Source organism: Gigantopelta aegis, unplaced genomic scaffold, assembly GCF_016097555.1.
Source record: "Gigantopelta aegis isolate Gae_Host unplaced genomic scaffold, Gae_host_genome ctg1970_pilon_pilon, whole genome shotgun sequence".
NCBI lineage: Eukaryota > Metazoa > Mollusca > Gastropoda > Neomphalida > Peltospiridae > Gigantopelta > Gigantopelta aegis.
In genome coordinates this window covers 27,978-100,066 of record NW_024532815.1, presented here as the reverse complement: position 1 = coordinate 100,066, position 72,089 = coordinate 27,978, and the positions used below count along the sequence as shown (strand labels likewise).

The 72,089-nt window shown below is 32.9% G+C and overlaps 5 protein-coding genes and 2 pseudogenes across 5 annotated transcripts; 4 read left to right on the top strand and 3 right to left on the bottom strand.

The window, feature by feature from the left end:
- Window positions 1–893: 893 nt before the first annotated feature.
- On the top strand, window positions 894–6,818 carry LOC121391227 (annotated as a pseudogene).
- An 8,678-nt stretch (window positions 6,819–15,496) lies between these two features.
- On the bottom strand, window positions 15,497–17,015 carry LOC121391225 (myc proto-oncogene protein-like). Its single transcript, XM_041522923.1, has 3 exons — window positions 16,760–17,015; window positions 16,423–16,614; window positions 15,497–16,038 (listed from the first exon to the last, which is right to left on the bottom strand). Exons 1-3 carry the CDS (start codon window positions 17,013–17,015, stop codon window positions 15,497–15,499), a joined length of 990 nt encoding a protein of 329 aa, XP_041378857.1.
- A 4,244-nt stretch (window positions 17,016–21,259) lies between these two features.
- On the top strand, window positions 21,260–27,766 carry LOC121391224 (band 4.1-like protein 3). Its single transcript, XM_041522922.1, has 8 exons — window positions 21,260–21,496; window positions 24,156–24,290; window positions 24,609–24,745; window positions 25,078–25,239; window positions 25,582–25,754; window positions 25,850–25,923; window positions 26,177–26,539; window positions 27,596–27,766. Exons 1-8 carry the CDS (start codon window positions 21,260–21,262, stop codon window positions 27,764–27,766), a joined length of 1,452 nt encoding a protein of 483 aa, XP_041378856.1.
- A 711-nt stretch (window positions 27,767–28,477) lies between these two features.
- On the bottom strand, window positions 28,478–31,054 carry LOC121391220 (CYFIP-related Rac1 interactor B-like). Its single transcript, XM_041522919.1, has 7 exons — window positions 30,998–31,054; window positions 30,836–30,901; window positions 29,476–29,619; window positions 29,183–29,262; window positions 28,952–29,078; window positions 28,658–28,725; window positions 28,478–28,541 (listed from the first exon to the last, which is right to left on the bottom strand). Exons 2-7 carry the CDS (start codon window positions 30,899–30,901, stop codon window positions 28,478–28,480), a joined length of 549 nt encoding a protein of 182 aa, XP_041378853.1. The 5' UTR covers window positions 30,998–31,054.
- Window positions 31,055–33,830: 2,776 nt separating this feature from the next.
- Window positions 33,831–35,919, top strand: LOC121391223 (citramalyl-CoA lyase, mitochondrial-like). The gene is made up of 6 exons (XM_041522921.1): window positions 33,831–34,151; window positions 34,868–35,054; window positions 35,173–35,286; window positions 35,462–35,515; window positions 35,657–35,781; window positions 35,827–35,919. Exons 1-6 carry the CDS (start codon window positions 33,831–33,833, stop codon window positions 35,917–35,919), a joined length of 894 nt encoding a protein of 297 aa, XP_041378855.1.
- Window positions 35,920–36,326: 407 nt separating this feature from the next.
- LOC121391222 lies at window positions 36,327–38,679 on the bottom strand (annotated as a pseudogene).
- Window positions 38,680–47,189: 8,510 nt separating this feature from the next.
- Window positions 47,190–52,502, top strand: LOC121391221 (ATPase family AAA domain-containing protein 2-like). The gene is given in 11 exon segments (XM_041522920.1): window positions 47,190–47,378; window positions 48,022–48,381; window positions 48,701–48,757; window positions 48,760–49,045; window positions 49,612–49,760; window positions 49,818–50,066; window positions 50,281–50,548; window positions 51,198–51,497; window positions 51,812–52,005; window positions 52,126–52,259; window positions 52,358–52,502. Coding segments are annotated over 11 exon segments (2,331 nt in total).
- Window positions 52,503–72,089: the final 19,587 nt, after the last annotated feature.

Sequence of the window (72,089 nt, the reverse complement as noted above, 5' to 3'; positions counted from 1 at the left end):
GTCTATTATCTGCAGTAATGTTGTCTTCTTTACTGGAGTAGACAGTGCCAAGAATTTGACACTTTTCAATAACTTTGTGTTCTCTTCCTGAGTTGTGTCTACGTTTTATATGCTGAACTTTATTTTTTATTGGGACGTGACTATAACACCTGAAGAAAGTGAAAATAAGGACGTCTTTGCCTTCAGCAAATATGGAGAAGAAGCAGTTATTGATCTCTAATTGACAGCAATTAACACTGACTGTAAGTAACGATGTTTTACTACAATCTTGCAATGTGTATGACGTTGTCTCTCTTAAGATGGCAGCTAGATAAAGATAGTTTCCAACTACAGCAATCAAAAGTTTGCATACTTGAATATTGGGCAATTAATAATATTACTAGAATTGTAAATATAGTGAGCTACGCCCTCATATTTTTTGCAGCCCAGCTACACCCACTTTTTACCGTAATTGCTCTAAAATAGCGGAATCAATGTTGCTTAGCAACCTAACAAATTTGAATTATTCAATACCAATGGCTGAATTTACATATCATAGGACAGTTAGTGGGTGGCCATGGATTCCCTTCGGCAAATCTCTTCTGTAAATGGGGGACAGCTTTTGGTACAGCTTGGAAGGTCCTTGAAGGAAAGCAAGATGGTCAGACTCAGGTAGACCATCCCAAGGTGAGAGATGATTGGTTTATTGTCACTGATGATGAACTGGTATCATCTAACAGGATGGAAGTTTTGCAAAATGGTCTCATCAATAGGTACTGAAGATTTAATAGCAAGAGAGATGGATGGATAAGTAGACAAAATGGACATATGTATAGACAAATGGATGTATAAATACAAGGTGCTTGGTGTAATTGTGTATGATGATAAATGACATTAGTATGAATGGTTAGAGAATGAGGTATGAATTTTTCAGATATTCACATGGCGTGTCAAGGATTACAAGGTTGGCCAAAGTTGTATTTTCAAGTTATGGCATGAAGATTTCTTTGGACGCAATGAGTTATGTAAGTATTCCTCCAATCCATCCATCCTATTATTGTCCATCCATCTATTCATCCCCTTAGATGGATATGGTTTCTGTCATGTACCCACAGTACCCTGGTATACATGATGTAGAATGTGTCACTTGGAGACCATTGGTTCCTATAGTGGATCAATTTACAGGTATATGTAATATGTATTAAAAACAACTAAGCATCTCAAAGAGGATATTCTGAATTAAGAACACCCTCTATATTTAGAACACTTGTTGTAGTACCATATTAATACTTTAGTGTATTATACAACCTCTATATTGAGGACACTTGTTCTAGTCCCATACTAATACTTTAGTGTATTATACAACCTCTATATTGAGGACACTTGTTCTAGTCCCATACTAATACTTTAGTGTATTATACAATCTCTATATTGAGGACACTTGTTTCTAGTCCCATACTAATACTTTAGTGTATTATACAACCTCTATATTGAGGAAACCTCTATACTAAGGGCAATGACCAAAGCCTCTCTATTGTCCACTAAAGAGAGGTTTATTGTAACATTAAAAAAGAAAATTAATCATATTACAACTGCTTTTTATAATTTCTTTAGCCTTTTTATGGGAGGCGGTCCTGAACTAAATCAAGAGTCTTTAATATATTCATCACAAGATCGTTTGCGTCTACGAACTCAAGCATCTGGTACAGTAATTTTAAAACTAGGTATTATCATGAGGAATTTTGAAAAATATGGTGTTGAAACTTGTTAATAATACTTAATAACTTCCCTTCTTTTGTTATTCAATATCATTCTTTTAATAAGCCACGCCTGTTTTTTTGGGCGCCACGTGTAACATACTGCGCATGCTCAGTGCTGACTTTGCTCAGTACCTCGTGGTGCTTTTAGTAGGAGAGCAGCACTTCTCTCTTTCTTTAAGATGGCTGTAGCAGATATTGCTGCAATGACGATAAAAGAAGAAAGAACCTTGTCTACAGATGAACAGCTGGTAGCAGCACGCAAGCAGACCCGTAGAGTTAGAAGATCGAATTCTCGAACTCTGTGCTGCTCATCCTAAGGGAGTAACAGACGAAATGATAATGACAGACCAACCTTCGATAGATACTGTCAAGAGAATGAAAGCTTTACAAAGACTACTGTCTATGGTAAATTGTCTAAATATAGTTATAATTTTTAAAAGGGGCGTGGTTGTGTGGGTGTGGCTTATATAGATTAGTAGCATATTTGATATTATGACTAACTAGGATTTGTTGAACAAAGTAGCTATTCATCTTCTAAGGAAGTCCATTAAATTTATATTGAATATTAAATAATATTAATATGGCAGGTTTAGCAATATTACTAGTTAATATAATGTTATGTTAATACAATAAACCTATTGTTAGTTGTGTATAGTTATTAAAATATATTTAACAAGTACTATAATAATAATACTGCAAATTTATTAAATTTATTTAAAAAGGCATGACTAAAATTAAAATACAATTTTTTATAAATTTTAGATATAAAATTTGCTTGAATGTAAGTCTTATTACAATCCAATAAAATGTACATGTGCAGGAGTCAATTAATTGTCCTAATTAAAGGGGCATCCATTAATTTTATCAACTACAAAAATGTACAGTTAACGACGTCTATTCTTAATTGCTCTCTCTAATCCTTATCTCTGATATGTTATGATATTAGTAGTAGATATTAGTAGTATTAATATTTGTACCCTAAAGATATGCTTTTTGTAACATCCATAAATGTATATTTTAAATCAAACACTATTTATAATGAAAGTTGCCATTATTTACTGTAATCTTAAAATAACTAATATTTGCTTATTTTCTTGAGGTGTTTTAGGGTAAAGTTGATCTCCTAAAACAAGGTTCTGTGTTGATATATCGACTTAAAACATCATCTACATTACCAAGGTATTTTTTAATTACTGTTAATTACAGGAGCTAACTTATAATTATTATCTAGTAATAATAAAATGTTCCTTTATCATATATATATATATATATATATATATAATATATGATACCAGAATTGAAGGACAAAAGAACAGAGCTCTCACTTTGTTATGCGATCATCAGACAGCTGTCTGATGATCGCATAACGCATGAAACTCGGAGTAACAGCAACAACTAAACCGAGAGCTCTGTTCTTTTGGTCCTTCAATTCTGGTCTAACCCGCTTCTATTTAAACGATAGCGAGCACTCTTCAACAGACTTAGATACTTTAGTAGTATATAATATTATATAAAATATATTAATATATATATATATATATATTTATTTAAAGGAACATATATATATATATATAATAAAGTAAATTATTTCAATCTGTAAATGAAACAAATGTTTGTAAAATTTGGACAATATACACTTACTATTATTATAAGTAGGTTACCAATAAAAAAAAATAACTTGAAAAAACATTAATGTTTTATACAGAGTAGATTCTGAAGTTGTGCAAATTTTAGTGAAAATTCATGCATTTTTTCTGGTCTAGAAAAAAAAATCATCAGAGAATTGTTTTTACAATAAGAAATGTCATTCACTTATCAACTTTTAATTTCTCAATAAATCTTTTAACACAATATACTATATGTATATAAACCTAGAGGAGATACCAACAATTTTATCAGAACAATATTATTTATTAAATACTTTTTAGGAAACATGATCAATATAAGTAAATTTAATTTTTGTTCAGGCAGTCAATGAAGAAGGTCTCCATTTTCAACTTTACATAAAATGCAACAAGAAAGTCATAAAGATAACAGAGAAAATTCCCAATAAATGACCATTAATTATATACTTTACTTTCCACTAACATTTACAATTTATTTCAGCCTTACTTATGTCACTTTAACTTAATTCTTATCAGATGATGTAGAACAAGTCTATATGAAGTTATCTCTTCTACATTATAGAGATGAGTGAGGTTATAATAATCTGTCAAAGCTTGCTAGACCTTAGACACTTAAATATATAGATTATGTAATGTACCAACAGATGTAGCAATAGTTAATAGTGTGTTTGGATCTTGTACTTTCAACACTATCAGATGAATATATTAATTTAGGAACATCCCTTTTATTTAGTAACTCCCAGCTGTTGATTAACAACGCTGTTGTTAAATGACCAGTTAAAACAACAACTTAGATATTGCAAAATACATCATGAGCACCTGTTATTGAAAACAGTACAAGACCCTGTGTTTGAAATTTTAAAAGCAAAATTTAAATTTTGAAGGGTTCTTGTATTTTTTGGAGAGTATTGTTCAGACCCTTTGTTAAAATTAATTCCCGTTTGTGTACATATATGTCTTTCTGATTGGGGGTGTATGTGTATATAATGTGGGTTACTTTGTCTGGACTAGGGGTGGATCAATGCGGAGCCTAACCTTGTGAGGTAGGCTGGTCTAGGATTGTGTGATTATCTGTTATGTTTAAAGAATACAGACTATGTCTCCTCTATACATATATACATTTGTGTATACTGTATTTGCTGTGGGCAGACTGAGATGTACATTTCAGCATTATTCATTATTGTATGTACATGTACTTGTAGATAATATTATTTTAAGATTATTAGATGATGGTTGTTTACAGTATGGGGATTGGAAGTGAGAAGGGCCAAGGGTTAAGTTTAATGTAGGGTAGTTTATTATTATTATATTTGAATCTATATGTTATGTATGTATTTTAATATGTTGATCTCTCTCTCTCTCTCTCTCTCTCTCTCTCTCTCCTCTCTCTCTCTCTCTCTCTCTCTCTCTCTCTCTCTCTCTCTCTCTTCTCTCTCTCTCTCTCTCTCTCTCTCTCTCTCTCTCTCTCTCTCTCTCTCTCTCTCTCTCTCTCTCTCTCTCTCTCTCTCTCTCTCTCTCTCTCTCTCTCTCTCTCATATATATATACTCATACCAGTAAAACAAAAGGATTTGAAAGAGAAGAGAAACTGGTCTATCAAATCATTGAAGACAGTTCTAACAAAGGCATTTGGATAAGGGACATAAGATTAAAATCAACCTTTCCAACACTCAAATCAACAAAAGTTTAAAAGACATTAGAAAGCAAAAAACTTATCAAAAATGTCAAATCAGTAGCTGCTCCTAAAAAGAAAGTTTACATGTTATATGACCTCACACCTGATGAGTCATTGACTGGTGGGCATGGTACAGTGATCAGGAATTTGAGACGGAGTTTGTTGATGTTTTGAACTTAAAGTGTCTCAATTTCTGCAACAAAAAGGTTCTCTAAATAAATGGACGGACTATGAAAAGAAAATAGCTTATCCAAATTATAACTATATTTCATTTTTTTTCTTAAATTGCAGTTATAATTTGGACAAGCTATCTTTAACACACACAAGTGGCTTTAAGTTCAATGTCCCGAATGTGATAATGACAAGTATTTTGTATAAACTGCTATACAAGCTGTTCTGTGTACTACACAACCATACCTTTAGAAATAAAAAGATATGTGTCATAGTTATTATTTCTTCTCTCTCTCTCTCTCTCCTCTGGTAGGTTCACAAAGCTTGTACTCAACACAGAGGTCTAGTCTTACAGAGAAGAGCGTCCTATGCTACAGTTAGTGAAGTGTGTCAATTTATTACTAATCTTGGTATTAGCAAGGTGAGTTCTAGACATCTTATTAGTATGTGTTGTGACTTCAACCAATATATAGTGTTAATTCTTCTTTTAAGTGTTGATTACCTGATACCTTTAAATGTATGTTGTATAATTAGTACATCTAATATGTGGTCTACTATATGGAACAGTACTTACCACAGTGACCTAGGATAGGTACCATTAGTAACCTCTAGATTAGTTAACATTAGTACTTACCACAGTGACCTAGGATTGCTACCATTAGTAAGCTCTAGACTAGTAAACATCAGTGCTTACCACAGTGACCTAGGATTGCTACCATTAGTAAGCCTAAGCTTATATTAGTAACATAGTACTTACCACAGTGACCTAGGATCTGCTACCATTAGTAAGCTCTAGACTAGTAAACATCAGTGCTTACCACAGTGACCTAGGATAGCTACCATTAGTAACCTCTAGATTAGTTAACATTAGTACTTACCACAGTGACCTAGGATGCTACCATTAGTAAGCTCTAGATTAGTTAACATTAGTACTTACCACAGTGACCTAGGATAGCTACCATTAGTAAGCTCTAGATTAGTGAACATCAGTACTTACCACAGTGATATAGGATAGCTACCATTAGTAATGTCTTCAATATAAACATTCTTGTTCTACTACCAACATCTACTGCTACAGTACCTATAGTAATATATATGTTAAGTTATATTAGTAAGTAATGATATGATCTACCTCATTTCATGAAAGTTGACTCAGCAAACTGACACAAGATTATGACTGGACAGTAAGACATAGCTCTTATATATTATATCCACTAGTGATATAGTTGTTCTCTGAATGAGTAGATACTAGATATAGCTAGTGCTATCAGTAGGGACTATTAATTTTGAAATGAGTATGCCCCTTCTTTTACATAATCAATAAGTTTTTCTTTGTGTATTTCTTTGTGTTATTAGTCGTCATAATATTTATTATCCTACCTAATCTTTTTAATTAGTTACTTAAACAGGGTTGTCCTCTTATATTACAGGTCAAACTGACAGAGACCAATATTGAATGTATTCTCAATACATTAGTGTATGATGGTAAAGTGGACATGACTATGGAGGCGGGGTCAAATGAAGTTATCAAATTGTATAGAGCATCGCAGAGTTTGATAAAATCGCCTGGATTAAGCAGAGTGCATGTGTGGAGTGTGTCCGGTGAGTGAACCCCTGTAATTAGTGTAGAATATACCCTGTTATTTATGATAGTAATTAAAATGAAAAATATCCATTGAGTGACTTGTAGTACTTCACATTAACTTATGTACAGACCTGTGATAGCTATATTAAATCAAATTGGGTTAACCCCTGTAATTTACAGTGTTAATAAACATTATTGTACTACATAACTTTTAAATTTGTTTAGTGTATGTTAATCTTGTGTTTGTTTAATATACCATTTTTATGAGTGCTTTTGTGCACAATACAATTAATTTTGCTACTCTCAGTTTGTTCATGTTATATAACTTCTATTGACAAAGTACTCTGCAAGATTAAGCCACACCCCCAGAGTCATTAGTCTTTGTATTATAGTGTGCTTCAGTACATGTGCTTTGTTTCATAATAATAGGTCTCCTTATCATATAAGTGTCATTGTTCTCATTCTCCATTATTATTATTGTACTGATGTATACTAGTGATTGTGTGATAAGACTCTGTTTATCAAAACATTAATCAGAAAAATAGATTTTTAATTCTTGTCTTCCTAGAAGTTCTAGTTGACTTATCAATAAGTGGTTGGTCTCATGTTATATTTAAACAATGAAAGGTTATTTTAGTCTAAGTAAAAGAGGAATGGCTTGTAGCTTCAACAAACTTAGAGGAACATCTCATTATAGAGACAATGATGAATGATCCCCCCCCCCCCATTATATTGAGGACACTTGTTTCTAGTCCCTACTAATACTTTAGTGCATTATACAACCTCTATATTGAGGACACTTGTTCTAGTCTCATACTGATACTTAAGTGTATTATATAACCTCTACATTGAGGACACTTGGTCTAGTCCCATACTAATACTTTAGTGTATTATACAACCTCAATATCGAGGACACTTCTATACAAGGAACAGTGTCCTATAGTGTCCATTATAAAGATGTTTTCATTCTAATGTAAGTTATGACTATTGTATATGGACATTTCCTTTGATCTGACTTTTAAGAAAGTACCTTTCATGATAATACTGACACACATATATTAGTACAATAACAATATATTGATTATAAGACCACATCTGAATGATCTAAGAACTTAGCTTCTAAAATCTTTAAGTGATATACAGGTGATGTATTTATGAACAGGGTGGAATCAAGGTCTCCACCCAGCCTACACCTATCTATATTCACTGGAATACTATGACTTTATCTATTGTTGGTTTTAATAGGAATTTCTGGAGGTGTCCTCAATATAGAGGTTGTATAATACACTAAAGTATTAGTATGGGACTAGAACAAGTGTCCTCAATATAGAGGTTGTATAATACACTAAAGTATTAGTATGGGACTAGAACAAGTGTCCTCAATATAGAGGTTGTATAATACACTAAAGTATTAGTATGGGACTAGAACAAGTGTCCTCAATATAAAGGTTGTATAATACACTAAAGTATTAGTATGGGACTAGAACAAGTGTCCTCAATATAGAGGTTATATAATACACTAAAGTATTAGTATGGGACTAGAACAAGTGTCCTCATATAGAGGTTGTATAAATACACTAAAGTATTAGTATGGGACTAGAACAAGTGTCCTCAATATAGAGGTTGTATAATACACTAAAGTATTTTAGTATGGGACTAGAACAAGTGTCCTCAATATAGAGGTTGTATAATACACTAAAGTATTAGTATGGGACTAGAACAAGTGTCCTCAATATAGAGGTTGTATAATACATTAAAGTATTAGTATGGGACTAGAACAAGTGTCCTCAATATAGAGGTTGTATAATACATTAAAGTATTAGTATGGGACTAGAACAAGTGTCCTCAATATAGAGGTTGTATAATACACTAAAGTATTAGTATGGGACTAGAACAAGTCTCTTTAATAATGAGGTGTCTATTTCAGAGTGTGATATAGTTAATACACACAGCACGTACTATTAAAAGTCATCTACTTCTATCTGATTAGCTTTCAAATTGTTTATTATAAGAAATGATGTCAGTGTGTGCTCCTTGTACCATGACAAGGTTTACTCAATACCTTTAATTGTAGAGTATTGTATTTTATGATGTGTTGACTAGACATTACCTAATGAACAATGAAGTGGTATTTATTGTAAAGATAGACTATTTCTCACTCTTGATACTTGTTTGTTTATTTCTCTTTGTTAAGTTTAAAGTCTCTTTGACATATAATACGAAAAGGTTTTCTTTGAAATTGATAGCAGATCATATAACTTGTATTATATAATATGATGATATATGATTTGTTTAAAGTGGCTTGAAGGAGACAATAGTTTTTTTCTCTCAGTCTATCAAACCTTCTTTGCTACATTACTTAATATATTGATAGTATAGTTAGTGTTCTGTAGATATATTGAATAGCTCTTTTTGTTAATTGTTGTATCTTTACTACTTTTCTATAGTGTACTGTATTTGATGGTATCTCCTTCATTGAATCCTTTGTAAGTAAAGGCTTCCTATAGACTAGCTATTTACCATCTACTAATGTACATATATGCTGAATAGATTAGTATCTATTAACAGCTATAATGGGATAGAACCTACTGATGGTGCTATCCTAGGTCACTGCTAATGTTTACTAGTCTAGAGCTTACTAATGGTAGCTATCCTAGGACACTGTGGTAAGTACTGATGTTTACTAGTCTAGAGCTTACTAATGGTAGCTATCCTAGGTCACTGTGGTAAGTACTGATGTTTACAAGTCTAGACCTTACTAATGGTAGTTATCATAGGTCATTGTGGTAAGTACTGACGTTCACTAGTCTAGACCTTACTAATGGTAGTTTTCATAGGTCATTGTGGTAAGTACTGATGTTCACTAGTCTAGAGCTTACTAATGGTAACTATCCTAGGTCACTGTGGTAAGTACTGATGTTTACTAGTCTAGAGCTTACTAATGGTAACTATCCTAGATCACTGTGGTAAGTACTGATGTTCACTAGTCTAGAGCTTACTAATGGTAACTATCCTAGGTCACTGTGGTTGGTACTACTTACATTACATACTGTAGTAACATGATATAGTGGGCTAGTAATTGGGGAAAGACAAAAATTAATTGTGGTGGATCTTGAACTAATATTCATTTGTCTTGTGGTGATGGTATATCCTCATTGGTCACAACATGTGATATACAGTACATTACTTGTAATAATCTAACTATGAAAACAGTGTGGGATATTTCTGTCAATTGAAATTCTTGATCAGTGATATAGTCCACTTTCAATTCAAAGGTGGTGTTGTCACTTGTATAGTAACAGTGCATTTCACTTGAAGTGATATAATTCTGATGTTTATAAGATTATTGTTACGTAATGCTCTGTTAATAATGATCCTTCAGGCTTTAAAATCTGTTCAAAATGTGATATACAGTTGACATATTTTATGGACAATATCTGTACTGCATTGTATATCAATAATAACATCAATGAATCTATTATATGTTCTAAAAGGAAACATGATGCTTTTTGATTATTATAAGGAAATGTGTTTACTGGAATAGTTGGGACATGATGCTTCCTCCACTTTTTACCACAAAACATTAAAGGGATTGTTACAGTTTCTAATTTATGTGGTCTTTTCTGAATTTTACAACCTCTATATTGAGGACGCTTGTTCTAGTCCTATACTAATACTTTAGTGTATTATATAACCTCTATATTGAGGACGCTTGTTCTAGTCCCATACTAATACTTTAGTGTATTATACAACCTCTATATTGAGGACACTTGTTCTAGTCCCATACTAATACTTTAGTGTATTATACAACCTCTATATTGAGGACACTTGTTCTAGTCTCATACTAATACTTTAGTGTATTATACAACCTCTATATTGAGGACACTTGTTCTAGTCTCATACTAATACTTTAGTGTATTATACAACCTCTATATTGAGGACACTTGTTCTAGTCCCATACTAATACTTTAGTGTATATTATACAACCTCTATATTGAGGACAGGACACTTGTTCTAGTCCCATACTAATACTTTAGTGTATTATATAACCTCTATATTGAGGACACTTGTTCTAGTCCCATACTAATACTTTAGTGTATTATATAACCTCTATATTGAGGACACTTGTTCTAGTCTCATACTAATACTTTAGGTATTATATAACCTCTATATTGAGGACACTTGTTCTAGTCCCATACTAATACTTAGTGTATTATACAACCTCTATATTGAGGACACTTGTTCTAGTCCCATACTAATACTTAGTGTATTATACAACCTCTATATTTAGGACACCTATACACTAAGCTTAATCATAATTGTTACAGTAATTTAAATAGTTTCTCTGTTTCTTGTAGATAATTGACCAATGTGTCCCCAGGGGGAGTAGTCTCACCATCGACCTGCATCTATATGAAAAAATGGCTGACATTTTAAGGTCATTGATAGAGCTAGAAACCACAATAGTTTGTATGTAATAATGATTTTTATTTCCACTTAATTATATATAAGTTATCATATCCTGTCAGTTGTATATTGTATATACAATATTGTATTTAACAGCTGCAAAATGTGGTTTTGTCTGATTGTACAATTTATGATTATGTCAGAGGTAGTGTGGTCTTTGATACAATAAATTTGTGGCAAGCACCCGACTGGCTTTATTATAAGACTCTGTCATTACATGTAACACTGTTAAACTACATTATATTAAATGAGTTAATAACTTACTGTCAGTACTTACCACAGTCACCTAGGATTGGCTACCATTAGTAAGCTCTAGACTAGTAAAACATTAGTACTTACCACAGTGACCTAGGATAGCTACCATTAGTAAGCTCTAAACTAGTGAACATCAGTACTTACCACAGTGACCTAGGATAGCTACTATTAGTAAACTCTAGACTAGTAAACATCAATACTTACCACAGTGACCTAGGATAGCTACTATTAGTAAACTCTAGACTAGTGAACATCAGTACTTACCACAGTGACCTAGGATAGCTACCATTAGTAAACTCTAGACTAGTGAACATCAGTACTTACCATAGTAGTGATCTAGGATAGCTACTATTAGTAAGCTCTAGACTAGTAAACATCAGTACTTACCACAGTGACCTAGGATAGCTACCATTACTAAGCTCTAGACTAGTGATCTAACTATGATCTAATGATAAAATCACCATAAAATAGCTTCTCTAAGAACTTTGTAACTCTAGAATGATAGATAAGATTGTCCTCATAACTGAATCCTCTCTTTAGAAACCTCAGGAGAACTAAACCTTATAAATTATTTTAAACTATAGTTAATGTTGTATGATAGATATGTAGAGTCTTCATTAGGCAGTAGAAGTTTATAACATTAATATGAGTATGCCCCTGTATTGCCCCATATAATTAATTAATACACTATCAGTTCCAATTCATGTACTGGAACTAATAGGATATCATTTAATTATAGGGAGTACACATGCACTGGAGGATGCCCCTATAATTAAGTAATAACACTATTAGTTCCAGTACACATTCTATCATTGTATTCATGTACATAAATAGTAAGAGTATAATAGATGCCAACCAGTATAGCCAGATAACCCTGTGTGGTCTCCCCCCCTCAAAACAGAACAGATTATCACACCTTTCTAAACAGATCGGACAACTTTGTTCCAAGTAGGTGTTTGATAGCTCCACCCACTAGTCGAAGTGATGCTATATAATTTGATACTACAAAATTTAAGTTGATCTTTAATTTTTCATACAAAGGAAGTTTATGTAGGAAATTTAGTCTTAGAAGTATTAATTTATCTTATCTTAGTGGTATCACAGTGTAGTCATAGTAACATAATAGACTTTACACAACAGCTGTGAAATGAAGTAATGTTTTAAAATAACTACTTTGATTGTAGTATCAGCTTTATATATTGTTATTTTTTATTATTAGTAGTAACTCTATTGTTGATAGAAGTATAAAATATAGTTTTTTATTACTTCACCATCATGGATTTTTGTTGCACTGAGAACATGGGATATAAGAGTCAATTATTGATAAACTTTTAAATTGAAACTACTGGTAATGTTGTCTCTATAATACCACTTCAATATTTTTTAACTGGCAAGGATTGAGGTTTGTATTGTGTTGTCCCAGTGAATTCCACTTGAAAAACTTGTAGTAGATTTAGTTTCAAATTCAAAAACTTGTCACCCACTAACAAATCTGACAAGTCCCTGTGGGTGAGAGATTCTCACCAAGAAATCTTAGAGTGTTTTCAATTTTTAAAAAGCTCACAACTCAAAAAAATAAATTTTATCTCAACAAATCACAATTCAATTATCAACTTGGCTTCTGAAACCATTCAATACCTGCCTCAGATACTTGCTCCTAAGGAGGAGCTTACAATAGATTGTCTCTGTGAACTTGACCACCTGTTACAGCCTTACATTGTGTTTGGTTCAGCCTTCTTCCCAATGTTCATCCTATTACTGCTGAAAGGGGGTGTTTTATATGTAACTAGTGCTGACTGTAAGAGCATCCCATAGTCTATACAGTCTACATAATTATGTATTATATTCAAGTGTCTTTAAAGTGGAAGGTTTTGGTAAAATTAAGGACTACCTTTATAACTAAACCACTTGTTCTAGTCCCATACTAATACTTTAGTGTATTATACAACCTCTATATTGAGGACAGTCCCATACTAATACTTTAGTGTATTATACAACCTCTATATTGAGGACACTTGTTCTAGTCTCGTACTAATACTTTAGTGTATTATACAACCTCTATATCAAGGACACTTGTTCTAGTCCCATACTAATACTTTAGTGTATTATACAACCTCTATATTGAGGACACCTCTATACTTGAGACAATTCTCTGATTTTAACAAGTTATTACATTCATTCTACGGGAAGAGCAAGCACAATAGAAATGATAAACAGGTTATTGTGGTCATGATAATTCATGATCTTTTTTTTTCTTAGATATTGATGTGTGATTGGACAGATAGGGTAGATGGAATGATTATATAATAACTGGTTAGATGTTACTACTTGTGGTAGAGATGTAATTTGTACTTCTAATTGATGATATTATAGTATATTTGTGTTATAATTTGATAATTCATATTTTGTCTAATTTTATATCTTATCTTTTATATTATAATAAATGATATTATTCTTATAATTGTTGATCTATTGAAAGAACGTTTCATCTATTTAACAAGCTAAAGGTTAAAGAAAGGTGATTTTGAAGGATTTTTGATTGCAGTGTAGTGGGCATATGACTAAATTATGCATAGTATAGAAACGAGTCTGTTCATTCAAAATGTAATCTTATATTGAGTGTAATTCTAGGTCTAGTTCTTATATGATGTGTTCTGGGAATGAGTATGAACTTTTAGAAATTTTAAATCTAGGAATGAGACTATTAGTAGGTTTAGTTCTCGTACTTTTGCGGTCTAGGAATGACTCTATTTTAGGCTTTTAAAATTTTAACTTGACATTGTGATATATCTATCAATGAAGTTGTGTCACCTTTGCTGGTGTTATCAAAACGCTCATTCCTGTTATTACAGTACCTCATATGTTAGTTGATATAAATATGACCTTGTGTGTGACCAAGTACATCTCTGTATATATAAGGTACCTCAAAAGGAGGTTCCTATCAGGGATGGTCTCCCCCAAGTAATAACTGGCTTTTCCTGTTTTACAGGGTTAGTGCACAATAGTTATTGTTTATAGAGAAATACAAGTAGTATACCCCAGTTATAAACCTATATTATGACATTGGGTCTAAGAGGTGATGGTCAAAACATCATTGTTATATGAGGCTCTTATATTGTTGGTATGCATTGTATTATATAATATAGTAGTGTTAATAAGTGTTTGTTCTTAATAAAAGGGACACTCTCTTAAACTACTGGACCCATAGAAATTTCTCACTTTAGTGTATTATTCAACCTGCAAATTTGAGAACACCTGTACAGGGGGTGATACCTCCAAGTGGTCACTATAATATGTGGAATCTATATTGTTGTACATAATACCTAATACCCTTTGTTTATTGTTACTGACAAGATGATGGTCGTGTTGTTGTTTGTGATAAGGAGACTTGTCTAGAATCTGGTCTGCTGTTCATTTGTACTCTCAAGATAGTGCCACACTGAGTGTATTCAATTGAACATCAATGAGAGTTGGTTCAGCTGGAAGTGTTGGACCAAATAATTGAGAGAGTAACAGCTGAAACTTTGAACTAGTTCAGTTTTTTTTTTCTGATTATTGTCTAGTAATCATATTAATGTTTGTTTTTTTGATTACAATTAAAGATACTATTTACAATAATAAATAAACTTGTGCTGGCAAAGGAGATTAGTAAACAACAACAACAATAATTGTAACGTAGTATTCAATCCTTGAATGAACAATATCATACAGTATATAATACAAAAATCAAATAGCGTTGATTCAAAGATGAACACAAATCAAATAGCAATGATTTAAAGATGGAATAAATGTGTCAAAAATTGTAAAAATTATATGAATTTCATAAAATGTGTCAAAACACAATATCTAATGAAATGACTAACAACAAAAAGTGATGATTTTGTGGCATGAGTTAATGTGATTGATACCTATCCTGTAATGATAATGAGTGATTGGGTCATGAACTTTAAAAATGAATGAACTCCTAGAAGCTATATGGTTTCAAAGTGTGGCCGGTAGGTTTCTCAAATAAGCTAATCTCTCACGAAGTTTGTTATAACGTTTCTGCTCACGTATCAATTCGGTCTCAGCCTTTCTTTCACTAGCTTGTAATGTTTGAATATATTCAACAGCTTTTCGCAATATAACTACTTTTGGTGCTCGAACATTCTCTTCTAGTTCTGGTATTCCCATGCGAAGAACATCAAAACTATTTTTTAAATCATTTCGGCGTTTTCTTTCTAGAACATTATGAGATGCACGTCGTGCTTCTTCATCACTTTCTGTGCCGTCTTGAGAACCTATCCTACCATGTCGTTTAGCAAGACGTTTCTTTCGTTGCGTTACTTTTCCAGGAGAATGGACCGGAGAGCTATTGCGGGATGAGTTTACAGAAGTTTTCTTGACATTCTTAAGTTGTGTAGGGGGAGTAGGTTTAAGAGTAATAGTTTGAGGTGGTTGAGTGTGACGTCTAGGAGGCAATTCTATTTTGTGATGTCCGCTATCAGTGCGATGTTCAACAGTAACAACATCAATCTCTTCTTCTGTAGAGAAATAAAATTAAAAACAAGCATTTACACCTAATATGGTATGAACAATACTTATTGTAAAGGTGTTAACTTGATACAAGACTAAGTAACCTTACAAGTAGTATAGCACTATCTAAGTTTATACATTACATCAACTAATGCCTTTCTTACTAGTACTAACTTATGTTCCACAATCTCTCTCTACACATGACCATATATATATACTACAAATTCTATGAGCCTCAAAAAAGTAATATTTACTTGTTAGTAATTCAATTACTTTAAGAAGAAGCTTTGTAAAATACTTGAGTGGTTTAAAATATGCTTAGAAGGCGGGAGAGAGAAGCATATGTTGGAGTTCATTATATTATATTACTTCATACCACACAAGATCCTTACCTGATTCTGAGGAAGAAGGTCTTGTCGAGCTTACATTGGACGCAATTTTTTTAGAGGGTGGAGGCTTAGTGTTTAACGACACATTGTTTCGGAGGTTGGGGAACACAACTGAAGGCTCAACACAGTCGGATTCCGTGTTGTTTGGAGTTGACGATATCACAGTAGTTGGGTCATCCAGTTCGTGATTGTCTCCTATAGTATATTTTTTTTGTATGATCACATGATAGACCTCCACTCCACATACAATCTTGTATTAATAAATCTTGTCGACTATTACACAGGGCTAATTCTGCCTCTTTTAACGTATCCATAATATGTTCGTATTCCATAATATTGCTCAATAAAGCTTCTGTCAGGTGGGCTCCGTCAATAACATCTTCAGGGACTGGTGGGGAACCTGCTGGACTGAGGCAATCTGGCGATACTGGTGGCGATGGACGCAAGTATAATTCCTGCCAGGTCTCTTCGTGCAGATCGTATAATGGTGAGGCGAATTCTTCGGCGGCCGTCATAGCTTCGCTGAATGAGATATATCTTAATCTTTCTGCGTCTCCTGCAAGTAATTCTGCAGTGGTCTCTACCAACGATGCCATTGTTATTTATATGTTCTGTGGACAATAAAGTGACAATTTTAAGGCATGCATATAATATTATTACACACAACAATAGCTCTTTGTACAGTTAACATTTTAAACTTGAAAGTTTCACAGGAATCTGTTAACTTTCAAAGGTACTATTTACTGTAAGAACAGCTAAACTTTCCTTTAGACAATTAGAAAATAATATTTTATTATATAATCCTTACATTAATGGAATATTCAATTTATAACTTACCTACAACAGAGTTAGCTTTGAGACAAGATCAGTGAATGTCAAACTGCACAGAATATTATCTTACTATTTCCTACTCTCTCAATACTCTTCCCCACCAAACCCTGTATCCACCACAAACCACTACGCAGTTTCTGGTGGCTATATACAAAAAGAAAGAAATTTATAATGTGACTCGCTTTATTTGTTCCTCTCTTACGGGGGCTTTAGTGAACCTCGTAGATCATCGGAGGGCCCCCACATGAGCGCTGTTACCCTTACTATATAATAAAAACAAGAACTTTGAAAGGTTTCTACTATTAAATAATATTATATAATATTAATTATACTGGAATTAAGTGAAGTGAAAATCTCATTCTGGAACTAAAAGTTCAGACATCTTTAAAAAACGCAGAGTAGCTGTGTTATATTAAAAATCTATTAATGTTACAATGTTCAATGATATATTATGTATGTGTGCCAATAATATTGAATTATGGCTACAAATCTGACATCTGAGGCTATTGTGCTGTTAACAGGAACTCAATAATTGTAGCCAACGATTTTAGTCTTTGTCTATGAAATCATATAATAATTGATTTAGTATAACAAAATAAACCATTAATTAATATTTAAAGAGTTTACAGAATTAAAATCTGTAAAAAATGAAGAATTTCATGCTTAGCTTGTACATGTACTAGTAAAACTAGGAGCATTTTTTATAATTTTTAGAACATTAATGCAACATTTAAGAACAGTGATATTAATGGCACTTAACAAGGACCAAGGACCTATATATAAGCGTTTCTTTCTTTGTGGTACCTATATAATAAAATAATGATAAAAAATAATATAATTATTAGTGTTGTTCTAGTTGTTTAAAAGGGACTAATTGTCCATTAAAAACATAGCTCTAATTTTCTTTTTTTTAATAGTTGTTTAGTTCATCAATGCTGGTAATCATATTCATACTTATCGTTAATAAGTTTCATAAGCGACATGGTCGCGTCCCACAAGAACATGAAGAAATTACCTGCAGTATATATAATTATATATAATACAAGGAATTAAAACAATCTTGATTGCTGTGTGTATTGGGCTAGTCTTGACCTCTAAGGTGGCTAGTATCTACATTTTTTTGGTAAGGTATCCATTATTAGCAGACTAGGATATGGTCGTTAGTCTCTATTGACATGGATTTTCTATTATCTTGAACCCATATAGCTGGTTTGAAGTGAGGCTGACACTCCAACTAGGATTACCTCATCTTCAGATAAGGGTTACCAAGCCACATGGGCCCTAGCTAGTAATAGCAGGAAATCCTGGATATTAAGTCAAAGGCTTGCGTGGATGTGAGTCAGGAAAGATATCTAATCAATTTAAACTTCAGCAAAGAATTATCAGCAACACACAAGTTAAAGAGAATTGGTCAGTCTGTCATAGAGAATATTCCATATATGGTATTTACAAAAATATGTAATTGGTGTTACAAACATGAACTAAAAAAGAAAAGAAAATTTCATAAAAATATTTTTAGCATAAATTTTTATCAGATAACTTACTGGTTTAACAAGTTAGACTGGTTTATTAGATATATTCAAATCTTGATATTGACAATCTAATAAAAATTAAGACATGATATTAAAAGTATAGTAATTATTGTAATTGTTTAAAAATTATGAGTACCTTCTGTAGTAATAATATATATATATATATATATATATTAGAATATATTAGAGTGAACTGGGCAATTAAAGTTTAGGAGCAATTAAAATTTACAAGGCAATTTCGGTGATGACATATCATTCTTAAATTTGAAATCATTACATTTAGATTCTGATGTTTAAGGTTTAGGATCTGGATTATAGCATTAAATTCACAATAAAGTAGTTCTAAACATTCTAGATGCTGCTATAGATGATTTACAAAACATCTAGGTAGCTTGCAAAGACACCCATGACCACAATAGCCTGAGGACAAACTACATATAGTATAGTCAGCGCAATATCTGTTTTGTTTAAATGTAATAGAATGTTGGGCTGGACTTATGACAGTTTAAGTTTTAGGAGCAATTAGGTAATTTGAAAGGAAATACCACACTTTAATGTGAAATTAATATGGATGTCTGGTCTCGGCTCCAGACTAGAAGCACACTTCATTCACAGCTGTTTAGCCTAGGAGACAGGCCATGTCCTACAAAACAATACTTAAACATTCCTGGTGGCTTACAGATGTAAATGATCATAACAATGTTTGTGTTTGTTAAATGTAGCTGTTGTTGCCTGTCTATTATACATATCACTAAAACAGACCATTAAAAGGTTGAAGCACTCCCTTTGAGCAATACCAAAGATGACAGATCTTCTCTAGGCTCTACAATAATGGAGTTGATCGGAGAGTAATATCAAGACTCATGATCATGCTGTTGTTTGCATACTCTGTCTTTTCCTTGAAAAGAGACTTATTAATTTACATGTATTAATAAAACACAGGGTTATTGCTAAATCTTTAGAAAAATTATTAATTAACTACCAGAGTTAAGTTACATTGTTAAGTGACATTAAAGTAAAAAATATCTGAATTTTTTTCAGCTTTTTTTTGATGCAATCATGTGAAGATACTTGTTCTAATAATTATTAAAATAAAACACAGGGTTATTGTTTACTCTCAGAAATGTTGTTAAATATGTAGAAAAATTATTAATTAACTTGTACATGTATTAGTAGAGTTAGTTATAGGTCCTTGTTAAGTGACATTAATATCATTACTCTTAAATGTTGTATTTATTTTTACATGATTTCATTTCCTCATGTATTTTGTATATATTAATACAGTAATATCTCCAACTATAACTTGAAAAAGTTTATATATGACACATGTTATAGTCCCATGTTAAGTGTCATTAATATCACTGTTCTTAAATGTTGTATTAATGTTTTAAAAATTATAAAAATGTTCCTTGTTTTACTAGTACATGTACAAGTTAATTCGTATAAAATATTAATACAACATTTAAGAGCAGTGATATTAATGTCGTTTAACAAGGACCTATAACTCTAACCTTAATAAAAAATTTTCAAGTGATTTCATTACTTTACCCAATTCTCCATTTAAAAAAATATCATGGACTTATAGCCAATGGTCTTCTTTAAAAAAAAATGGTCAAAAATGTTAGGTAATGAAATCATTTGAAAATTCTTATGGCGTTACTTCGATATTTCTTAGGTTGTTGTTACCATAGTAACTGTTGCTATAGTGAGATATTTACATATTTAATAATTTTTATTAGGGTTATTGATGGTAAAATATATGTTGCTATGGTAATCCTTATTATTAATGTTTATTGTAGGTTTTTGCTAGAGATCATAGAGAAAGTTCATGGTTCTGAGCAAAAATGGCATAATGGTCGTAGAATTTTAAGTAATAAAATACCTGAATTATTCATAAAGATTGTTAAATAGGTCCTTGTTAAGTATAGTATATGTTGTAACAAGAAATCCTGTCAACGTCTGCAAAATAATGAGAGATGTTCATTAATTTTGATATACACGTACTAATGACACAAAGGTATTGTTATAATTTTTGAACCTTAACACATGTTAATGTCACTTAACAAGCCATGACTATAACTTCTAAAGTTTCAAGTGATTTGATTGCATGACTCATAGCTCAATTTTTATTTAAGACTAAAATTTATGATAAGTGTAGAAATTTATAGAGGCAAAGCCATTTAATTATAGAGGGTGTGGCTTATTAATAGTAAATACATTTTTTACATACTTGTAGGCGTTACCACGTAACGGCCCACTTGACAGGGTGTGAAGTGCACTTTTGTGCAGCTGAATATTTTAAGGGGATAGCGACAAACAAGCAGTTTTAAAAGGGTCACTAAGTTGCTGAGAGCTGCAAAGACTTTATTACTGATCAAAAAAGCAGGTAATATGACATATTTAATAAGTCCGCGGTTTTTATATCTCGCCTTTATCGTTTTAGCTGAGTAGGACAGTTTAGAAGGGTGACTCTAACAATGGCTACTAACGTCGATGATATGCCTCTAGAAGACCTGACCAGTCCTAGGTCTCCTGGTGATATGGAAAATGAACAGGAGTATAATCCTCAAGAAGAAGAGGTAAAGGGCAAGCAACCTGTAGGAAATGGGAAATCCATGAGTAAGGCGGCACAGCAGACAGGAATTGACAACAAAAATATTGTTAATTGCAAAGTGTTCTTACCTGATGGTGAGACTGTGACAGTGGATCTTGACGTAAGTACACGTAGCAGGTGTCCATTGTCATAGATATGTGTCCATTTTTATTTTATATATCCATTTTATTTCTATGTATCCATTTTATATTATTATACATCCATTTAATCCATACAGATTTTGAATATTGGTCATAAAATTTTTTCACACTTAAAAACTATTAACAATTCATTTCATTATTCATCCATTTACTAATAATGTATCTATCATACTCAGTTAGTGTATCCATTAGTAATATATTATTTACATATATAGCGCAAAGTCAAAGCAGGCGATTTGATAGAGAGGATACATAGTGATGCTGACATATTTGAAAAAGATTATTTCTCCGTCTTCTTTATTGAAAATAGTCAGAAGGTTAATAAGTGAACATTATTAAATGAATGAATGTGATATAATAGTACTTTGATCTCTTTATTTTTTTCTTAGATATTTTTAGATATTCACAAACCTGTGAAAGATCAAGTACCTTCTAGTAAGAATACTCAGTACTTAACTATAATGACCTAGGATAGCTACCATTAGTAAGATCTAGACTAGTAAACATCAGTACTTACCACAGTGACCTAGAATAGCTACCATTAATAAGCTCTAGACTAGTGAACATCAGTACTTATCATAGTGACCTAGGATAGCTACCATTAGTAAGTTCTAGACTAGTAAATATCAGTACTTACCACAGTGACCTAGGATAGCTACCATTAGTAAGCTCTAGACTAGTAAACATCAGTACTTACCACAGTGATCTAGGATAGCTACCATTAGTAAACTCTAGACTAGTAAACATCAGTATTTTTATCTAGGATAGCTATCATTAGTGAACTCTAGACCATTATAGTGAAATTAAATATCTTATCTCACATTACATACGAACTAATGTAGTTATTTTACTAAAGCATGTTACTAGTATTCGTTTACTTGTAGCGGATATAAGACTCCATTACATATGATGTAGTGACTATACTAAGAACTGAGACTGTTACATTTCTTAGACATATTATTACAAATACATATCTACTTCATATAATAGACGTACACTTGTAGTGTTCTGTAGTCAATGACTTGTTTAATATTTATAATTCCATTATAAACAATGTCACTATTCCAAGAATAAACTCGAGATAAGATATATATGTTGCTAAGCAACAGGATCTTGTTATGACCTAATTAAAAGCATATACCATATATTTTATGTGTCCATTTATTCTTTATGCATCCATTTATTTACTTATGTATCCATTTTGTTTATCTGTTGTCTTCTATTTACTATCTAACACAATTACATTTATATTGATGCTATAGAAATGACATTGGAATTCTTGTTATATTTTAAATACCTTTATTTGTAGTGTTTCCAAAATCTTTGATGTTTGATAATATATGTAATTTATATGGTATTAACCAAAGTCTTCATATTATTGAATTAGATGATACTATGCATTTATTGATGATCAGGGAAGCCATTTTAGCTGTTAGGAATGTCGCTTTTCTAGGAATAAATTTTTAAATAAGAGTTTTATGGATGGACGAATGTCATTGATGGATGAATAAATGGATATATAGATAGTTGGTTATATAAAATGGATTAATGGAAAGAAATGGATGCATACTATTTAAAGAATGCTTCTCACAATAGCTAAGTATTGTGTGTTGTTTTCATAAACAAAGAACCACAAGAATGTTTAATAATAATAGACAAATACCACAAGTTACTTATTTGGTATCCATGGAGATGTACATTTATTAGTACAATTATATATGTACAAGTATAGACCTGTTGTATTAGGTTTTGTGGGTATGTCCCTGTTAAATGTATTAATATGCTAATTACCATTGTGTGAATTCCTTAACTATTAGCAAATTATATATATATATATAATATTATTGACTAAAATTTTGATTTCTAATTATAAGTACACTTTTAATATTATTTTTTCTTTTTAATAGCTATGAAGAATGAGTGGCGATTTAAGTATGGAGTCAAGTTTTATCTCAGTGACCCTAGCATGCTTAAAGAAGACATTAGCAGGTTAGAATTCTAATTATAAATACAAAAAAATAATACCAAATATTACAGAATGTTTCTAATTATTTAACTTAATTATGAAAATATTATTTTTTTTTTAGGTATAATTTTTGCCTTCAACTCTGTCAAGATATTAAGGATAATCGTGTCCTTACTGACCGAGAGACAGCTATCAGATTGACAGCACTAATGTTACAAGGTATAGTAAGAAGGAGGAACGTGTGAGTGTGGCGAAACAAAAATTTTAGGAAATATTTTAAAATAATTGAGTAATTTGTTATAATTATATAATATATTAATATTATATCATTTTTTCACATAATATGTAGGTACATTGTGTGATGTAATAGATATGACATATTATAATATGTTTTTCCTCTTAGCATCTCTTGGTGATTATGACGAAAGCAAGCATGCTCCGGGATATACTGATGAATTTAAAGAGTTTATCCTTTTGCCAAAAGAGGAACAGGTCCGTTATTTCATTCATCCATTATTCTACTCATGCGTCCATTCAATATTTTATTCATTAATCCATTTATTTAGTCATGTATCCATTTCTTTAATCTATTTCTATATTTATATATCTATTTAATATATCCATTAGTTTATGTATTAATCCATTTTAACTAGCCTGATGACTATGAAGAGCTTATTATTGAAGTCCATAAAGCTAAGGTGGGATATACGCCCACACAAGCTGAGTCCGAATTCCTGCAAATCGGTAAAAAACTGCCTCGATATGGAATGCATCTATTTGCTGTTAAGGTACATCCATTTTCATATATATTCATCCATTGTTTGTTGCTATTCATCCATTGTTTGTTGCTATTTGTCCATTGTTTGTTGCTATTCATCCATTGTTTGTTGCTATTCGTCCATTGTTAGTTGTTATTTTTCATTGTTAGTTGTTATTTATTAGTAGTTATTTTTAAGTTAGTCCATTAGTCATTCATATATCCATTTCCTTGTTTGTGTGTCCATTAAACTAATCTATTTCCTTTGTATGTATCCATTAACCAATTTATGCATCCATTTATTAATATATGTATCCATTCATCTTAAATCTATGTGTCTATTACACAGGACCAGACAGGTGGGGTCTTGCTAGTAGGCATATCGTATCGTGGTATCTCTATATTTAATGATCATATTGAAGTTGCCAAATATCCTTGGCCTAATATTAATAAGATTGCTTACAAGAGAAACAAGTTTATCATCAGGTAAATGGAGATTATAATTAATGCATTAATTAAAGGGGCATCCTCTATTTGATATCCTCATGTATCCTTTATTTGGTCTAATGTATTAAGGGGCATCCTCTATTTATTACTATTTAATATTCAAGAATATGCTTTATTAAGTGTAATGTAAATTATGTAATATTTTAATTAAAGGGGCATCCTCTATTTTTTCTATTTATTATCCCAATCTAAGAACAAGATTACATCAGTAAACATTTCCTTTTCTAGAGAAGCATTTTGCCAAGTTCAATAGAATATTTAGAGTAAAACATAATCTTATCATCAAGTTATTCTTGTTGTTCTTTTTATAGATATCGTCCTAGTGATAGTATGGCTGATGCTCAAAGTACTGACAGTGGTGCAATGGGGAGTAAGACATCTGGTGATATCAGGATAGTCAAATTTTATACAGGGAATCCACCACAGTCAAAGAGAATCTGGAAATGTGCTGTGGAACAACATACCTTCTTTAGGTAATTATTTAGTTATAGCAGCCATTAGTAAGCTCTAGACTAGTAAACATCAGTACTTACCACAGTGACCTAGGATAGCTACCATTAATAAGCTGTAGACTAGTAAACATCAGTACTTACCACAGTGACCTAGAATAGCTATCACTAGTAAGCTCTAGACTAGTAAACATCAGTACTTACCACAGTGACCTAGGATAGCTACCATTAATAAGCTGTAGACTAGTAAACATCAGTACTTACCACAGTGACCTAGAATAGCTACCATTAGTAAGCTCTAGACTAGTAAACATCAGTACTTACTACTTACCACAATGAGACTTCCATTAATTTTTAACCCTTTAGATTACAAGTGCCAGACCGTCCATCTCGTATTCAACAGGTCTTTAGACGTGGTACCAAGTTTCGTTATAGCGGGCGGACTTTCAGGCAACTCCAGGAAGCTGAGGATGAGAGACAAGAACCAGCCCTTGTTCGCACTCAGAGCTTAAGACTTCAATCTTCTTCCAAGAAATTTGGTAAATAATTAGTAGGGGCATACATAAATTTATTGTATAATTAGTAGGAGTTCCCCATAATAAGGAATGCCTTTATCTTGTGTTCTTTTCTTCAGATTATGTACCTGCTAGAAACTCCTTCCGAGCTACAAAACCAACCATTGTCCGAGAATTTGAGCCTCGTAAACAGGTCAGTAAAATTATCAGTTACTACAAATATATGCACAATTGTAGCCAACACTTAAATGTTTGTAATATGACATCATAATGATGTCATTTTTTAACATGGTTTGTATTTGAACTGGTAAAGTATGAGTCTCTTAATATGATAGTTTGAGTCTCAAATCTCTAGTCTGAGTCTAGAAACAATTGTCTGCTTAAATTTACAATTAACAAGTACATATACATACATTGTAATGCTGTTAACACTTATATAATACCAGGATAATGGTAGCATTGGTTGGCATATGCTTGATGCTCCTCCCGATATTGAGCCTCAAGATAAGAATATGAACAACTTTGAAGAACAATCTGTTCAAGTCAAGTTTCGTCTCAAAGATGCTTTACCAGAAACATCGCACAAATTTGTGATACTTAAACGTGATAATAAATACGAGATTGAACGTGTTGGAGCTAAAGAAGACGACCAGGCCAATGCTGATCCTGCATTTCATTTGCATCATATAAATCCGAAATCAACTAATGCTACTACACATGTTAGCGTTCAACTTGATCAGAAACCAATCTTTGTGGGTAAAAAGAGAACTCATTCCGTTCCAATCTATGACAGTACTCAAATACCTGATGTAAAATTGAGGTGAGAAATGATAAACAATAGATTTAATATTACTCTCTCTCTCTTTCTGTCTCAGTCGTGGTGACCCTACCAAATCTAGTTATGAGGATATTACCTCTTCACAAACATTACATTCTGGTGTAACTACCCCTCACACAGTGGGTGCTCACAAACAACAATTTCCTGAGGTAGCTCTCCCTCTCTTCTTTTTTTCTCTTTGCTTGCTGAATGATTTCCTGATATGGAAATAACCCCACCCTCTAATTTCCTCTTCCCTGCTTGTTACCCTGTCTAATGACAGTTGTGTTAAAATAGAGCTTACTAATAGTACCTATCCAAGGTCACTGTAGTAAGTACTGATGTTAACTAGTTTAGAATGTACTCGTGATAACTACAGTAGTTATCACTGGTTACCATAGTAACTAATAAGTTAACAGAGTACACTTGTACTACAATGGAATGTGTTCCACGTACATGATCTATTATTAAGTAATTCAATTACTTAATATAACTAGTAAATACAGAATCCGTACCAAGTCCACAAATCAAACCACACACACACACACACACACACACACACACACACACACACACATCTGCTAAGATCTTAATCTTTCATTCATTTATATGATATTACTATTAGTGGTCATATTACAAACATATAAGTGGTGTTGGCTACTAACCAGAGAATACCTTATAAGACAATGTCTTATAATAACACATAAATGGTTGAGGTTGGCTTATCTTGAGAGCATGCTAATTTTGTCTTTGGTTTAAGCCACACCTACTAGTCACACCCTGTATAAAATGCTTGTTAAGCAATGAATTGTTTAGTAACATATCAATGTCTATCTAAACAGTGTACTAAAGTTATAGTTGATTGAATATACTGAAAATATCCAAAGTTTTACTGACATATCCTAGAGTGTTTTTAGTTTCACATAATTTGTAATCTTGCAATATAAATTAGAAGATATTGTTCAAATTTTTAATGATGATCATATCTAATTTATTCCATGTTAAACAAGTTAGTTCTGCTTTTTATATTCATTATGTTTTATTATAGGAGGGGGGCCCCCTTCAATTCCATGCTCCCACTGACGAACAAGATCAAGCGAAACAAGTGCATCAGTTTCTTCGTCGTGAAGAAGCTTTGATGAAGAATGCTTTACAACAAGATGACAAGGAGGCTAGTGGAGCCCTTGAAGAGGTATGGAGAAAATATATTCCATCGTAATACCTTTCTCTCTCTCTCTCTCTCCATGTGCATACAGATTACACTAGGAGCAGATTAATTCAGCCATTAAAATATTGCTAGACTGAATTGAAACAATCTTTATCATACATGTAACTACATATAATAGTACACATTAACTAACAAAAAAAGAGACACTATATAGATTTTCAGAGTTTGCATTTTTAAGTCCCTTGTTACCATGACAACATGTCCTTTTTCATTGACCCTATTATCATGCTGATGTTTTTTGTCAATATTAATTGTTACGCTGATAAAGATGGGTGTGGTGGTTAAATAATACCCTCAAACTGAATAACAGTTGTAAACATACTTTATCATAATAAATCTTGTTACATCAAACTATAATCTTATGTTACATCAATTCTAAGTACAAACTACTCCTCTTAACAAGAATCTATAACTTATAGTAACTTCAAAGAAAAGTGATATTCCTGATAAATCTCAGTTCACACTCTATTTTAAAATTAACTATTAATAACAAAGTGATGTTAAACAATTATATAAAATTAATCAATAATACAAAATTAAATATTTATAATTAAAGTATTTTGACAAAGAAAAAAATTGAGTAACTCTCTTTACAAAAAGCTTACAGCTGACAATGTACATTATCTAGTAAATAATATTATTATAATATAATTTTATTAATGAATGCAACTAAAAAGTTAAAGGTTGTCTCTTCTCTATCTTTTAAGATAGCAAGGATTTCGTGGCTTTGGGTGTGGCCTCATCATTGAAATGCTTAGTATTATACCTATAGATACATAAAAGTTTTAAATGGACAGATAGGCAAGTATATGGACAGAGAGCGAGACAAAAATAGATAAATGAAATAATGGATATATAGTTGATTTAAATGGATGAACTTACTTTAACGCATTTATTAACCCTTCAGCGCATTTTGGATGTTCCCTAATTATTTTAATTGATGCTTTCATCTATAAAGAAAAAAGAGATAGTTTGAGACTATTAATCCAAGTCACTTAGTTTTAGCTAATGTCTAACAATTAGTACTGCTCTACTGAAGTTAAGCAACAAGAAGAAGGATCATTTCAATGATGGGAGACTCAACAACCATGCCTTGAATTAATGTTGCTTAATATCAGGGACAACCTCTAGAGTCTAGACTACTAGACTACTACGATCTACGATTAGATTTCTTACATCTATTGGTGCCTTCTTAGTAAAGGCTCCCACAGGGTGGACATGATCGTACAAGATGATTGCCCCTGTCATTACTCGTAAAGTGAAAATGACCGTCTCCTCGTTTTGAAACCTTGATTTGTAAGTACTATAAGAATGGATGGATAAAAACTAAATGGACACATTAATTCATAAAATGGATGAATACTTTATAAATGGACACAGTTGTTAGTAAAATGGATATATACTTACGGGTTCTCATTGATCACTCTACAGACTGATGCCATCGTACTAAGACACTCTGTCATGTGATCTAGGGTAATGTTAGGATTCTGTGGAGATACAAAACATCAATATTTATATGGAACACTGGAAAAATAGAGGTGTCTAAAATGGATGCTAAATTACATACTATGTCATTAAGTTAATTGATTAAAGGAGCATCCCCATACATGAGTAATTAGTATAACTATTGTTCTAAACTACAAACACTTCATTTAAAACACACTGTGAACATCATCTAAAGTAAATTGCAGTGACCTTACCTCATCTAGAAGACGTGAGGTAGCTCCAGCTAGCCCATGTAATATTGGAGTAGGATTAGCATAAAACAAGGACATCCTATTAGCTACGTCATCAGGGAGATCAAGTTGATCTGAGCCTCCAGCTATACCCATAGTTACATCCTCCTAAGAGAACAATATGAGATTAAATGATCAATTCCTTATTACATAATAGTCCCATAATAATACTTTAGTGTATTATACAACCTCTATATTGAGGACACTTGTTCTAGTCTCATACTAATACTTTAGTGTATTATACAACCTCTATATTGAGGACACTTGTTCTAGTCCCATATTAATACTTTAGTGTATTATACAACCTCTATATTGAGGACACTTGTTCTAGTCCCATATTAATACTTTAGTGTATTATACAACCTCTATATTGAGGACACTTGTTCTAGTCCCATACTAATACTTTAGTGTATTATACAACCTCTATATTGAGGACACTTGTTCTAGTCCCATACTAATACTTTAGTGTATTATACAACCTCTATATTGAGGACACTTGTTCTAGTCCCATACTAATACTTTAGTGTATTATACAACCTCTATATTGAGGACACTTGTTCTAGTCCCATATTAATACTTTAGTGTATTATACAACCTCTATATTGAGGACACTTGTTCTAGTCCCATACTAATACTTTAGTGTATTATACAACCTCTATATTGAGGACACTTGTTCTAGTTCCATACTAATACTTTAGTGTATTATACAACCTCTATATTGAGGACACTTGTTCTAGTCCCATATTAATACTTTAGTGTATTATACAACCTCTATATTGAGGACACTTGTTCTAGTCCCATACTAATACTTTAGTGTATTATACAACCTCTATATTGAGGACACTTGTTCTAGTCCCATACTAATACTTTAGTGTATTATATAACCTCTATATTGAGGACACTTGTTCTAGTCCCATATTAATACTTTAGTGTATTATACAACCTCTATATTGAGGACACTTGTTCTAGTCTCATACTAATACTTTAGTGTATTATACAACCTCTATATTGAGGACACTTGTTCTAGTCTCATACTAATACTTTAGTGTATTATACAACCTCTATATTGAGGACACTTGTTCTAGTCCCATACTAATACTTTAGTGTATTATATAACCTCTATATTGAGGACACTTGTTCTAGTCCCATATTAATACTTTAGTGTATTATACAACCTCTATATTGAGGACACTTGTTCTAGTCCCATACTAATACTTTAGTGTATTATACAACCTTTATATTAAGCACTTAAAATGATGGGGGTTGTCCCAATCTAAATTTATTTCTAGACTTAATTAATAATCTAGTAATTGAAGGGCCTTACCATTTTCCGTCTATTCAAAGTTCTTCTATAATAACTGAAATCATTTTGAATTTGTGGATTATTCATCTATAATAAAATAAATTAATGTTCCTTTACAAAACAATATTAGACATTTTTGTATTATTAGATCATTTAAGAAATATATGGTATATCATGTGATACCTTTAGCTCATCAAATGTGAGAGTAAAATCCAAAATATGAGCCAGCTGCTTTGTAATAGCCTGTGTGACCAAAATAGAACAATCTATAAATAGATTAACTAGTATGCCCATATGAGGATTCAAACTATGAATCTCATTAAACATAGCAACACCAAAAAATACCTAATATGGATATGATATACATTGTACAGAATATCTGTTGTCATAGAAACATTTAATTGTCAATTGCCTTATATGGATGAGAAGAGATGAAATGTTATGATAAGCTCAATTTATTTGTCAACATATACAATGAAAGATGTTTTCATGTTTATCAACTCTGTTTATGTAAATAATGCTTAATACTTATAAACACATATAAAAAGTATTTGTTATTTATAAACATGATATGGCTTTAAATATATAATATAAATTAAAGCATTTAAAAAAAATAAATTTCAATAAACTACTTTCATCTTTATTATGATTTTTAAGTGAACAGTATATAATATGGATACATCTTTAGCTTAAATGGATCCATAGTAGATAAAATGGATCCATGGTAGTTAAAATGGATACATAACAAATAAAGCAGATACATGAAATGGATGAATAGATAGATACCTGTTGTTTTTTCCAGATGCTCTACAGCCGGCATTGTTGGCAAACATAACATTATTAATATATCACAAACTGCTCTCTCCAAACTAACAGCACAGTCATAAAATGACTTTAACTGTTGTACTAATGGACAAACAGCTTGCCACGCCCTCTCTTGGTGTTCTGAACTTTGGGGATTTGATATTGCCTGAGAGAGAAAGAGAGAGAGAGAGAGAGACAGAGAGAGACAGAGAGAGAGGGAGAGACAGAGAGAGAGAGAGAGAGAGACAGAGAGAGAGAGACATAGAGAGAGACAGAGAGAGAGACAGACAGAGACAGAGACAGAGAGAGATAATGTCATATTTATTCTTCAATTCCTAATCCATCCATCTCACTTCTCGTATTGTCTCCCCAGCTCCCCGATAAGCTCTCAATTCCTCTATAATTCCCGGACCATTACTAAGAGCTTCAGCAACTTTAGTATATACTTCTTTCTCAGTATCTGTGGGTTCAGCCCCTGTCATTAAATAAAGTAATTAAAAGAGAAATAGAGTAATAATGGATAGATAGTTGAAAGAATAGATTAATAAGTTACACAAATGGACAGATAGAATTAAATAGATACATAAGATGTTATCTAAATATAGGACAAAACATAACAAATATGGACGCATACTAATACTAAATGGACACATGTTTTGGTTAACACTAGAACTATACTACTTGTAATAAAATAAACAATGTTATTAATAGGACCTCTTAATATGGCCGCTCGTCACTAATAAAAACAATTAATAATATATATTTTATTATTATATCTCTAAACAGAGAATGGTATGATGCTCCTTTAATTATGATAATTAGTTAATTACTAAGAATGAGCAAAATCAACAACTATATTATAAGAGGGGGCGTGAATGTCATGTAATACTTAGAAGAACCATATATAGAAGTCAAGGTGTAATGTTATAAGCTGCTCCTTAAACACAAATATTTACTAATATATTTTATATATATATATATATATAAAACATTGTTTATCTCTATTAATTAAGACCACATCAAAGATAGATTATAGATATATTATAGAACTCATTCCACCCACGGTTAGTGTGAATAGTGTTAATTAAATTACTTCCAATAGAAGTAGTTCTATACTGCCTTAGTTAATTATTAATAATTATTAGTATGTTAATTTAGGAGCATAATGTTTTAAGGGGAGATATTATACTGAGGTATTGTTAATAGACATTATGTGAACAATAGAGTCATATGTTAGCAGGTAGATCAATATATAATGAACATACATTAACAGAAATTTAATAGAGAAATATGTTTAGGAACAGAATGAACTATAGCAACTTACTTTCAAAGTCGACATAAAAATCTACTCTTGGTACAGGACCTTTATCGTTTAATACTCTGAGAAGATTACCCATCTGACTAAGTGAGATATGCATATATATATATATATATATATATATATATATATATATATATATATATATATATATATATATGTAAGGAGAATACTCTACATTATTAATAGTACAATAATCACTACATCCTAATTTTGTTACACATTAACACAATAGATATAGGAATATGATATTGACAAGCACCCGCCCCAATTAAAATTTAAAAATTCAATCTCTTTGAGCCTCTAGCAAAGAATACAGAATTAGACAATTTTGTATCGTGCATATATCACTGATCATTACCAATAATATCAATGTATTTTATAAAGACACCTTTACAATATTATAATCAATCTATTAACAGAAGCCAATGTTAAGCTGTATTGTGATACCTTCTGTGTTATTGTCGTTGCTTTATGTCTCCTTCTCTAGACTGCTTCCTTACACAGACAGACAGTTGCCTACAAATGCAGAGAAAACCTTGAATCTCCTTTTCGCAGTGCACAGCAAGCCGAGAACTGCACATGCGCATGCGCAGTAGAGCAGGACAACGCCCCATAATCACATGTAACCTATTATGGCTAGGAATTTTTATTTTAAACATTTTTGTGTATGTTTTGCTCAGCAAATTTTTGTAGTTTTTATATGTTTATAATTTATGGTACTTTAGTTACAATAAACATTATTTTAATCAAAAAATAACAAGATTTACGGAAGTAGTGGTAGTATACGGAAATGTTCTAAAATTTGTACAGAAATTTTAATGAGGATAATAATTAATTAAAACTCCGTATACTACAAGGATTTATACTTCCACTTAAGCTGGCTATTAAAAGATGTCTTTGCAAACAGGTCGATTACTGCTTTCACACCCACGTTCAATAAAATCTTCGAAATTATTCTCCATTACTTCTTTGAGTCAATATTATATACCTCTACTATCAAGAACACATGACTCCAGACCTCTAAAGCAACCACACCTACTTGCTAATACAATACGATATTTCTCAAATAATTCTGTACAAAATCGTTATTATCCAAGACGAGCTATTATGTATATACCATCTTCTGATCTTCGTAAGATACAGAAAATTCCATCACTTAATGTTGACACAGTTGTCATTGATTTTGAAGATGGAGTCGCTGCTAATCAAAAAGTGGGTGTGGCTAAATGGTAGTAATGGGTGTGGCCTGTTAAATAGTACACAAATTATATTACGTACTTATAATTATATTACTGGTAATTAGAATTGTGGTTATGATTATGTTTGGAAAGATACATATATTAATAACATGTAATGTCCTAACAAAAGAAAATGGAATTAATCATTTAAATTTAATATAATGTTTGACAACAATAACAAGGTCTTACAACATAATATGAGCAATGTCTATATATAGGTTATAAAAATTGATCACTAAGTCAGAATACACCAAATAGACTCATTTCAACTAGAATTGTACCATAAGTCTTTTGGGTTTAATCTGGTTATTTACCACTAAACTATAAAAGAGTTCTAAGTCTTTATTTTGTTCATTTAATAACACATTGTTTAGTTATCATTATAAAAACATTGTTGATTCAACAATGTTTACTTTTAATATTCTTGTTTTGATGTTTCTTGTAGGATGTTGCTCGCTCTAATGTTACTACAGCTCTTTCAATAGCTAGTCAATGTACTAGTGAATGTGTTCTACGTGTCAATGGAGTTGATAGTGGAGAGGTCTCACGTGATTTGCAGGCAATTTTTATGGGCGGAGCTAATGACAATGAACCTGATGCACTTATGTTGCCCAAATGTGAAAATACAGAGCATTTAAAACAAGTACATTGCCATGGTTACTGTAATAAGTTTGTGTCCTTTTAATTCAGCTTGATTTTCTTGTTGGATATTATCGGAATTCACTTTCAAAGCCACGCCTCCCTCTTCATATAATTATCGAGAGTCCATCCTCGTTGTTATCATTAAAGGAGGTGTGTCAATTTGGGATAGAAAAATTAAGAAATTTAATACTGGAAGTGATCATATTTGGTTCTGATGACTTTTTAGCTGCTCTAGGTAGAAATAAATGATGGATGGAAGGATAAATAGATGCATGGATCCATAAATGGACAGATATATTAATAGATGGACAGATATATGACAAATATTTGGAAAAAAAAAATTTTTTCTTTAGGAGGTCAAAGAACCGAGGATGCGAAAGAATTAATGTATGCTCGACAAAGTTTTGTAACACAAGTCAAATCATTGGGATTACAAGCTATTGATCTAGTTAGTATTGACTATAAAAGTCAGTAATGGATGAATGAATGAATGAATGAATGGATGGATGAATGGATGGATGGATGAATGAATGGATGGATGAATGAATGAATGGATGGATAGATGGATGGATGAATGGATGGATGGATATATTGTGGATAGATAAATGACTTAATGGACAAAATGTATCATTTTTTTATCAGATTTAGATGCTTTAAAACTTCAGTCAGAAGAAGGTTCAAGAATGGGCTTTACTGGTAAGACAAGAGAGAGAGAGAGGAGGGAGGGACGAGGGAGAGAGTCCCTCTATTCTATACCATTGACTAATCCTATTTAGGAGTGTATTGTTATGTAATATATAATACAGTGTACAAAATGATGTCTATTTTATTGTACAGGCAAACAGATTATCCATCCTGGACAAATATCTACAGTACAATCAGCTTTTACTCCATCAAAAGAATTAATTGAGTGGGCGGAGGGATTAATAGCATCATTTAAAGAGCATGAAGCATCAGGCAAAGTATGATTATCAGTTGTGTTGAATTTTTAACCCTTTCTTTACTAGGGTGCGTTTACATATAGAGACAAAATGATAGACAGACCACTATTACTTCAAGCTGAGAACTTAGTCAGAATACAGAAAATATTGTCACAATAATAAAGACATTTATAATACACAATGGAACAAATGAAATTAGATATGAAATGACTTGGGAATTGTTATCTAAAAAATAGATCATTCTATTTTTAGAACAAGTGTTGCTTCAAAAGAACATAAGACACAAGGACTTGTCTAAAGTTCATTTCTATACCAATCTTTAAATAGCTTTTTACTGTATGTAAACACATTGTTACTATAAATAGTAACATACATTACTATTGTGTTACTATATTTAGAACTTAGGGTAGCATTCAAAACTATTATAAAAAATCGTCACTACTAAAATTATCGAATACAATGAATATTAATACATGATGTCATACAATAATTGTACATAATCACAGACTATAAACAATGTTAATAACTCTTGGATATTTACGTAAAACCCAGTATAACTTAGGATACTAATATTCATCTTGCTCGTCTTCATATTGGAAGTCTTCTCCATAGGCCATGGGTTGAGCATCATAGCCTTGTTCTTCTAAATATTCTCCATCTTCTGGTTGTTCAAACCCTTCCTACAATGATGTCATAATGACGTCATGTGTTGTTATGTATACATTATAAGTGGATACTAAACAATAATCAAATACATTATAATATTTATAAAACATTAGATCTCCTTGCATAGAGGAACCTCAATCTTTATAACGGACACTATAGGAGACTGTCCTTAGTATAGAGATGTCCTAGGTTGTATAATACACTAAAGTATTAGTATGGGACTAGGGACTAGGGACTAGAGACTAGAACAAGTGTCCTCAATATAGAGATTGTATAATACATTAAAGTATTAGTATGGGACTAGAACAAGTGTCCTCAATATAGAGGTTGTATAATACATTAAAGTATTAGTATGGGACTAGAACAAGTGTCCTCAATATAGAGGTTGTATAATACACTAAAGTATTAGTATGGGACTAGAACAAGTGTCCTCAATATAGAGGTTGTATAATACATTAAAGTATTAGTATGGGACTAGAACAAGTGTCCTCAGTATAGAGGACATCTTTAATTCAGAGTGTTTATATACACATATGGTATTTTTTACATATTATTCTCAACCTTTATACTCACTTGACTGACCTGAGTCTCATACATGACGCTCAGAATTTCGGGGACAAGAGGCAGTCCGTCATTCTCTTGGCAAATCATTTCTATCTTTCTCAGCTTCTCAAAATAGAAGTCTCGTTCAGCTTCTAAACTTTGTACATTCACCTCCAGATCAGCAACCTACGATGTTATATCTTGTCTTAGGAATTGCAAAATCTATCTATCTATTTGTGTGAGCATGCTGTCCATCCATTCATCCATTAATCTTTTTGTAATACCTGTTCTGAGAGAGCTGATATCTGTTCTTGTGCTGCCTTTAATTCTTTGGCTGTTGCTAAATCTCCTGAAACTAGCAGAGCTCGTTCCTTGCTTTACAGGTGCTTGAGTGGGTGGAGTTTGTCTAAAACAAAATTGCATCCCAATAACATTAATTTTATTACAGCCATAATGAAAAAAAACCACACCCACTAATTATTTAATATACCTTGTTTTCGGTTGAGCTTTCGATGTAGTTGATACTGTCGCTTTAGGAGATGGACGACCATAACCAGAGGAAGCAGGTTTCTTCATACCAGATTGACGAACTGGACCGCTAGACCCACCACCCCCTCCTAATTTAACAGCCTTAGCCCCTGTAGCAATGGGTTGTCCCTCTCGAGCAGTGAAAGCATCATATTCTCGTCCATCATAATTGGCTTGAAAGAATTTATAAAAAACCATTGTAGGAATTCAAAGTTGTCTTGGAAACGTCCTTTGACTAGCCTTTCAATAGGAATTTGCTGTGAGAAAAGTATTAATAAATATTAACTCTTTAGTTTGTCTACCTATCCATTCATCAGTGGATGCATTTACCTTGTCCACTCCCACTTTTTTAAAACAAGTTTGTAATGCCTTAAAATTTGAATATATTCATGTTCTAATTTTGTACTGAATTTAATTTTTTTCAATGAAATTGCACCTGTAAAAGTAAAACACAAAAATAAACAAATTTAATAATAGAATGTCATCTTTGAAAGCTAACAATTGTTACCATGACAACAATGACTCAATACGACATCATCAATTCCATAACATAATGGCAATCAAAAATATTGATGTTTAAAAAATTATATGGTTGCTATGGTAACACAAAGACTTACCCTCGAAGAGCATATCCATGAATTGACAATAAGCTGCCCCTAGTAGTTAAATAGATAATGATTCTAATAACATATAGTATATTATGAAATAAGTTAGTAATGATAACGTCTAGGAGTATGAATTTAAATAGACGTTTATACAGCCCTTGCAAGGTTTATATTATATACTATAATATAATAATAATATTAGTACTCTACTTCTGTACTTAGTATGTACTATATTATGGTTATTAGTGAATGTATAGAAAATATGACCTTCTTGACAGAAGTAAATGCCATAATTACCACGATGCCCCTATATGATTTTAGACTTAATTAATTTTGTCCATGTCTTAAAATTAACAATGAAACTCACTACTTAGTATTAAATATTAATACATGTTATTTAAACTTAACACAAATCTTATCAAACATTTCTCTTTCCTATCAACTTTTTTTCAAGCACCTGAACATAATTCTTCTATTTTCGTATATTCTGCCTGTAAACTCTCATTGATCCACTTCAGGAATCATGGCGACTCAGGGTCTCCGTTGTTGAGGCTGTATTGAAGACATTCACCGCCATAGTTCACTCTAGGACGATAGTCTGTATTTATTTAGTAACTATTACCAGAAACAAAATGACAGATATACAACAAAGGGGAGATGCTAACGATTTAATCCTCAGTGGGCATATGGCCACGGCAGTAAAGGTTAATTAACCACTAATTAATTAACCACTAGTTATTAAATAATTAACTATTCATAAACTACTTGTTATAAAAAGCTGATGTACATTATGAAAAACTCAGTTACTTGAAAAATCTTCAAAAAAGTAAGTTAATATTAATGCTATTAGTCAGTATTTAAAAAAATACTGTTATAGTAGATATCATTGCATGCTCCTATAGTAACTTGATATGTGCAATGCAAAATGATATGAATTGATCTGTTATTGATACTAAACAGGTCTACATTATATCAAGATGGAGTGTGCTACTCAACAGATGAAAAATACAAAAAATGGAGGGTTAATTGTTATTGGTGTGAGACTGTGGTAACCTTACATCGTGAGACACCCAGGAGCTAAGGTATGCACAACAACAGTTATATATAAAACTTTAATAGCTATTATATGAAGTCTGAATTGGACTTTAATTTACTAATATTTACTACTGTTATATAGTGTGTGCTTGTCATACACTGTACAATTGACGCTTATTTTCACTCTCTAGATTTGGGAGACTATTGGATATGGTATCCCTTGTCTTAAAGCTGATGATGACAGTTTAATAGTCAACATTACAAGTGTTGAAAGTGGGCAAACACTGTATGAATTCAGCCTCTCAAATCCAGAGAAATATCAAGTTATGGACAAGCATTTTCATGTCTTGATGTCCTCCTTAGTATTGCCATCATCTAATACATTTCTTGCACCACCAGAATCTCTAGAAGATAGTATTAAAAGAGAGGTTTGTTACGGATTTAGTTTTGCTCATGAAAAAGTTGCTGAGCGATTTTATCAAGCAGCTATCCAATTGATGCCCCAACCATCTTCTGCTAAAACAAACCAAAAATGTGACAGAGCTCAATTGGTCCAAAGTTTGACAACAAGTTTGACAACTTGCTCACCAGAAGAAATGACAGATTTCCCTCGCAAATTACAATCAGTATCCATCGCAAGTCAATGGTTGAAGAGAAGCCGGTGCTTTGACGTCCAGTGGGCAATTTCCTATGCCTTTGGAAGAAAAGTGTTGAAGATGAGAAATCTCTACAAGTTTTACAAGTCAGTTACGGAATGTTATCAGAAGATGAAGGTCTTGAAGATGTTGATAATGATGGTAAGATATCATTTAAAATGAGATATAAGAGAAAAGATAGGAAAAGTACGTTACAAGACAGTATTAAAAGTGATTGGAGGGGCTTGAGCGGAAGTGGTAGTGTCTTCTTAGAGAAGGAACCAGCAAAACGTAGCGAGTCTTTAGAAGAGATACGTATATCCTATCCAATCTCAGTCAAGCACACAGCACATATTAACACACATACACCTGTCCATGCTTTGAAAACAAGTTGTCAACACGGGGAAGTCCCTGTGTACAGTTGTCAATAATGAAAATAAAGAACCTAATAACAAACGACATTCTAAATTACATCGCACTCCTTCAGCACCCACTCGTGTACGACATCATTCATCGCCCTTAAAACCTCTCCATCATCCCACAATCCTTGTCACACCAGCTGAGAGCCCAAAACGAAATGTCCTCCACTTAACAATCTTCCTAGTCCACCTCCTCGTGTTACAGACTTTGAAGAACTCTTAAAACAACTTCAAATAACTGAAAATAATGATAAAGATGAGTTGACAAGTTCATTGAGGCTTGGCAGCACTCGTTCCATTCAGCTGTAGGCAATTTAATTCGTAAGAAACTCCACGATGAAGTCTTATGTTCTAAACTTCTCAGTCTTACACAGTCTGGTCGTGAGGAGACAAGTGAGAAACCGACCAGTCGCACGACATCTGTTATTATTCATGATCATGGTGTAGTGTGTCTTTAATATAAGAGACGAATGAACTTACTGTATCTTGCCTGTATTAGTTATTATGTTGAATAATTTATCAATGTTGTAATGGCTATAATGACTATATATAACTTTATATTATAAATATTTAAGGGAGATTTTTATACTATATAATTTTATTATAACTTTTTGACATTCTACCTTATTGTTCAAATATATTACTAATGAAGTATATAGGGAGTTATCACTGAAACTATCCCTATAAATTCAGACATGGCTTAGGTGTCTCGTAAAACATAGCAGGAATTATTTATCAATCTTTTCTGTGGTCAAGAACTAGTCTGTTCGCAATATGACTGTATCATTATGACACTAGTAGCTATACAATGTGATAGGTGTCTTCACATTGTATTCAAGTGGTATATATAATATTTAATGTTGTATTTGATAGTTTTATTTGTTAAATGACAAGTTGATAATGATACTAACTAGTAGATAGGTAGAGGTAAGCTAGTGGTAAACACTTTAATGCTTTTGTTCTTGTTCTTTGAGGATTTCATTCCATTTTTCAATATTTTTTCTAAAGTATGTGGCAAAAGTTAACCTTTTGGGTCTCTCTCTCTCTCTCTCTCTCTCTCTCTCTCTACACACCTTGCTCCTTCAGCTAAATCTTCCACAGTTGGTAGAACTTGACTAATCAAACTAGCAATAGGTACACTGATACCTACCATAAATCCAATCTACATGTACTAGTAGTACACACTATACATAATATAATACATTATGTACTTGGAATGTAGGTAATTTGTGGTAATAGTTTTTGTCCATTAGCTCCAATGGAGTAAAACCCCTGAGCTTTTTCCTCATCGCCCTGATAATATATTATACAGTAAGTCTCTAATCATTCCATATAAGGTATTAACTGTACCTGTTTATAGAACTCCTGTGTTAGCCAATCCACTGTTTTCCTATGCATATCCCACGGCTTAGAAGTAGCAGCCAGATCACAAGCAGTCATTAGTAATGCCTGACCTAGATGGCTATATATATAGTATATTATGTAGCTTCTATGTGGATGATGTATTTATCATATATTAGTATCATAGAGTACTGAACATTATTTGTAGTCTAAATATCTTGTAGTCGATAAGTAATGACGAATCAATATTTGTTACCAATTAAATATAATAATTTTAAATAATGTAGTACTTTTAAAATGAGACTAGTTGGTCATACATACCGATGGTTGTCATTCTTCCAATTAAACTCTCTATTCAAAATAAGTGGCTCAATTTTGGATCGATTTTTCTCCCAATAATGCCAGATCAGTTGCAATAATAGCATTCTCCATACATTGCAATACCTAATAAGAACCAGCAGAAAGTAAATTAAATAAATAAAAAAGTTTTCCTACAATTTTGAGAGTTTTGGGTTTAAGTTGACTGAAGATATTATGTCCAGGTGTTTGTAAGATAGCAAGTGTTTGGTTAAAGTGATGATTTTCCATTACTGATGTTGAATAAAGAGCTGCTAAGGGAGCCTTGCTCTTTACCAAGAAACCATTAGAGTATCACGATGATCGAGATCATGACATAGGCAAGCTATGAACAGTGCTATTCTCTGAATGGATAGATGGATATATGAGTAGATGGATGGATAGATAAATCAATGGACGAATGGGCAAATTAATGGACAGATCATTTGATGAGATTTATAGATACCTCAATTTCAGGGAAGTTTTCCGGTTCACTTGACAATATTGCATACATAGTCTGTGCTACCCAAAATCCATGTATCCAGTTATGATATGGGACAGGGCGATAGTTCTTAGATACAGTGAGTATAAACCTATCAGATCAATCCAATATAAAAAAAGATTTGTAGGCACAATACCTTAATACTGTGCTACTGTCAAATGATGCAGAAAGACCAGAGACATGAGCAAGTTCTGAGAACATGAGAAATGCTGTGTGTGGAAGTTGAGATTGTGAGAGTTGTAGAGTATTAAAAGTGGGTCTGTAATGAAAAAGAAATAATAGATATACTTTTAAATACATCATGTCTTTTGTAAGGAATGATATAATAGTATTAATCTGAAGAGATGTACTTAAAATCATGTCATATGAAGTTCAAAAAACCGTCTTTAAGATCACTACAAGTACATCTTCCATACAAACTTATGTTTACATACTTCAGGAGCTGTTGTTGTAAACTTTCATCCAATGGCTCCATTTCTTTAATACTTGTAATCTCAATTTCTGTGCATTGTCTGTGATAGGCCAGCATCTCCATGGTAACCTCGTATTGTTCTTGCGATGCTTAGCTTTAAAAGACATCTATTAATAAAATAAATTTATTAAATGTAGTAAAGTTGATTAAACTTACAAGACTTGCATTATATGCTAATGCACTAATTCTGTAAATTGAAAGAAAATTCCTTTGTCATTTGTTGTGAAACCATTGCCAGATTTCTTATTTATAGCTTCAATTACTCCAATGACTCTGCATGAAGGGGTAATAAAGCAATGCCCCTTTGATTAAATAGTAATGAAGTTCAAATCATACCTTCCTTCTATTTTTAAAGGAGCGCATAATATTGAATTGGTTTTATAGCCAGTAATTTTATCCACTTGGCTGTTAAATCTTGAGTCACTTTGAGCATCCATACAGGAAACAACCTCACCAGTTCTTGCCACGTGTCCAGCAATTCCCTCAGTGATAGGAAACCTGAAATAGCACATACCATAATGGTGCTTTAAGAAAATATCTTAGCAAATTGATTGATTTGTATTCATGCATTCATTTATAACACAATTTATTCATTTATCAATTTATCTACTCATATATTACCTTAGTGTTTGTCCATTATACGATAGACTCTCTGTAAGAACCACATTGGGAGATACACCCACTCCTCGTTAGTGGCTGAAGACTCAACTACTTTTTCGATACAAATTTAATTCTTCAGGAGAAACCCCAAATACACGAGCATATAGTTCTCCTCGTGGCTCATCCACAAGAAAGATGGAACTACGATCAGATTCCACAAGATCTACTGCTTCATCCTGCAATGTAACAATTCTAAGTCAATATTGTATTTATCATAAATATTTACTGCAATGGTCTGTAATAATTTGTCCACATCAAAATATCTGATAGTAGTACTCTATGAAGATAGGAGAATAGCAATAAAAGGGAATGTATTAATATAATAGTACTTAGGGGACCTAACTTGATAATATCACTCAATTCTTACTGTGTAATTCTATTAATAGATGTCTTCAATTTTGTTTCAACAGACCAATCACAGCCCAAAGCTACAGAGCTCCATGATAAATAACTGCTAGCAATCTCTTCTTCTTCAATATTAAACTTTGGTTTTTCCAGCGAGACGAATAAGATCTAATACACCAATGATAACTCCATTAGCCAAGTACAGTGGTAAGGAGAGAACAGCTTCAGCAGCCAAGGAACTAAAATCTATGTAAATAAAATGAAACAATATAATATTATTCATTAAATATATGTAAATATAATTATTAATATTATTACCATTAAAACCAAGTCCGTTAGGGAAGCGATTGTCTTTCTTCTATACAGAAAAAGATTTGGAAGTTTAAATGAAATTAATGTATATTTCCACTTCGTCTTTTACCCCTGGTAATTAGTGTATTAATGACCTGACCTGTTGAAGTAATTGTGTATTAACTTTATGACCAGTTTTTGCTACATAACCAGCAATTGAGTCCCCTTCGCATACAGACAAAATCAATGACAATGGTTCCGAGTCTTCTGAGTTAGAATTATATGAAATAAGAACCTGTAAGAAATTAAAAGCATTTGAAAAATTTATTCTATGAAGGTAGGTATTATCTATAACTAAACATATAGGAATAGCTCCATTGTTGCTCTATGTTATGTACAGTAGTACCTGGTCTTCAGTCAGCTTGTAAAGGTAATAAAGATCTGCTGACACAGCTGATAAGAATAGAATTAATAATTGAATTATTTCTACTATTATACCTGATTGAATGATGCTAGCCAGGTTGTTCAGTAATGAGAAATGACTCTGATTTAGAGATAGTTTATTTAACATATCTCTTTTATCTGAATGAACACAGAACTGTAGAAAATGGCATAAATTTAGCATATATTATTACAATATACCTTCCATTTTGATAAAGACGCAGGTACATCATCTATACAGAAATATTATTCAAAATATATATATAACAGTTTCTATAAATTCTTACTTGTTTTTGCTTTCAGATTCTACTTTCATTTCTGTTGAATGTCGACCTTTTCTGATGATCCACCTTTCTATCACATCCAATGGGACTTCAGTTAGTACATACTCCTCAAGTTTATCACGATTGTATCGAAGATACTCCCAAACTTCTTCATTTTTGGAACCTAATGTTGCATTTAACTTATATTAATTCATATTCCATGTACTTGAGAGTGCATCATATGATAGCTGTGGTGTTTTAGGGTATTTAGAAGAAGTAGGCTTTTCCTCATTGGAAAAATGGACTGGCAGAGGATTAGCTTGGCGCTTACTTAGTCTTGTTCTGGAGAGGACATTAATATGAATTATTATTTACAACTCTCTCCTGTTTTATGAACTTTTGTTAGCGTAAACATCATAGCAACCGTGAGTAAAAACGAAGCTGCGTAACTTTCAGTAATTTCATTGGTCGAACTATGCTCACCCACGTGGAAAAACGTGTCGACTCGCAAATTGGTGTTATTATCACTTCAGTAACTCCTTTTCCTATAGTACCAAAGCCTCTTGAATACCTATCTGTCGCCCCTTAGATCCAAATAGCCTGGAATGAGTTCACCAAAAATGTCGAGTGAAGCTCAGGCGTCAAGACGAGGCACTTTAACGTCTAAAGATTGTAACTATTCTAGCATTAGATACTGGACTTCAACGCGAGCCACTTATGATCATTACAACGAACATTATCTAACTAGTCTCAATACAAGTCCTTCACAAGAAGAAACATCACTGTTTTATTCTTCACCAGACCCTATTTGTTCTAAAAACCACAAGATCTTACCCATAGAGATAATCCACTGGAAGATTGGGCCTATGTTTGGAATCAACTCCATCGATACAGTCGACACCTTGTTCCATCAGATGACAACATACTTCAAGAAGGATCTGAATTAATGGAAAAAAGCCCCATATACAAGGCCTATAAAAAGATCACAACCTAAGCCAGTTAGTACATCCTGGATTTGGCATAAAGATCCAGTCAAACCCAAGCCAACAAGAAAATGGGAACAAAATTATAGTGAATTTATGTATAGTACATATTTACCTACTAGTACATGTCCATCTAAAACTGCTAGTAGCCAGAAACAATACAGTATAGCTTTATGTAGAGCATGGTTAGATGCTCATATAGGTTTGTTACAATGTCCATGAATTTGTGATATATTTATTTAACTATTAACCATTATTATGGCCATATAAAAATGATTCTGTCATTAAAAATGAACTGTATCAATTGAAGCTTCACCAATAAATTTAGTATGCCTTCCTTGAGCAATTAGTTTCCCAGTTTCTTTATTTATTAGATCTACTTTAGTAAAAGCTAATGTTCTGCCTGATTTTGTACACTCAGCATTAATTGTAACAGTCTCTCCTATTTTAGCTGCTCTGAGGTAAACTGTTAGTAAGGAAGAGAGAGAGAGATAAATATAGTCTCTTAAAAGTAACTCACCTAACATTCAAATCAGTACTTACACCAGGTGGACAGTCATTACTGACTATAGCCAATGTAGATATAGTATCAACTATAGTAGCTGTCATTCCTCCTCCATGTAAAGTCCCTCCACTATTAGAATGCTCTTTCTCGACAGTTAATTCACAAGACACTTTACCAGGAGATGCAGTAACAAGCCGTATCTAAAGAGTTATTATTAACTATCTACAATGATCTTTGGAGTGGACATAAGTAATGGATGTTTGTGTAGGTATTTTAGTTACATATTGTATGCTAAAATGCTCAGTTATATTGGTAAATAGGAACAAAATTTAATAGGAAAGTCAATATTAAATTTTGGTCTAAATTTTAAAATTGATATTGAAGGAAAAATATGTTACAAAGTGGAGGTAATAGGGTGTCCCCCCCACAATTGAATAATAAAATAAAATCATATAATAATTATTTTAAAAGGTGTATTATTAAGCTCTTAATTAATATAAAACATACCTTTCCTAAGACTCTATCAAACTCTTTAGCCTCAGTGAGAAACCTAACCACTTGATTAATCCTTTGAAATACTCCATTAGTACTGCCAGCCATTTTAGTAATAATAGTAATTAATTAATAACTATGAATAATAATCATTCACAAAAAAGGGCGGGAAATGAACGGGACGAAGAAACTCCACCTCCTTATGATGGCGATGTAAAGGGTCTCAACTGTCATAATCATTCCTGTTGTTCAGCTATTTATTCTAATATTTTATCTTCAGCAAAACGTACTAGATACAAAATTGTATACAAAGCTGAAAAGTTTCTTTGTCTCTACGAAAGTATACTGTTGATATCTTGTAGTTAAAATGGCAGAGTCTTCACGACGTTCTTCGTCCAGTCTTGAACATAAGGAACCTAGTACACCTGTAATGACGTCAGAAGGTGATGGTCAAATGCCATTAAAGAGGCGTGGCAAGAGAATGAAAGTGGACGAAGAAGAGAGAGAGGAGGAAGAGGAGGAGTTTGTGCAAACTGAGAAGCAGACGTCATATGAGGTAGATGGATAGATAGATAAATTGATAGATGGACAGATAGATGAATGGACGGATAGATAGATGAATGGACGGATAGATGGATGAATGGATTATTAGAAATAAATGTCATATGATAATTTTTCTTCAGATTTCGAATACCAAATCGAGGAGATACTCGTCGTAATAAACAACCTTTAAAGAAACGTTCTCACCAATTCCCTCTCTGAGGAGAAGTAAACAGTGAAAAGGAGAAGTCCACGAAACGAGAGAAAATGACTCAGAAGTTTTATCCAAGTGATCCAAGTTATCCAAGTAGATCATGTAGTATTATCCAAGTAGATCAATGTAGAAATCCAAGTAGACAACACTATATCCAAGTAATGTAGTATTATATCCAAGTAGATCACTAAGTGGAAGAATCATATCAGTAGAGTATTATATCCAAGTATCAATGTAGTATTATATCAAGTAGATCCAAGTAGTATGTAGTATATATCCAAGTAGTAGATCAAGTGATAGTATTATATCCAAGTAGATCCAATGTAGTATTATATCCAAGTAGATCAATGTAGTATGTAGTATCAATGTAGTATTATATCAAGTGATCAATGTATCTTTACATATCATATCTTTACACTAACTATAAACTCTATCATTGTCATAGGATGACATGGAACCTTACGAGAAACTCCTCTCTCCAGTAGCAAAGAAGCAAAGATGTCTTCCACCACCTCGACAACACACTGGTTATTATTCATTGCGTCGCTCCTCAACACTATCCACTACTACTAGTACTGAACTTACTGAAGTTGAGAAAAGGGAGACACAAGAAGAACAAAATGAAACTAAAGAAGATGATAAAGAAGAAGAGGGAGAAGATGAAGAGGATGAAGAAGAAGACGAGGAAGAGGAAGATGAGGAGGAAGAGGAAGAAGAGGAGGAGGAGCTAGAAGGTGAGGAAAGAGGTTTCTATAATTTGAGGAAGCGACGTCCTGTTGTCTACACATATCAACCTGTTATTCAGGTATGATCATTCATCCATTTTTTTCCATTCATCCATTCATTTGTTGACAGGTTGTTGAAGAGTCCCCTCGTAAGAAGAAGACCATCAATAGACAGCGGACGTTTTCATTTCGTTCTGCTGCTCCCTCAGCTTATCAACGACCACGACGAATAGGCCACACCTCCAGTGAACTAAGAAAGAAAACTCACCAGGTATGGGATGAATGGACAGATAAATGAATAAGTAGATAGACAAATGGATGGATAGATAGACAAATGGATGAATAGATAGACAAATGGATGAATGTATGGACTTTACTCATTAACTTACTAATTACCAGGGCTCTAGTACTTCCAGTAGCGGAGAGGACTCAGATGAAGCTCGTTTTCAAAGACGCAAAAAACTCGTAGTATGCAACGATCACGTACAGAATGTCTACCAATGAACTTTACACCTGAAGATATATCAACAGGTGTTACTAGAGATAGAGTTCGTATTGGTGCTAGTTTAGCAGATATAAATCCTATGACTGTTGATAGAAGTATTACCTTTGAGAGCATTGGAGGACTGGGACAACATATTAGAGCTTTGAAGGAAATGATTGTCTTCCCTTTGTTGTATCCTGAAGTGTTTGAGAAGTTTCATATCACACCTCCTCGTGGTGTGTTATTTCATGGACCTCCTGGTAAGTAAAATAAAACTATTGAATTTATATTTGTGTGTGTAATATGTATGGTTGATAGCTGTTTACTTTCTTACAAAAGATTTTTTCTTTAAATTTGAATTAAGCACAACCTCTATATTGAGGACACTTGTTCTAGTCTCATACTAATACTTTAGTGTATTATACAACCTCTATATTGAGGACACTTGTTCTAGTCCCATACTAATACTTTAGTGTATTATACAACCTCTATATTGAGGACACTTGTTCTAGTCCCATACTAATACTTTAGTGTATATGATACAACCTCTATATTGAGGACACTTGTTCTAGTCCCATACTAATACTTTAGCAAGCAACTCTATATTGAGGACACTTGTTCTAGTCCCATACTAATACTTTAGTGTATTATACAACCTCTATATTGAGGACACTTGTTCTAGTCCCATACTAATACTTAGTGTATTATACAACCTCTATATTGAGGACATCTCTATTCTAAGGACAATCTCCCATAGTGTCCCATAATAAAGTGATTTAACTATACTTATTATTCATTAATTGTTGCTATGGTTACTATTTTATAGGTTGTGGTAAAACATTAGTAGCTCGTGCACTAGCTAATGAATGTTCTAAAGATGGACGTAAGGTGGCGTTCTTTATGAGGAAAGGAGCAGACTGCCTTAGTAAGTGGGTAGGAGAGAGTGAGAGGCAACTGCGTCTCCTCTTTGATCAGGTAACTCCCACCTAGTTAATTGAATATTTTAGAATTAATTGTATTTTTATTCCATAGGCTTATCAGTTACGCCCCTCAATTATTTTCTTTGATGAAATAGATGGGTTAGCTCCAGTACGTTCTAGTCGTCAAGACCAAATCCATTCATCTATCGTCTCAACTCTCCTTGCTCTAATGGATGGTTTAGATAGCCGAGGAGAGGTTGTGGTCATAGGAGCTACTAACAGAATTGATGCTATTGATCCTGCACTAAGGAGACCTGGTCGATTTGATCGTGAATTTAGTTTTCCCCTGCCTTCAAGAGAGGTAAATAAAGTGCTACACAGCCTACACCAGTGAACATTAATACTTGAAGTTATGCATCCATTATTCAAATTATATGTTTATTTTCCAAGTCATGCATCCATTTGTCAGTTCATATATCCATTAGTCAAGTTATGCATCTATTAATAAAACCATTCATCCATTTATCATGTTATATGTCCATTGATCCACTCCATACCTCTTTTCATTTTTATAGGACCGTTGCAGTATATTATCCATTCACACTAGTTCTTGGAACCCTCCATTAAAACAAGAGTTTCTTCAAGAGCTAGCAGACCTCACTGTGGGATATTGTGGTGCTGACCTCAAAGCTCTCTGCACAGAAGCAGCTCTTCACTCCTTACGTCGACATTATCCTCAAATTTATAACACAACAGACAAGCTGGTTATTGATGTTTCCACTATTAATATCTCTGCATCAGATTTTCATGCTAGCTTACGAACTATCGTCCCTACAACGCAACGTTCTCATGCACCTGTATCTCATAGCTTATCTGATTCAATATTTCCGTTACTAGGTGGACAATTAGAGTTAATTTTAGATATTTTGGTGTTCATATTTCCTTCTTGCTGGAAGAGTGTATCAAGAGCTATGCCCGAGTTGAAGAGAAGGTGTCATAATGAAGAAAAGAGACGACAAGAAATAAAGAAAAAAATAAGCAAGTTAGTAGGATCACTTGGAGCTAGCACTATGCTATGTGATAGATCATGTGATATGTCTTGTGATCTCCATAGCAACCATGATAGGGTGAGTAATGGACTGTTTAATTCGCAGTCGCTTACTGCTTGCAAACGTAATATGCTAATCCAGCAAGCCACACCCACTTTATCATTTCAGTCAAGAAAATATTCAAACCATTTGGACGATGTTTTCTTTGATCTTAGTAGCGTATTAACACCATCTGATTCTTCTCTTCAAAGTGTTACTCAAGATGATGATGTCGACAACTCAATAGTCAGTACAAGTCACATGACTAACCGAGGGTTTCTCTCTCTTTCTTCTCATCCTCATTCACTTCCATCTGTTCATAGACCACGCCTATTATTAACTGGACAAGCAGGTATGACAAATTTACTAATAATATCCTGAGTTTTACTGATTTTCCTTATTAGGTATGGGTCATTCAGACCACATAGCTCCAGCCATACTTAATATTTTAGAAGAATTTCCAGTAAAATTACTTGATTTTTCTGCTCTCTACCTCAACTCTGCCCGTACTCCTGAAGAAGCCTGCATTCAATTGTTTCGTGAAGCCCGTCAAGCCACACCCTCAATTGTCTATATACCGAGGATTATGTCATGGTGGGAGGTTGCCATGGAGACGTTACGAGGAACTTTTACTTCTGTTTTGAACTCTTTACCTCCTGATTTGCCATTGTTAGTGTTAGCTACTACTACAGAATATGCTACAGGTATGGGTGTGGCTTGTAGTCATAGTGATGTGATTGATGTCATTTACTTATTTTATTTATCCATTCCTTACTTTTTATTTCTATTCATCCATTTCATTCCAGCTGATCTTCCTAAATCGCTTACCCAACTTTTTCCAGCTGTCGCTAGTACGTGTTACATGACCACACCCCCTTCCTTACATGACAGAGAGAGTTTTTTCTATGATATCTTACTTGAAAAACCATTACAAAATCCACCTGATAAACCAGTTAAATCAACAGGTAAAAACGGTTTCATGTAAAGAAAAACAAACATTTAATATTGCTTTTTATAGAGGCTCAACACAAGCCCCTCCCCAAAGCTCCGCCTCCTCCCCCTCGAGAACTCACTCAAGATGAGAATGATCGTCTTTGTCGCCAAAGAGAAGCAGTACTTCGTGAGCTTCGAGTTTTTTTACGTGACGCTACAAATAAATTGTTAGCTGAAAGAAAATTTAAAGAATTTACAAAACCTGTTGATTCTGAGGAAGTAAATTTAAATAGTATTATTAAATAAATTAATTTATTATTAAATTAATTAATTTATTATTGAATTAATTAATTTATTATTGAATTAATTAATTTATTATTCTTCCCCTTTTTTCTGTAGGTCCCTGATTATTATGAAATAATTGTTAATCCTATGGATTTGTCCTCAGTAATGAAGAAGATTGATGAACACTCTTATAATACTCCCAAACAATGGCTACAAGATATTGACTTAATTACTATGAATGCTTTAGAGTAAATGAAACATCTGTCCATTTAGTCTTTAATATTGTTCCATCTATCCATCCATTCATTTACCCGTCTATCCATTTTGTATCTGTCTGTCCATTTAGATATAATCCTGAGAATCATACAGATAGTCGTTTACTTAGACACAGAGCTGTGGCATTGCAAGATCTTGCTCACTCCATTTTTGATCACGAACTCAGCGAAGACTTTGAAAAGGTTAAATTTTCATATATAATGATGTCTACATAATATTAATATTTATTTCTATCTCAGCAATGCGAAGAGATTCAAGCAACATTTCAGCGACTAGGAAGTAAGTAGAATGGACAATTGTTTGACAAAATGGACAGATAAATAATAGTTAAAAAATAAATATTTTATTACTTACTATTAGAAGAACCTCCAAACACTTCACCTCTCAAGGCAACTCCTTCCACAAGTGTTGCCATGACAACTGCCTCCACTTCATCTACCTATGTAACTCCAAGAGGGTCCACTAGCAGTGTTGGTTCCAACAAATCTAAGTCAACAAACTGGACAATCAAGTCAGGGTATAGGTGAACCAGTTCGTCGTAGTTTAAGAAAGATGGGCTACACCCTGAGACTAAAGGTTTCCCATATTATTCCCCGTCAAAAGTGAAGAATAGCAAAGACGTAGATACTTGTACAGACGAGAGTAAAAGTGTTGATGACCCTGTCATTAATGAAACTGATGAGAGCTTGTTAGATTTGTCTGACCAATCAAATAAGAGTACTCCTTTTAGCTCATCACATGATATCCATAGCAACAAGACCAATCAAAATGGAACTGCTAGGCAGTTAAATTTCAATGAGAAACAACCTGATAAACCAACTAGTCAAGTTCAAACCAGAAGTCATAGTAATAGTAATACTAATCTTGATACTCACAAAGACCCCACCCCACCACTACCACAAGATATCAAAGATACGCCCCCTCCTGACGACCCTCAGTCTCTGGACGTCTCTTTACCTATTGGTCCTCTTAAAGATGTCGTTAGTTTCATCTCTTCTTCACTCAATTCCTCTGAAGGAACAAACTCTTTCGTACAAGCTGATGTAATAATTGATAAGGAGAGATTGTTAAAATTGTTTCAACATGTAGTAAATGACACGTCAACATACAATGTTGATCAGTTATTGAGGCTCCATTCTCACATAAATCATGCTGTATTTAGACATCGTATGAGCTGGGACAAATCAGCTTTATTAGAAGTAAGTTGAGCCAACAAATTCTAGACTAGTAAACGTTACTTGTTCATCTAATATTCTATAGGATCTTGAACTTGTGGTCTCGTCATTTAAATCTGTTTTAAAGACAATTTAAACAAAATTATATTACCAATACTATTGAACATTGGATGTAATGATATGTATGATATATATTAAAACATTCTTATTAAAATGCACATGTAGTAGACATCAGTTATCTATATACTAACTATGAAGTGAACACACTCAGTTACTAGATGTTGGCAATGGTTATTATCGTTAATGAGATTCATGATCGGTGCAATTATGCCCCACAAGTGCATGAAGAGAAAATCTTACGTACATATAAAAGGAAACCAAAACCGTCATGAGTGCCAGTGTGTTGTGGGCCAGCGTTCCGCAATGCATCAGACCTCTGAGATGGTTACCAGCATACTCTACGGAGTATCCGAAAGGCCGACTAGGATAGGGCTGGTAGTCTCCCTTTAAACGAGATGAGGCTGGTGTATTTGTGGTTCCCGGTTCCTGAATGCGACATTCCCTAAGAGCTGGAATCCCGTACGGCTGGTTTTAAGTTAGGGCGACGCTCCAGCCAGGATTACCTCGCGAAGACGAGGGTTACCAAGCCAGGTGGCGGTCCCAGCTAGCAATAGCAGGGAATCCTGGAGCCTAAGTGGAAGCCTGAGTGGGTGAGCGAGTAGGAATCGTTTGGGCAACACACAAGGGTTTTTTTAATTTTTTCAATTTTTTAATCTCAAACCTTTTTAAATTACTGGGAAGGAATGTCAATAGAACTGTGAGATAAATAACATTTTAACAAATTTGATTAAATTGTATGATGTATATATATATATATATATATATATATATACAAAATATTTGAAATTGGTATGTTGAGAATTTATTCCACTGGGTGAGTCATGAGGGATCGTTTGGGCAACACAAAATGTTTTTTTGTATTTTTTATTTAAACTACTGGGAAGGAACGTCAGTAGAACTGGTTACTAAGTTATTGTTAATGGTGTGAGTGAGTCAGACCATGGTTTCTTAAAAAATGGTCAAAAATAAAAGGTAATAAAATCACTTGAAATTTTTTGTCAAGTTATCTATAATAGAAAGCAGAGTAGTTGGTTGTGCTCAGAAATATTATTATAAATCTGTAAAAAGTAAAGAAATCCCTTGTACATGTACTAGTAAAACAAGGAGCACTTTTGTCATTTTTAAAATAATAATACAACATTTAATAACAGTGATATTAATGTCACTTAAAATTTCAAGTATTTAATGATATTTCCAAATTCTCAATTGCTTAAAAATACCCACTCCAACAATTGTAAGGTTACATTGATAATCCATTACTATATATATTGTATGTAGTATGAATTGACTCCACTGTTTTGTCAATAACTTTAAGGAAATAATATATATTATATCAATAATACAACAATGTTATGTTGAAGTGTTGTAATGAACATTATTTGAATAATGAGTTGTGTAAAAAGTAACATCAATGTAACATCAATGAGAGAGAGAGAGAGTGAGAGAGAGAGAGAGAGAGAGAGAGAGAGAGAGAGAGAGAGAGAGAGAGAGAGAGAGAGAGAGAGAGAGAGAGAGAGAGATACAATTAATTTAAATATGTCAATAAAATGATACTAAGGCAAATACTAACACAAAAAATTACAAATATACACAAATGATTAAAATAATGAATAAATTTAATGACATATAATAACATCATGAGTTACATTTTTTTTACTAAGCACTAAGTGTTGATAACTTTTAAAACAAGCCATGAGCTTTTTTCAAGTTTTCTTGTTTCCATACAGCTAGCTTTGTGAATTCTTCTTTTGTCATTTTGAATGTTGTCTACATTAAATGGATACGTTAAATATAAAATGGATATATATATATAGAAAATTATATAGAAAAGTGAACTAATAACAGCACAATGGATGTATAGATAGTATAACGGATGCATAGGGTTTCCTGGTTGATAAAATGGTTGTAAAAATACCTGAAAATCTTGATCAGATAGATAAGTCTCTAATTTTAATGGATTAACCTCTTCTGGCCTTTTTTTAAGTTCATCTAAAGTATATGAGGTTCTCAAATACCTGGTTAATTCTGTCTCTGCTAGTGTGCGTGAAGGTTTAATGTCAATTCCTCCATCCTAAAAAAATAAAGATATTGTTTTTTGTTTGTGTTGTCTTTATTGTCTTAGTAACTGGTATCTGTCCATTTCACACTTATTGATCTATTAATCCATCTTTCACATGTACATGTATATAAGGACCACACCCCATACTGACCTTACTAACAATAGCTTTAACATCAGGGTCCTCCCTCCAATATGGGAACAGGTTTGTAAATTCCAAGTGTTCAGTTCCTGCATTTACTACATATACAGTTGGTATAGGAGATCGCTGAGATTCTAAATAATAGAAAGAAAGCAATAAATAGGGTAGTTCTTGGTGTAACTTGACTATGATGACATCATCATGACATGATACATGTGATGTCATCATAGTACAAGTTTGAGAAGCACCCTAAACCTTAAACCCTTCTAAATAAAACCTAACCATACATTCACACTGTCATTATTAACCTGTATGACACATAGTGATGTCATCATCATAGTACAACAAGAAGTACCCACTAAATATTAGACCAACTTATAAATCTATTTGCTCATTAATCCATTCATCCATCTATCCATCCATCAGTCGATCCATCCACTCAACTATTTATTTATTCATACCTTTAGCATAATTCAATGCTGTTTGTAATGCTAGCTTTTTATCAGTAGCCCAGCGAGATTGAGCAGTACCAGAGAATGCATTTCTCTCTTGTAATAATTTATTTTTTTGTTGTGGCCACCATCCCATCCAAAGATATATAACCAAGTGTGCATCCATTAAAAATAAACCTAAAATGGATACATAAGTTATTATTTATAGCAATTCAAATTTTAGATTTGCTTGTCATTTTTTTTATTTTAAATAATTTTTATTGTTTAAAATATTGGTTATTTCAATTTTGTATTTTTAACAACTTACAAGGCTGTGTAGCATTATAAATGTCCTCTTGAAGGAATGGGAATGGGTCTGGAATGTCATGGGAATCAGGACATGCTATATGACTCTCTTCATTTGCTATAAACCAGCCAGTAGAGCTTGAGAGATGAAAGAGACGAGGTGTGTAAAGTAGTGGGTGTGGTGAGAGAGGATAATGGAGGATCTCATCACCAAGGAGATGTCTTAAATCATTGGTTTCTTGATCTTCATTATTTAATTGAATCTCATATACTTTTCCAAGTCTATTAATAAAAGATAGTGTGGTAATCTATAAATAGAACATGATACTGCAGTAATCTATTCTATATACTATTTATAGAATATACTATTTATAGAATATGGTATTGCTATCAATAACTGTATTGGTTATTATTTTTATTGTTATTTTTTATAGCAACCTTTTTCTTAGCCTTTTAGCTCCAATTTTAGCAACTCCTCTACTAATTTCAGTCGTTTGATTTCCCATCCAGACATATAATATTTGAGATGCTTTGTGTTGTATTATATAACAACCTCGTGATCGCATATGATATGAGAGTGGTTTCCTGTAATAAAAGTTATTAATTAATCTATTGTTTATATGATGAATGGACGGATGGATGGGTAAATGGATTGATGGAAGTAATAATAGTAATTTAGATAGTACATTCAATGGATGAATAAAGAAAAATACACAATAATATTACTAAATGGATGCATAATAATGTGAAATGGATGCATAATAATGTGAAATGGATTCATAACAATGTGAAATGGATTCATAATAGTGTAAAATGGATGCATAATAGTACATAATTGCAACATACCCTTCTGTATTGACTTCTAACAAATATGCTTCTTTCTTTGCAGCCCCACCCACATAAAAAAATCTATACCCTATAAAAATAATACAATAATTACTCCATTGCCATAGCAATAATCCATGAATATTAACTACCTTACCTTTGGGACACATATTGATAGCATTGTTTTCAGATTTACCAAGAAGGATAATCATTGATCCATTAAAGAGCTGTAAAAATGCTGGATGTTCTTTGCCTTGTACGACACGAATTTGTGGACCCTTTTCTTTGTCTAGTTCAACTGTCATTACTGCAGCTGCTCCCTTCTCATTAACAGATGCATGTTCACCTGTAAATATATGTATATGTACATTAATATATAATAATATAATACTTCTCATAATAGGACACTCTAAATTAAGGACACCATTTATATTGAGGACACTTGTTCTAGTCTCATACTAATACTTTAGTGTATTATACAACCTCTATATTGAGGACACTTGTTCTAGTCTCATACTAATACTTTAGTGTATTATACAACCTCTATATTGAGGACACCTGTTCTAGTCCCATACTAATACTTTAGTGTATTATACAACCTCTATATTGAGGACACTTGTTCTAGTCCCATACTAATACTTTAGTGTATTATACAACCTCTATATTGAGGACACTTGTTCTAGTCCTATACTAATACTTTATTGTATTATACAACCTCTATATTTAGGACACCTTTATACTAAGAACAGTTTCTAAGATCTATTATAAAGTATAATTATTATTCATTAATAGTTGCTATGGTTACAGTTTATATACTAAGGAGAAAGGCCAAAATGTACACTATAGTAGTAGAATATTATAATATAGTCTCACCTTGCCAGAAGAAGTAAGCACAGCGATCACGTCCACCAGATTCTAGTATTCTTTGACACTCTTCATCAGAGTTATCAACTTCCTCATCACTACTCTGTTCCTCTTGTTCTTCTGTTTGTTGAACATTGTCTATTTCATCTTGTTTCTTTGTGTCTTTAGATCCATTTTTGGCTGCTAACTTTTTCTCTAATTCTTTCTGGTATTGTCTATCTCTAGCAAACATACCTGTACAGTTATAATAAATGAATAAAATGTCATAAAAATAAAGATATAACACTTATAATACAACATTTAACAGCAGTGATATTAATGTCACTTAAAAAGGACCTATAACTCTAACTTTATAAAAAATTTTAAGTGATTTAATGACTTCACCCAATTCTCTATTTTTAAAAAAAAGACCATTGATTATATATACATACATACATACATACATATATATATATATATATAATATATATATATATATAATATATGTATGTATGATTTAGTATAGTTAACAATATTATCAACTACAATTAATTCCTTTATAAGTAGAGAAATATAGAAAAGAAAATACATATGTCTGAAACAATAATTTACAGGCAACTCCTACCTTGTCCGGGGGTAAGTCCCTCTAATTCTCGTACAACAGTAATAACATAGCCCCATCTTATGACATATCCCTCTCCACTATAGAACAGTCCATTATTAGCTTCGTCAATTAAAATATTATCAAATTCCTTAACATGCCACTTTGATATTGTTATAGTCCGGACACGATTACATGCAAATGTTGACCGAGTGACTTTATAGTTGCCACGCCCTCTGTGAACATTTTCTCCCTCTAGTCTCAGTCCTTCAAATTTAGAGCGTGGTTTTAACATTGTTGATACATCGGCAGGTTGAAGTTCTGGCATGGGAGCAGGCTAGAGAACAATGCACAATACATGTACAATACATACACTATACATAGTGTACTAGCGTATTATATATAATACAGTACACAATGTACTAGTGTATTATATATAATACAATACATACACAATACACAATGTACTAGTGTATATATATAATACAATACACACACAATACACAATGTACTAGTGTATTATATATAATACAATACATACACAATACACAATGTACTAGTGTATTGTATATAATACAATACACACACAATACACAATGTACTAGTGTATTATATATAATACAATGAACAGATGTAGATGTTAAAAGAAACAATTAATTGGCCACACCCCTCACCTTAATAACTTCACCAGATGACTGATGTCCCTTCATTTTAATAATTCTACCAGGTTCTGGCCAATCAGAGAATTTCTCACGGAATAAAATAGTCTCAGAACCCTCATTGACTCGTGTGAACAAAGCCCAGTCTGGACGAGGTTGTAGTTCAGTTTTTGATGCTTTACGTTCCAATGTACGAGATATTTTACGCCTTATACTAGAATTAAGGGTACCACCCTTCCGACTAAAAAAATAGAGTATTACTTAATGTAATATTATCTCTAAAATACAAGCATGTGCTATAAACAGTAAAATAGTCTTATTTATAATTTACCTTGATCTTCTACCAGATGATCTAGCACCAGACATTTTTCTAGCTGGACTAGCAGGTGTGACACCAAAGGAGGGTGGGGCACAATGACTATCAAAAAATTTTCGAGCTTTCAACATGGCTTGTTTACGATGAGCTGGTGTAGAATGTTTACCAATCCATATATAGACCTCTGAATAAAAATCAAAGAGTAGAATCTAAAGAAGAAAGGAGGAACATTAAAAATATATACATCGCAGTAGAACACACCTTTTTAGAGTCCAACATTGCTATTTTTGGCATGACAGGTACATCTTCGTGTATCAATGTAAACTTTCCAGTCTCTCCTTCTTGATTGTACTGGTATACTTTAGTTGCCATGGTGACTCCTCTCTCATAGACCTCATCATTAGGAATCGCATCTACATAAAACCATAGAACTTTAAACAATGAGATATTACAATACCTTTTTTGGGTGTTTGTTTTCCTTGTAAAATGTCCCAAAATTTTTTTTCATTTTTGATGTATCTGATTTAGGGTTATCTTCAATTCGAATGTATCCGTTGCTACGGCAACCAAGTTCTTTCTTTTGATGGATACGATTCACTAAATCATTACCCTAAAGAAGTTAAGTGTCAAATAATCATGTTATCTATCAATCTATTGTTCCAATCAGTTCATCCATTAACAAAACCTATTTATCACACTATGCTCATCTGTCCATATAACTATATTATTCATCCATCTGATTGTTCATTCATCCATATAAACTATATCATTCATCCATCTGATTGTTTATTCATCCATATAACTATATTATCCATCCATCTGATTGTTCATTCATCCATATAACTATATTATTCATCCATCTGATTGTTCATTCATCCATTAATACATACTCTAGCTTTCTCTATCACATTAGCATCTTTTCCTTGCCACAAGAAGAGGTTGCTGTCTTTAACTAAAATAAAAACATCTCCAGAATTAACAGAGGTAGCCAATGGTTGCACAAGGCGAGTTTGAACCTGCTTACGACCTAAACAACATCACAACATTGTTTATACAAACATGATCAAATGACAATAGTACACATATCGTATAATAGATATGTCACATGATATTACCTTTGATCATCAGTAACATTATAGGATGTGAAGTCAACTGGACACCATAACTATTACCAGCATCTCCAAATTCTGACACACGACCTTTAGCACCAGTAAATGAAGAAGAGGTACTTTCTTGATCAGCCATCATCTAAAGACAGAGGAAGAATTTAAAGGCACTAACAATTCAACAAATCTTTGAGAACAGTTGTCATTGCAACTGAGAATCAATAATCTATGAACACTTAGCTAACTTCAGACAAGGTACATATAGATTGTGACTAAGATAATACATAGGCTAATTAATAGCCTTAACGAAGGGGCTATTCATCTATACCTTATCTACAATTCCAGTTTTTCGGAGTTTCACTGTTGTAAAGTCAAGTTTAGCTGCCAGTCCAACCAGAGCTGAACGATCCAATACTTTCTTACCTAATAAATCAATTAGTTTCAATTTATATCAAAATGAAATCATTTACCCATATATGTTGAGTATGTATTGGGATCAACTTTGTATGATTCAGTATCAGTACCAACTGGAACTGTTTGTAGTTCACTAGATACATCTTTCCTTTTGCTAAGCATTTGTAAGTGAGAGGAAGAAGGTTTTTGACGTTTCAGAGGTCTTACTGCTAACTTATGATCTGCTACTGAAGAAAGTCTAGAAAAAAGAAAATCAATTATTAATAAAAATAGTAAAATCAAATATTGCTATAATTACAGATTTTTTTGTGCCATGGAACTGATGTCATCAAAAATAGTCGTTGTTTCATCTCTTTCTTGAGACTGTCCACGAGAAAGAGGTTTGTGACTTGGAGATATTTGAGTACCAGCTGCTCCACGTTTGAGTGTACTACCACGCGTTGAAGATCCTTTAGATATGGTTCCTGCACTACTACGACGAGATAAACGAATTGAAGAGTTACGAGATTTAGTGTCAAGAGATTCTATTGATTGCTTTGGCTGAATTGAAGTTCGTCCATGTGAAATACCTGTAGGTGGCTTATTAGCAGCTTGTTTGGATAAAGTACCATCTTGACTTTTACGTATTGAGCGTCGTAACTCAGAATTTGATAAAGGATCAGATGTCTGAGTCTTAAGAGATGATTTAATAGGTGGTTTTCTCACCACAACATCAATTTTCTTAGATTTTACAAGTGGTACTTTTATAGCCGTACTGGTTGCTGGTTTAGACTTTACTGTATCATCACTATCATTTGATACTGGAGGTTTGGGGCTTGATGTGTCAGTACCACTTGAGGTACTTTCTGTTAAAAAATCCTTTGATTTTTTTATCTTTTGTACTTGCTCTACCAGTTGGTGGTTTATCAGTAATCTTCTTCCCTCTCATGCTAGTCCTCTCAGCTGTCTTAGAGACTGTCAGTGTAGATGAAGATTTTGACTTCGTTGAACCAGGAGCTCCTCGACGTAGACTTGGATATGTCGGTGCTAAAGAGGCTGAGCGAGGCCGGGTAAGTGTTCCAGTTCCTCCTGACTTTTCAACTGCTAAGCGAGATACTCCAGATGATGGTCTTCTAATTGAGGACCGTTCTGGCGTGCTATTTTTACGTCCTAGAGTATTTGAAAGAGATCTTTTTGATTGTCTGAGGAGTGAATTTGAAGGAGGGAAGAGATGACTTTCGTGGGGATCCTGTGCGACTAAGACTAGGTTGCCCCTTGGCTTCATGACGAGGAGAACCTTGAGATTTATTACTGGGAGTACGAGACATTTTTGTACTATCTAGACCATTTCCCTTTGAGCTCTTCCTTAATATAGTACTACGATATATGTATGTTAACCTAGCTTCGTCGGGATTCTTAGATGAAGGTTCATTCTCAGAATTGCCAGACCACACTGGGACTTCTGGAGTTAGAGTTGTCATATTCAGATCAAACTCTTCCTGTGAGAGGGAGGGTGATATAGGAGAGAATGGTCGAGCTAACATTGATGCAATAACAGGTGGTGACAAGGGAGCATCTGTTCCTTTATCAAAGTCTGTCGGTGAAGATACAGTAATAAGAGAATCTACAGGATTGAGAATGGCTAATGTATCCTCGTCTTTTTTCAGCTTAGGAGATGCCGGTTTTTCTTTGCTAGCCTCAGTTAAGAGGGTCTTTCCCTCAGACTTACTGCGCAGCGATGAAGTAGGTATAGACAGTCTTGAGTTGGGTTTGTTGCTCGGTGAACTGGTGTTGGTTCGTATTTTAGCTCCAGACGGAGGTTTCTTACTAGTTGGAGATGTTGTAGGTCTGTTGAGAACTTTCAATGGTGACTTTGAATCAGAAGGTGTGGCATTGGGCGTGGCCATTTTGTTCTTCAAGCTAGAGGTACTTGTTCGTCCTTGACTAACATAGGCAAATGTTTTGATTTCATTATTTTCTTTAAATGGTTCAGAAACTTTTTGGAGTGGAGCTTTAGTTGATTGATAGACATAGGTAGCAACAACATTAGATGATTTTGTTGTAGTGGGTGGAGTTTTAGATGGAAGAAATGAAGATGACATAGTGACATCTTGTTTGGGTTCATTTGACGTGTTGTCTCTAGGGATGGGTGTTGTAGTACTCTCGTTACCAGATGAGACAGAATCAAAGATCTCTTTAACATCAAGCTCCATTTTTGATGAAGTTTGTTTCTTCTTTTTATCTCCTGGTGGGGCTGGGGCAGGTCGTTTAGGTACAATGTTACCTTTAACAACAGATGTTGCTATCTCTGTTTGAGAGACTTCTTTTTCTTTTTGTAGTAGCAGCTCTTGAAAATTACGATCTTCAGCTAATGGAGAAGTGACAGCACTGACACCAATCCTACGGCGACGTGATGTAGGTGTGCTAGAACCACTAGAAGCTTCAGAACTATTTCCTGAAGCAGGTGGTGTTGTGGGTGCAGTTAGTCCAAGAAGTTCCGTTTTCTGACTTTGTGTTGGATTTGGCTCCTTTAGTGACATTGTATCTTCTTTGTTTGTAGACATGATTTGTGGTGAGCTTGTTTTACGAGTAGTGGAGTTATTAAGTGACAAAACTGTTCCACTTCCCCTACGAACGCTAATGGAAGGGATACCAGTTCCTTTAACAGGGGTTATAGAGTCTTTAATAAGTTGTGAGGAATTACCACTTCCTTTACGAGGTGTGCCAGCCTCTTTAAGTTGTGAGGAATTACCACTCCCTTTACGAGGCGTGCCAGCCTCTTTAAGTTGTGAGGAAGTACCACTTCCTTTACGAGGAGGCCCAGTATCTTTGGTAAGTTTTGAGGAAGTATCACTTCCTTTACGAGTTATAGGAGATGGTGAGGTAGTATCACCACTTCCCTTGCCAATACTTTTACGAAGATGTGATATAGTTGGACTTCCTTTACGTGGAGTTTTTGGTGAAGATTGAGGCGAACCCTTTGTTCATCAGTTTATGTGAAGCTATGGGTGTGGTTTTTAGGTGAATTAGTTGGTGTAATGTTCGGTGAATTTTTTTATGAGCTGGAGTGGGTGTGGTTTTGGGTGAAGCTTTTTTGGAGGCAAACGGACTACTGGGTGTACCACGACCTGTGGATTTAAAAGTAGGTGTGGCTCTTGGACTTGGTGTAGCTCCACCTATTGAACTGTTAGAGCTGATAGAAGATTTGGATGGTGACTTTGGAAAGGATTTCTGGGCAAGCAAAGATGGAGATCTCTTTTGTAAGGCTGGACTGCCTTGTTCATTAATTGATTGTTTGCGTACTGGTTTTCGACTGTTAACAAAACGTTTAAACTCTTTTGGAAGAGTTGTATCTTCACCAGCAGATGGTCGTCTATCTTTATCCTTTGAAGGGAGAGGGACTAACTGTATATCTGCTTGTCTATCTATTATATTCACTTTAGATTGTATAGCCTGTACTTCAGAACTATAAACAGTTTGATTTGTATCAATGGTAGTTTCAGTCATAGGCGACGTTCCACATGTGATTTCATTTACTGTTGGTTGTGGACTATTACTCTGACAAAGAGGGTCATTATCACTAACTATCTCAACTGAAATACTTCCCAAAGACAAAGAGGAGTGAACAAGGTCATTACGATCATCTGATTCTTTTGGTATAACCTCTGAATCTGAAGGGGCTGTATGCATACTATCGTTATCACTATCTTCCATAAAATTATGTGAACTATTAGAATGGAATATTGTTATTGGTGGATTCATGTCATCTGAAAAAACTCATCGTGGGAGGTTGAGCAAGATCAATCATGCTCATAGTCCGAGTCGCCATATCATAAGAAGGAGGTTGTTCTTCACCGATAACTGAGAGATATAGCTCACTGGATGTGGAATGCAGGTCCATGGGTCCATCTTCATTTGATGAGTGAAATTTCCAGCCAGTTTTATGACTCTGTTTTTCTTTAGGTTTCTTTTTGAAAAAAGAGTACTTGGGGATGGGACTGGAGTTATCAGAGTTATCTGATGACACTTCAGGACTAGTTGGTTTATAAAGATTTGGTAAGCTCATTTTACTTAATCCTCTACTGGATAATTTCTTTTTCTTGTTGTCCTTTTCTTTGTCTTTAGGTTCGTCAGATTTACCACCAAAAAGTGATAACCTTCTTGTGACTTTCTTTGAGTCCTTCTTTTCTCTAAGAACTAGAGGAGGAGGAGGAGGAGGTGTGGCCTCAACTGGCTGGTTAGGAATTATAATAAGGCTTTTTCTTGCTTCCTTTTCCTCCAGAGGGGACATCGGTATCAGCTGGAGATTTTTCAACAGGTGTAACATCATTAGTCTCCTTTTCAGATTTTTCTTCACTCTTTTCATTACTGCCCGCTTGCGTAAACATTACCACAGTAATATCCTGATCATGTGACTCACTCAAATCTTTCCGATATACAGTCTTATTTGTATTTGCACCTCGAACTAGTCGAGGAGTCCGAGATTCATACGGTCTCTTAGATACTGGATTAAGAGGAGGAGGAGGTGACGTCAGATCTTCTTGACTGCTAATCCATGTTCTAACACGGAGTGGTTTCTTTAAAAGCTTCCCATGATCATGAGGAGTCATACCATCTCCGTTCATGTACGACTGAGAACTAGGTACTTTGTTGGTATAGGATTGAGGATGACCTTGAATTGGCTGAGGTATATCCGATGGAGTTGGTGGTTCAGAAACAGCTCTGTTTCGATTATCAGTTGGTATAAAAAATGTTGCACCTGTTGCAGTTGGAGTGAGGAAATTATCATAAGATGATGAACGTTCATGAGGTTTCTGTGACGACAATGGAGAATCTAGAAAAATTAAGTATGACTGTACTGTTAGTTTATTTGTATATCAACCATCCATCCATCCATTACATAATGTATTATGTTATCACTTTCATTCTTTCTCATTGAATACTCACTTAGTGAGGGACTACTTTCACTTGCATTGACATTGTCATATTCACTAATATAGTTGATAGTTGGGGGTGTAGGTGGCTGAATAAATGGAGGTCTTGTATCAAAATACAGACTGCTTGGAGGATTTTTTTTCTATTGTAAGTAAAGAAAGTTAAGTATAATCCATAATATCTACTAATAGTAGCTATCCTAGATCACTGTGGTAAGTACTGATGTTCACTAGTCTAGAGCTTACTAATAGTAGCTATCCTAGGTCACTGTGGTAAGTACTGATGTTCACTAGTCTAGAGCTTAGTAATGGTAGCTATCCTATGTCACTGTGGTAAGTACTGATGTTTACTAGTCTAGAACTTACTAATGGTAGCTATCCTAGGTCACTGTGGTAAGTACTGATGTTCACTAGTCTAGAACTTACTAATGGTAGCTACCCTGGGTCACTGTGGTAAGTACTGATGTTTACTAGTCTAGAGCTCACTGTGGGAAATCACATGTTCATTTACTATAGTAATTTCCTATTTATGGTAACATACTCCCTACAAGTGGAAAAAACTTGTACATTTACAACTGTCATTTTACCATATCCTACACTAGCAGCAACGCATATCACAGGGTGTGTGGGAGATAAAATAGCAGCTAATAATAATCAATTTAATTAACAAATTAAGTCAATCATTAATACATACATTTAGCTATAATATAATTAACACAACATACTTTCTTTGGTAAATGAATGACATGATGGTAAGTGTATGGAAGCATTACAAGACAGTAGCAATGATGTGTAGTAGTGTGTGTATTTGAATATTTAACAATTTTATTTATAGACTTGACTAGTAATTATAGAGATAACTATGCAAGGAGTTATATTTAAGAGAATTTAGATTCTAACTGATATGATCTATTAACATTAACAAGATAGAGAGAATGAATAGGCAATAATCCATTGTTATACTATAAATATAAGGAACAAAACACAATCTCTAAGATAATATTTCAAAGCCTTCTTTAACAGATATATAGTTACTAGCATAGACAGAGGACATTCCAGTACACATATAGGATATTCTACACCATTATACTATAGTTAATGGATATGTGGTATATTAGCATGTAGTATGTGTAAAGTAGCTTGTTAGTAAGTGGGAGGAATGATATATGAGATGTAGGTGCTTTTAAGCTGTAGGATAATCAAAACAAACTCTGAATACTTTACTCAATGATACAATTAAAATATTATTAAAGTACAGTGAGTCATATTGATTAACTAGAAAAAACAACTATTAAGTAATATAAACATCAATTAATTGTGTCAAGGTAATCTAGAATAGCTACCATTAGCAAGCTCTAGACTAGTGAATATCATTACTTACCACAATGACTTAGGACAGCTAGTTAGCTACCATTCGTAAGCTCTAGACTAGTAAACATCAGTACTTACCACAGTGACCTAGGATAGCTACCATTAGTAAACTCTAGACTAGTAAACATCAGTACTTACCACAGTGACCTAGGATAGCTACCATTAGTAACCTCTAAACTAACGAACATCAGTACTTACCACAGTGACCTAGGATAGCTACCATTAGTAAGCTCTAGACTAGTAAACACCAATACTAACCACAGTGACCTAGGATAGCTACCATTAGTAAGCTCTAGACTAATGAACATCAGTACTTACTACAATGACATAGAATAGCTACATTGATTCAATAAATCACATGTCCTATTTATACATTTAGTTGTTCATGTGTCCACTTCTACACTAATCATTCATATAATTATATTACATTACAACTTACTGATCTTACATTATATGGCATATTGTCTTTATATAATAAATTAGAGTGAGTAAGTACTATTTTCATAAAAGGTACATTAGTTTGGTGTAGGCCAACAAGGTGGTCATTGTTATGTATATTAACATCTGTTACTAATGTATGAACTATTTATGGTTTACATATATTATATGTATTGAGTATATGAGCTAATGGATAGATAAATAAATCAAATAGATAGATAAATCAATGTATGGATAAATATAAAATGTCTTAATGACGTCAAATGGATGGATAAATGTATTAATGGACAAGTACATAATACAATGGATTGATAATAAGTAATGATCTAATATAGTGTAACAAATGATTATTTATCCTAATGGGTAAGATGTTATAATTAGAACTAATTAATTCACACACACACACACACACACATAGCGATGTAATAATAGTACAACTATATTTAAGAGGGTCAGGAAATATACATAACTGACAAATTGATGACAAATCATGATAAGAGGTTAATATAGAAGGAAATGTAAAGATTAAATCATTACATGAGAACTACATGACATCTCTCTATACCAAGAATACTAATAACCTCAATAACCCTCGTAATACAGGGAAATGTCTATATAATATGTCTATTGTAAAAAAGTCATCAATATGTTTATTTCCTTAAGATGCAGAGGAGGATAATAGCCATGCTATTATTATACTAGCAAAATACTTTCACCATGGCAACAGAATTAATGCACTGTTATTAATTCTCATATTCTAAATATGCATTTGTATCAACAGTATTTGATACAATATAAACTTATATTGTATAGCTGTCCTCCTTAACTACTATCACTTAATCCTCCCTCTTTCCTATAATCTCTCAGCCTCAATTCTCAGCTTCTATCTTAGCTTCAGAAAATATGATTCTAAATACTAATACCAGATTAACATGTTAGTGATATAAGATGGAATTATAACTATGAATAATTTGATCATTAAAGTAATGTTCTCAAAGTAACTGCATGTATTCTATATGTAAAATCTCAATTTTTATAATCTTACAAGTCATCTTGACCTCTATGATGAAGTAATATACTAATAAATTTATATCTTAAAAGGAGAGATTGAATTAGGACATTACGTGACAGATAAATTACATTGTTTTATTGAATGTAATCACGTACACTAATCACAGCAATATGTACAGCAATCATAAGAAGCTACTGTAATAGCCATTTTATTTTTATTACTACTGTCCTATTATAAAAGCAATCGTCCAATACAGAAATCTTATACTAACAAATAAAACCACAAACGATATTGATATTATTAGTAGTACAAGAACACAAGACGTTAATTTTGTCTATGATGGGGAGTTAGACATACTTACCGGTGAGTTAGCTTTCTCTGCCTTTCTCTTTTCACGTCTTAACTTAGCTCTCTCTCGTAAGAATCCCGACGTTGACTCCTAACATCAGCCATTGAAAGTCGAGAGGCACTCAGCCTGGTATTGTCTCTAACTTTTCTTTCTCACTTCTTTGAGATTCTTTTTACCAGTTGACTTTTGTAGTGTTAACAGCAGGATGAATTTCTAACAGGTCGACTTTAACTAGCTAACAAGTCAAACCAGCCATGGTTTATACTGCACTATATACAGCATACTGGCTAATTGAAGTAACCCACATTATTCCAGAAAGGAAGTTTATCTTCCTCTCTGCAGGTGACAACTTTGTACTTTATAATGCACTGTGCACTGTACTTAGCTTTATTGTATTAAAATAATGTATTAGTTTATTGTATATAAATTTATGAACTTGGAAGTTGTGATTTTAGTTAATGATCCTTGAAAATATTTTGAGACAACAGTCTCGAATTTTGGAGTAATTTTATTATTTGAACAGATGCATATATAAAATGATGTATGAACAGATTTGAGAATGATAGATCATAAAAAAGAATAGTTCAATAATAATAATAATAATATATTATCTATATCTTATTAATAAACATTGTAATACTCATGGGAAATTCAATAACAACTTGTTATTACAGGGCCATTATAAAACAATGATTTAATACTCCTTATAAAAAGTGATTACTACAATCATTACCATTATTGGATAGAAGTGCTTCATTAGTTTTTTTGTATCGCTACTCCACTATAATATTCTGCTATGCTGGTATGTTTTAGTACTAGCTAACACTTTATATCTGTTGTGCTAACAACTGTCAATTTTGACAGTCCAATTTACACCCAATAAACGTGTCAATTCTTAAGACTTGACACTTTCAATAGTAACCATAGTGAGTGTGTGTGTGCACTATATATCTACTCTAGTTACCACTACTATTGGAGTACTATTCTAGGAATATATTAGATAAGAGAGTGAAGATTAGGTATGTTATAGATGTATGTATAATATAGAGTAATTTATATTGTGTACTTAAGTAATTTATTTGTCCTATTCAATTAAATCATCTACTATAATTTATTTAATATTTATTTCACAGTGAAATAAATATAATATTGTTAGTATTTTTTAAAGTTTATATTATTTATAAATAAGTAATTTAAGGTACCATTGATATAATATATCTCTTTACATGTATAGAATGGGTTCAAATACTTCAATCTTTTCACAGAATGAAATTGATATGTATAAGGTAATATACAATAGTGTAATATATTGTATTGTAACTGAATTTATCCAACAGGAATTAACAGGATTGAATATTGCTGAAATAAATCAGTAAATACAAAACATAAAATGAATGAAATTGCCCAATATTTTCTTTTTTTAGTGCATACAAAAGGTTTAAGAATGTAGATCCATTAGGTGGATTCGAAGAGATAAAAAAGGGCAAATATCATTTATTGCAGTAGCTGAACATGTGAAAGAATTAAAAGTGAGATAACTCAATTATTTGTTCATCAAACTATGTGGACAATTTCTGCGTTATAATAGACAAATCCATTACGATATCGAATTTGTAAAATCTTCTGTTGCAATGAAAATGGTTTTATGACATTTGATGACTTTCTTGATATGGTGTCAGTTTTTAGCGACAAATGTCCTCGTGAAAAAAAGTCCAGTGGGCATTTACTTTATATGGTAAGGAATCAAGTAGGAATCTCTCCCACGTTATATCCAATTAATAGTTAAGTATATTACAACGATATATTACTCATGGCATATTAGTTTATTTTTGTTCAGAATGTTATATTCCTTGACCTTATAGAGTGAACTACTGTCATCTTGTGGTGTAAAAGCATTATGAACTATGTTATATAAATTACTAGTGTTCACTCTACTGTATGACAATTTGTTGTTGAAATGATAGCAGAGATAATGTTACAGCAATCATTACACACTTGAGCAAGTGATTACTAAGTTCGTAACTCAAGGTACACGGCAACTAATGTCATGTTTACATATATGTTCCTGTATATTGTCATGACGTGTAGGAAGTTATGTCTTGAACAAGTACATCTTCTACGGCTAATTTATTGATTGTGTATATATTAAAAATTAATGTAATAAGACATTTACTATTGTATATTTTAAATTAAACTGTATTTTTCTTGCTTTCTGTTGTTAACAGATTTCAATGAGAATGGAACTATTGATATTGATGATATGAATACATTACTTGATACATTGACTAAAGATTCTATGGAACAGCATCTAAAGGATGACATCATATCAAGGGTATTGTCCCTTTAATTGTTACTTCATTTTATGCATTAGTGTTGTAACTTTATCTATCTATTATTACACTGTGCATCTATATTATGTAATATGTACATTTATAGTAGATTATACATTTATTGGATATAACATGTTATCATTTAGGTACTGAATGAAATTGATAGCGATGGTGATAATGCTATAGTTATGAGGAGTTTGAGCGAGTGATGTTTTTTTGAACCAGAATTTTACAAGTATGAATTACAATAGACAAGTAAAAAAAAAACTTTATTATTTTTTTTATTAGGACATTTCGTTTTCAACTTTAAAGCCAAAAATACAAAAACTTCAAATTCTAATTAATATTCATGAATTGATTTTTGTTCACGTCCGTATATCTCTGTTCATGATAAA

Bases quoted from the DNA above. Each gene is read 5' to 3' on its own strand.
- LOC121391223 (XM_041522921.1), top strand. From the start codon at position 33,831: ATGTCTTTGCAAACAGGTCGATTACTGCTTTCACACCCACGTTCAATA. The intron at 34,152-34,867 runs GTGGGTGTGGCT...CTTTTAATTCAG, and splicing joins GAGTCGCTGCTAATCAAAAA to CTTGATTTTCTTGTTGGATA. The intron at 35,055-35,172 runs GTAGAAATAAAT...TTTTTTCTTTAG, and splicing joins TGACTTTTTAGCTGCTCTAG to GAGGTCAAAGAACCGAGGAT.
- LOC121391225 (XM_041522923.1), bottom strand. From the start codon at position 17,015: ATGGCATCGTTGGTAGAGACCACTGCAGAATTACTTGCAGGAGACGCA. The intron at 16,615-16,759 runs GCAATATTATGG...AATATACTATAG, and splicing joins CCTGACAGAAGCTTTATTGA to GAGACAATCACGAACTGGAT. The intron at 16,039-16,422 runs GTAAGGATCTTG...ATTTCTCTACAG, and splicing joins ACCTTCTTCCTCAGAATCAG to AAGAAGAGATTGATGTTGTT.
- LOC121391224 (XM_041522922.1), top strand. From the start codon at position 21,260: ATGGCTACTAACGTCGATGATATGCCTCTAGAAGACCTGACCAGTCCT. The intron at 25,240-25,581 runs GTAATTATTTAG...TTAACCCTTTAG, and splicing joins GAACAACATACCTTCTTTAG to ATTACAAGTGCCAGACCGTC. The intron at 26,540-27,595 runs GTAAAATTGAGG...GTTTTATTATAG, and splicing joins ACAGTACTCAAATACCTGAT to GAGGGGGGCCCCCTTCAATT.
- LOC121391220 (XM_041522919.1), bottom strand. From the start codon at position 30,901: ATGAATAATCCACAAATTCAAAATGATTTCAGTTATTATAGAAGAACT. The intron at 29,263-29,475 runs GTAAGGTCACTG...GTATCTCCACAG, and splicing joins CCTCACGTCTTCTAGATGAG to AATCCTAACATTACCCTAGA. The intron at 29,079-29,182 runs GTAAGTATATAT...CCATTCTTATAG, and splicing joins AGAGTGATCAATGAGAACCC to TACTTACAAATCAAGGTTTC.